We start from the raw sequence: 61,476 nt of genomic DNA, 5'->3' as shown, positions 1-61,476 counted from the left end.
TTAGGGAGGAGGTGAATATTCTTTCTTTTTCACATTCTTTTGCCTTAAACACATTGACCTCATAGGCAGCGGTATCTCTTCTTCAAGGACATGCTTTTTTTCAAGCTCAGAATATACATTATGGGAGAAGGTCTGGGTTAAACTTCCACAGCTTTGAGTTCTGGGTTAACACGTTCCTTCTGGTTAATCTTGTGCTGATACCATCCTAGAATGTATGTTATCGGAAAGGGTCTGGGCAAAATTTTCACAGCCGTGAGGTATTTTTTACTATTCTCAGTAGCTAGCATAAAAGTATATAATGCCTCGCTTAAACTAGCAAGGCAGGTAAACTTTCTACCACCTTCTGATCTCTATGTCAGAGCTTTTTTTTTGGTCACTATCACTTTTATAACACAAAACTCTAAGTGTCTGAGACTGTCTTTGATCCCAGACTTAAATCTTCTCTTTCGCAGACCATGAACCCAGCAGAACACCATAAGCTTTCATCAATCACTACTATAAAACAACAGTTCTTTTAAAAGTATTGTCAGTTCAGTTCAGTTCAGCCACTCAGTCATGTCCAACTTTGTGACACCATGGACTGCAGCACCCCAGGCCTCTCTATCCATCACCAACTTCTGGAGCTTGCTCAAACTCATGTCCATCGAGTCGGTGATGCTATCCAACCATCTCATCCTCTTCATCCTCTTCTCTTCCTGCCTTAAATCTTGCCCAGCATCAGGGTCTTTTTGAATGAGTCAATTCTTCACAACAGGTGGCCAGAGTTTTGGAGTTTCAGCTTCAGCATCAGTCCTTCCAATGAATATTCAGGACTGATTTCCTTGAGGATGGACTGGTTTAATCTCCTTGCAGTCCACGGGACTCTCAAAAGTCTTCTCCAACACCACAGTTCAAAAGCATCAATTCTTTGGCGCTCAGCTTTCTTTATAGTCCAACTCTCACATCCATACATGACCACTGGAAATACCATAGCCTTAACTAGATGGACCTTTGTTGACAAAGTAATGTCTCTGTTTTTTAATATGCTTTCTAGGTTGGTCACACCTTTGCTTCCAAGGAGTAAGTGTCTTTTAATTTTATGACTGCAATCACCATCTGCAGTGATTTTGGAGCCCAGAAAAATAAAGTCAGCCACTGTTTCCACTGTTTCCCCATCTATTTGCCATGAAGTGATGGGACTGGATGCCATGATCTTAGTTTTCTGAATATTGTTTTAAGCCATCTTTTTCTTTCACTTTCATCAAGAAGCTCTTTAGTTCTTCTTTGCTTTCTGCCATAAGGGTGGTGTCATCTGCATATCTGAGGCTATTGTTATTTCTCCTGGCAATCTTCATTCCAACTTGTGCTTCATGACAAAACATGGTCCACTGGAGAAGGAAATGGCAAGCCACTTCTATATTCTTGCCTTGAGAACACCATGAGCAGTATGAAAAGGCAAAAAATATGGTACTGGCACAAAAATAGACACATAGACCAATGGACAGGTTTGAAATCCACTGAAACTAACTTTTACATACAAAATAAACTCTCATATATAAGGATAAATAATATTTGACAAAAGAGCCAAGAGCACTCAATAAGAAAAAGGTAGTCCCTTCAAAAAACGGTGCTGGGAAACCTAAAAAAATTATACAGAGGAGAATGACCCCTATTTTACATCACTTATAAAAATTAACTAGAAATGTATATAAAACATAAACATAAGACCTGAAACCATACAACTTCTAGAAGAAAGCATAGGAGGAAAAACTCCTTGAGAAGGGTCTTGCTAACAACTTCTTGGATGTGACACCAACAATACAAGGAATAAATGCAAAAATCAATAAGTGGGCTACCTCAAACTTGAAAGCTTCTGCATAGCAAAATAAATGGTCTACAAAATTAAAGGCAACCTACAAAACAGGAGAAAATATTTGCAATTTAAATACCTGATAAAGTTAATATACAAAATATGTTTTTAAATAACTCATATAAAATAAAGTTAAATGAGTGGAGTTACCAAAAATATTTTTTTCCAAAGGAGACTTACAAATAGCCAACAGATATATGTAAGGGGGCTTGACAACATTAAGGATCAGGAAATGCAAATCAAAATGACATGAGATATCACCTCACACCTGTTAGAATGGCCATCTTCAAAACAAAAGGTATAACAGGAGTTGGTGAGCATGTGAAGAAAGGGAGTTGGTGGGAATGTAAATTTCTATCACCAATGTAGATAACAGTAGGGAGGTTACTTCAAAATTTTAAAATAGAACTACTACATATTCAGCAATCCCACATTGGGGTATATATCTGAAGGAAATGAAAAAAAGAGTATGGAAGATACATCTTGCACATGTTCACTATAGTATTATTCACAACAACAAAGATAGGAAAACATCCTAAGTGTCTATCAATGAATGAAAGAATAAAGAGGATATGGTATGTGTATGTAAAGGAATTCAGCAAAGAGAAAGAATGAAATTTTGCCATTTGCATCCACATGGCATTGTGCTAAGTGAATAAGTCAACTAAAAAAAAGGTTTCTTTCTCATAGACCTGCCCCTCAATGCTGCCTCCTGCCACTATCATGTTCCCAATACAACACTCAACAAAAGATAAATTCAGTATACTCAATCTACATATTCTGCATTTCTATTTCTAAACTATAAAAATACTATTTCCAAGTATAAATTGCTTTCTCCCAGGCCTCCAATCATTACTGAGATTATGAAACATCCAATGGATTCTAGCTGATAGACCACCATATCTAAAATATCTCAAGAGGAAACAAACTTTCAAATGCATTCTGCTTTTGGTGATATATTTGTGCCATGAGATATTGATAATTATGCAATATAATTTTATAATATATAACAGTACTAGGTATATCACATCCTTAACAAATTGTTCAAGTTGGTATTTATATATTCAATTTTAGTTATAAAGAAAATGCTATGAATTATCAAGAATTTACCATGATCAGCCTTTGAAGTCCCTGGATCGAATAGTTTTCTGGAATGAGTTTGCATGCACCACAAAGGAGCCAAACATGTTTGGACAGCCATCCATAGCCTCACCTGGTACCAGTACCACTCTCTGGATGTGACTGGCTTCCTGCTATCATGTGTAGCAACTATTATATTCCTGGCTGCTAAATGTTTACTGTTTTGTTTCCAGAAGTTTGGTAAGACTGCAAAGAAAAAGAGAGAGTAGTCTTTTTTTTTTTTTTTTTTAAAGGCTGGGCTTTTAAAAGATAGGGTCCATCTGGGTAAATCCAGCCACTGATTTGAAAAAAAATTCTCTCCTGTTCTTCTGGTTTCTTGTCCATTCCTCAATAAATCAAGTCGAAGATCAAAGACTCACTCCAAAAAATGTGCCATATGATTCAGAATTAAGGTTTAAAGTAATCTATTCTTTAAAAAGAGAAGATAAATATGCACATGGAAATTGTTACCATTAAGGACATAAGGCTTTAATTTCTTCATTGCTTTAAGTTCAATCAGTTGAGATGCTTCTTGAGGCCTTAGGAATATAGTGATTAATTCTATTTCCATAGTGATGAGGTTGAATATTTCCTAAATACCTAACATAATTTTGCATTCAATATGTAATAGCTATTTCATATGCTTTAAAGGAAGTAGAGAGGAAGTAATGCATAATAAACTCTAGCCAGAGCTTCTTTGCCAGTCAGGAATATCAGAATTCTGTTAGGGTTTCTATTCTGCTGTAAAGCACATTTTAAACCATCAATTTCCTTTCACATCACACATTAGACTTTGTCCCCCTTGGAATCCAAAGCTATATATATATATATTTGTCTTTCATTTGAAGATTATCCTCCATTTGAATATTAGTGATGAAAGAAGACTCTTGAGAGTCCCTTGGACTTCAAGGAGATCAAACCAGTCAATCCTAAAAGAAATCAATCCTGAATATTCATTGGAGGGACTGAGGCTGAGGCTGAAGCACCCATCTTGAAGATGTTCAAGCTGGATTTAGAAAAGGCAGAGGAACCAACAAGAGATTAAATTGCTAACATCAGCTGGATCCTAGGAAAAGCAAGAGAATTCCAGAAAAACATCTACTTCTGCTTCATTGACTATGCTAAAGTCTTTGGCAGTGTATATTACAACAAGCTGTGGAAAACTGTTCAAGAGAGGGGAACACCAGACCACCTTACTTACCTCCTGATAAACCTTTATGCAGGTCAAGAAGCAACAGTTAGGACCAGACATGGAACAATGGCTGGTTCCAAATTGGGAATGGAGTAGGTCAAGACTGTATGTTGTTATTCTGCTTATTTAACTTATATGCAGAATACATCATGCAAAATGCCAGGATGGATAAAGCACAAACTGGAATCAAGATTGTTGGCAGAAATATCAATAACCTCAGATACGCAGATGATTCTCCCCTATGGCAGAAAGTGAAGAGGAACTGAAGAGCCTCTTGATGAAAATGAAAGAAGAGAGTAAAAAAGTTGGCTTAGAACTCGACATTTAAAAAATGAAGATCATGGCATCGGGTCTCGTCACATCATGGAAATAGATGGGAAAGCAATGAAAACAGGGAGAGACTTTATTTTCTTTGGCTCCAAAACCAGTGCAGATGGGGACAGCAGCCATGAAATTAAAAGACCGTTCAATTCAGTTCAATTCAGTTCAGTTGCTCAGTCCTGCCTGACTCTTTGCGACCCCGTGAATCGCAGCACGCCAGGCCTCCCTGTCCATCACCAACTCCCGGACTTCACTCAAACTTACCTCCATCGAGCCGGTGATGCCATACAGTCATCTCATCCTCTGCCGTCCCCTTTTCCTCCTGTCCCCAGTCCTTCCCAGCATCAGAGTCTTTTCCAGTGAGTCATTTCTTTGCATGAGGTGGCCAACGTACTGGAGTTTCAGTTTTAGAATAATTTCTTCCAAAGAAATCTCAGGGCTGATCTCCTTCAGAATGGACTTGTTGGATCTCCTTGCAGTCCAAGAGACTCTCAAGAGTCTTCTCCAACACCACAGTTCAAAAGCATCAATTTTTCAGCGTTCAGCCTTCTTCACAGTCCAACTCTCACATCCATACATGACCACTGGAAAAACCATAACCTTGACTAGATGGACCTTTGTTGGCAAAGTAATGTCTCTGCTTTTGAATATGCGATCTAGGTCATAACTTTCCTTCCAAGGAGTAAGCGTCTTTTAATTTCATGGCTGCAGTCACCATCTACATTGATTTTGGAGCCCCCAAAAATAAAGTCTGACACTGTTTCTACTGTTTCCCCATCTATTTCCCAGGAAATAAAGCTATGACCAACCTAGACAGCATATTAAAAAGCAGAGGCATTACTTTAGCAACAAAATCCATATAGTCAAAGCTGTGTTTTTTTTCCAGTAGTTATATATGGATGCAAGAGTTAGACCATAAAAAAGGCTGAGCACTGAAGAATTGATTCTTTTGAACTGTAGTGTTGGAGAAGACCCTTAAGAGTCCCTTGGACAGCAAAGATATCAAACCAGTCAATCCTAAAGGAAATCAATCCTGAATATTCATTGGAGCTGATTGAATCCAAATCTTTGGCTGAAGCTCCAGATCTTTGGCCACCTGATGCATAGAGCTGACTCACTGGAAAAGATCCTGACACTGGGAAAGTTTGAAGGCAGGAAAAGGGGATGACAGAGGGTGAGATGATTGGATGATATCTTCGACTCAATGGACATAAGTTTGAGACAACTCTGGGAGATAGTGAAGGACAGGGAAGCCTGGTATGCTGCCATCCACGGAGTTGCAAAGAGTTGGACACAACTGAGTGACTGAACAATAATACCCAGTAACTTGGAGCTGCTCCTCAAGGCATCTCATGAGGAAAGCCTGCCAGCTTGAAACACCTCTCAGGTCCAGAAAGCACCAATGCTAAACCCTCCCTGTAACAACCAAGAGATTATATGTCTGGAGACAGAGGAGCACTGTTGCTATGTGAGCAAAGAGGGGAGCTGATTCCACCTCTTTTTATACTTTATGTGGCAATAAGCTTAAGTTCAGGGAGAAGGACTGTTTTAATTTTAGATGTAGTTTGATTATAAATGAGACTGGATATGTTACTGAACTAAATCTCTTCTTCTTATTGGAAATTCATATAACAATTTTTACTATGTGAGAACAGGAAGAAAAGCCATTGACTCTGCCCTGGGTCAATGATACACCTTTAATGGCAGAAAGTAAAGAGGAACTACAGGGCCTCTTGATAAAGATGGAAGAAGAGAGGAAAAATACTCGCTTGAAACCCAGCATTCAAAAAACTAAGATCATGGTATTCAGTGGCATCACTTCCTGGCAAATAGAAGGGGAAAAAGTGGAAACAGTGGAAGATTTATCTTCTTGTCCTCCAACAACACTGCAAATGGTGACTGTAGCCATGAAATTAGAAGACGCTTACTCCTTGGAAGAAAAGAAGCAAACCTAGACAATGCATTAAAAAGCAGTGATATCACTTTACCAACAAAGGTCTATATAGTCAAAGTTATGGTTTTTCCAGTAGTCTTGTATGGATGTGAAAGTTGGATTGTAAAGAAGGCCCAGCACTGAAGAACTGATGCTTTCTAATCGTGGTACTGAAGAAGATCAACCAGTCAATCCTAAAGGAAATCAAACCTGAATATCCACTGGAACAACTGATGCTGCAGTTGAATATCCAATATTTTGGCCACCTGATGAGAAGAGCCAATTCATTGGAAAAGACCATGATGCTGGGAAAGAATGAAGACAAAAGGAGAACGGGGCAGCAGAGAATGAGATGGTTAGAAAGCATCATTGACTCAATGGACATAAATTTGAGCTAACTCTGAGAAATAGTGAAGAATAGAGGAGGCTGACATGCTGCAGTCCATGGGGTCACAAAGAGTCAGACACAGACAATAGCAAAAACACTTACTTAATTTTATCCTACATTAATTTTACTTACAATATAAATATTTGCAAAGAAGAAGCAAGCTGTTTAGAGTTGCACTGCAGATACTTTGGGTGGAAAATACACTTTCCATAAAAACTATTTTCTATGGGGATGATTTCTCCATCAGAAACTCAAGAAGCTTGTCTAGTTTGTTCTTTTTCTTTGTCTCAATATTTCTCCTGATCCTTTCATGAACTTTACTGTGACCATTATACTAAGTGCAAGTACTGGCTTCTTATTAACTAGCATCAGCCTGAAACCTGCAGCAAATATGAAGACATAAGTTGAATTTTAATAAAAATAAAGATATCTCTAAAAACAGAATATTCCTTTTCTTTCCTTCTTCTCTAACCCTATAGGTGAATTTGGGGGAATCTGGCCATGCTTTTGTTTTGAAATTCCACCAAATCCTTCATTAAAAAAAATATCTCTTCTTTTCTAAAAAGCCTATCTTCAACATGCTTGCCAAAAATTTGCCCTTGATGTAAAAAATTATTCAATCTAACTCAGATGATGTGTATTAACCAAGTTCAGTAAATGATTTACCATGGTCTTTGATATTTATAACTCAAGTAACATGACCTAAAATGACTATCCAAGAACAAATGTAACTCAATCTAATATAAAAATACAACAAATATAAAACTATCTTAGGATGAACATAAATGATTTGGGCAAATATCTGTCTGCTTACATGTATAAGAACAAGATAATCATAATTTATTATTAGTTGGGGAAATTAACTATAAAGAAATATATGTTTTAAAAAGATATTTTCTCAATTTTATGAAGCTTTGAGTAGTTAAACAATTGCAATTTTTTAAGGAATAGAGGTAAAATATAAGCACTAATGTTACTGTTTAAACATCTAATGCATGTAAATAAAGCAATATTACACCATAATCCTAAATCATACATTGCCGCTGCTGCTGCTGAGTCACTTCAGTTGTGTACGACTCTGTGGGACCCCATGCATGGCAGCCCACCAGGCTCTTCTGTCCCTAGGATTCTCCAGGCAAGAATACTGGAGTGGGTTGCCATTTCCTCCTCCAATGCATGAATGCATGGTAAGTCGCTTCAGTCGTGCCAGACTCTGTGCGACCCCATAGATGGCAGCCCATCAGGCTCCTCTGTCCACAGGATTCCCTAGGCAAGAATACTGGAGTGGGTTGCCATTTCCTTCCCTGAAAAATCATACATTAGCAATATGATAATGTTCTTTCCTATAATAATCTTTAAATCACAGTTTAATCTTTGGTCATTTTATGCCAAACTCAAGATACCTGTTCAGTTTTTTATTAACATAAAATGATGTTAACATAAAGGAATTTAAGTAACTCAGGATTTCGATATCTTGTTTCTGAATTTTCTGAATTTATTCAAAAGAATTACTCTGATAAGTAAATGCATATCCTAAAGCTTTTCTTAAACAAAAATATTTACCTATATGTATCATCTGTACATCATTATGAGGCTTCCCAGGTGGTGCTAGTAGTAAAGAACCTGCTTGCCAATGCAGAAGATATAAAAGTCATTGGTTTGATCCTTGGGTCAGGAAGATTCCCTGGAGGAGAGCATGGCAACCCACTCCAGTATTCTTGGCTGGAGAACCCCATGGACTGAGGATCCTGGCTGGCTACAGTGCATAGGGTTGCAAAGAGTCAGACACAACTTAAGTGACTTATCACACACACGCATTATTATATTCATTATGTGAGTAATATGGTAATAATTTTAGGTATGCAAAGGCTAAACCTTTTAACATGTTATATTTTTCCAGTTTAAGTGCTAATAAAAGCTATTTTTTTGGAATTTGATGACCTCTGGCTCTCGTCGATTAATATATTTTAAAATAACTTTAAACTTAATTCATATATGACTATATTATTAAATCCTCCTCAAGTTTTTCTGAATTATGATAATCTAAAATGCTAATAGGTAGATAGATACAAGTACCTTTGTTCATGTGTGTACATTCATATATATATATATATATATATATATATATACACACACACACACACACACAACAAAAATCAAGTTCTATATGTTATAAATAAAAAGTTATTCATGCAGTGATATGTTTTGATTATTAAACTTGCTTGCCTTTTATGATAAGGGAAGTATTTGTTTCTATTATGTTCTATATATTTTACCAAAGATAATAATTTACCTGCAGACTCAGATCTACCTATTGCCTAAATTAAGTATCAACCATGATATTTTAAATGGTAATAGAGTTGGGATTTAGAAGGGTCTGGCACCTATGGAGCAGAAAACAAGTTCTACCTACCATTTTGTGCCTTTCAATTTCATTTTCTCCCCAGGTTCTTTGCTTCTGAATCTCATTCCAGCTCTACCATGGTTCTATATTCTTGCTCTAAACTTTGCCAAATAGGCTGAGATCCTAATTCTCATTGCCAGTTCCTGCCATTCATTTCCCCCCAAGTCAGTCCTTCATATATTTAGATGTAATTCCCTCATTTATGATATCAACAGTCTACATGTCACCATGAAATTCAGACATCTACCTTTCACACTTACTGCAATTGTCAGATGTAAGCTATGATTCTTCATGTAGGGAAGCCACTCCAGGTGTGTAAGAGCTCTCTGTAATGATGCCAGTCTTACCAGGAATCAACAAGTCTTCCCATTCATAGGGAAAAGATTCATTTCATGTGTGTAATATTTTCTAAAGAAAAGTTATTTCCACAAGCTCTCTATAATCGTTGAGAAATTTTGATTTAGAAGCTATAAATACTTCCATTTCCTCACTATTTTAAACAAAATATAAAATCTTTTATTTCAAAATCATAATGGCAAAAAGCAAAGAGAAAGTAAAGAGTCTCTTGATGAAGGTGGAAGAGGAGAGTGAAAGAGTTGGCTTAAAACTTAACATTAAAAGAACTAGGATCATGGCATCTGGTCCCACCACTTCATGGCAAATAGGTGGGAAACAAGTGGAAACAGTGACAGATTTTATTTTCTTGGGCTCCAAAGTCACTGTGGATCATTACTGTGGCCACAAATTAAATGACACTTTCTCCTTGAGTGGAAAGCTATGACAAACCTATACAGTGTATTAAAAACTGGAGATGGGGGGGGCAATCCTAAGATGACAGAGGAATAGGACAGGGAGATCATTTTCTCCCCAACAAATTCATCAAAAGATCAATTGAACGCTGAGCAAATTCCACAAAACAACTTCTGAACGTTGGCGGAGGACACCAGGCACCCAGAAAAGCAGCCCATTTTCTTCAAAAGGAGGTAGGACAAAATATAAAGATAAAAAGAGAGACAAAAGAGTTAGGGACAGAGACCCATCCCAGGGAGGGAGTCGTGAAAGAGAAGAAGTTTCCAAACACCAGGAAACCCTCTCACTGGTGGGTCTGTGGGTAGTTTTGGAATCTCAAAGGGCAATGTAACAGGGAGGATAAGAAAAACCAAAAAACCCCACAGAATGTGTTTCCCAACCAAAACTCCCAGCAGAGAAGTGGACCAGATGCTCCAGTCGGCCAGCAGCGAGCGGGGGCTGAACAGGGAGTTACAGGCAGCATGCTTAGGGTAAGGACTGGGCCTGAATGCCCTGAGGACACACTGAGGGAGCTAATGTGAGATAGCAACCCAAACTCTCTGGAATAGCCAGAGAGAGGAAAAAAGAGAGAGAGAGAAAACTTTCCTGTGAAAAGCTCTAACCTAAGGCACTGCCAGGCCTGCTCACAGAACAAAGGACTGAGGAAATATCAGAGGAGAGCTACCTGTGGACCGGCCTCCACCCCCGCCGGAGGCAGAGAGGCAGCCAGAGCTGGAAGGTGAGGGCCAATCCTGGTCCCAGAGATGGCACCCTTTACCAAACTACCACCAGGCTCCCAGTTGCTAGCCAAGTTTTCCTGGGATCCTGGATAGTTGACACCCACCAGGAGGGCCGCAGTCAGAGATCAGCTCCCCAGAGAAGACACACGGCACACCTAAGACTGTGCTTTCGCTGCGCACCCAGGAAACTGAGCGCCCAGGACCGGGGAGGTGATAAGACACACCACACACCTGGGAGAGTGTACTTGCCAAGCACCTGGTCGCCTGAGCTGCTTGGACCTAGGAAGAGCACAAAATGCAGACCCAACTGAATCTGTGCCATTGTGGAGTACCCAAGAACCTGAATCTGAGCGGCTTAGACTTGGAAGTGCACACAACCCAGGGCCTGCTTTAGACAGTCCCCTGCAGAGCAACCTGGAGCCTGAGCAGTGTAGACTGGGAAAGCACATATGCTGTGAGGTGGGGGAAAACCCAGCTGTGGCCCAGACATTGTGAGCACTCCCCACACACACCAGTGATATTTGTTTGCAGGGTTCCTCACTGCCCTCCCCCCCCTCCCCGCCCCCAGCACATCTGAACAAGTGACCCTAAATAAGTGACCACCTTCTCCCCCTTGTGTCAGGGTGGAAATTAGACACTGAAGAGACTTGCAAACAGAGGAGGCCAAAGTAAACAAAGAAGACAGAACCACTTTGGAAGTGACAGGTGCAATAGATTAAAATCCTGTAGTTAGCACCTACTACATTGGAAGGTAGGTGCTTATAGACCTTGAGAAGAAGTATAAACTGGAACAAGGACCTATCTGAAACTGAACTGACCCCACACTGCTCTCAGCAGCTCCAGAGAATTTCCTAGATTTATTTTACTATTATCATTTAATTTTTTAAATTTTTAATTCTTTATTACTCCTTTAATTTTCATTTTTATAACCCACTATTACCTTGCAAAAAAAAAGACCCTATTTTTAAAGCAAATTTTATATATATATATATATATAATAACTTTTGTGATTTTGCTTTGTTTTTTTAATATTGTATTTTTGAGAGTCTAACCTCTACTCTAGATTTTTAGTCTTTGTTTTTTGGTATTTGTTATCAATTTTGGGACTTTATGAATCCAATCTTCAGTACACATTTTTACTTAGGAGTGTGATTACTGGCTTGATTGCTCTCTACCCTTTTGACTCATTTTTCTCTCACAGGTCACCTCTATCTTCTCTCTCTGCCTTCTCTTCTCCACTTAACTTCATGAATCTCTTTGGATGTTCTAGGCTGTGGAGAACACTTAGGGAATTGATTACTGGCTAGATTGGTCTCTCTCCTTTTGACTTCCCCTCCTCTCTTCCTGGTCAACTCTATCTCCTTCCTTCCTCTTCTCTTCTCTATGTAACTCTGTGAACCTCTTTGAGTGTCCCTCACTATGGAGAATCTTTTCACCATTAACCTAGATGTTCTATCATCATTGCTGTATGGATGGAGAAGTCTTAAGGCTACTTTAAGAATAAGACTGAAAGCCATAGGCAGGAGGCTTAAATCCAAAACTTGAGAACACCAGAAAACTCCTGACTCCAGGGAACATTAAACAACAAGAGCTCATCCAAAAGCCTCCATACCTACACTGAAACCAAGCTCCACCCAAGAGCCAACAAGTTTTAGAGCAAGACATACCAAGTTAATTCTCCAACAAAGCAGGAACATAACCCTGAGCATTAAAATGTAGGCAGCCAAAAGTCATACCAAACCTATAGATACCCCAAACTCACTACTGGACACTTCATTGCACTCCAGAGAGAAGAGATCCAGCTCCACCCACCAGAACACCGACGCAAACTTCCCTAACCAGGAAACCTTGACAAGCCACCCATGGAACCACACCCACAGGGAGGAATCTCCACAATAAAGAGGAACCACAAACTTCCAACATACAGAAGGGCCACCCCAAAAACAGCAATCTAAACAAGATGAAAAGCAGAGAAATATTCAGCAGGTAAAGGAACATGATAAATGCTCATCAAACCAAACAAACGAGGACGAGATAAGGAGTCTACCTGAAAAAGAATTCTGAATAATGATAGTGAAAATGATCCAAAATCTTGAAAACAAAATGGAGTTACAGATAAATAGTCTGGAGACAAGGATTGAGAAGATTCAAGAAATGTTTAACAAGGACCTAGAAGAAATGAATAGTCAGTCAATAATGAATAATGCAATAACGGAGATCAAAAGTACTCTGGAGAGAATCAACAGTAGAATAACAGAGGCAGAAGATAGGATGAGGTGGAAGATAGAATGGTGGAAATAAATTAAGTAGAGAGGGAAAAAGAAAAAAGAACTAAAAGAAATGAGGACAACCTCAGAACCCTCTGGGACTATGTTTAATGCCCCAACATTTGAATCATAGGAGTCCTGGAAGAAGGAGACAAAAAGAAAGGCCATGAGAAAATACTTGAGGAGATAGTAGTTGAAAACTTTCCTAAAATGAGGAAGGAAATAGCCACCCAAGAAACCCAGAGAGTCCCAAACAGGATAAACACAAGGTGAAATACCCCAAGACACATATTAATCAAATTAACAAAGATCAAACACAAAGAATGAATATTACAAGCATCAAGGGAAAAGCAATAACACACAAGAGGATTCCCATAAGAATAACAGCTGATCTTTCAATAAAAACTCTTCAGGCCAGAAAGGAATGGCAGGACATACTTAAAGTGATGAAAGAGAAAAACCTACAACCCAGACTACTGTACCCAGCAAGGATCTCATTCAAATATGAAGGAGAAATCAAAAGCTTTAGAGACAAGAAAAATCTGAGAGAATTCAGCACCGCCAAACCAGCTCTTCAACAAACACTAAAGAATCTCCTCTAGACAGGAAACATAGCAAAGGTTATAAACTCGAACCCAAAACAACAAAGTAAATGGAAACAATATCATACTTATCAATAATTACCTTAAATGTAAATGGGTTGAATATCTCAACCAAAAGACAAAGACTGGCTGAATGGCTACAGAAACAAGATCCCTATATATGCTATCTACAAGAAACCCATCTCAAAACAAGGGACACATACAGACTGAGAGTGAAGGGCTAAAAAAAAGCTATTTCATGCAAATGGAGACCAAAAGAAAGCAGGAGTAGCAATACTCACATCAGACAAAATAGACTTTGAAATAAAAGCCATGAAAAGAGACAAAGAAGGACCTTACATAATGATCAAAGGATCAATCCAAGAAGAAGATATAACAATTATAAATATATATGCACCCAACATAGGAGCAGCACATATGTAAGGCAACTGCTAACAAGTATGAAAGGGGAAATTAACAATAACACAATAATACCCCACTCACACCTATGGATAGATCAACTAAACAGAAAATTAGCAAGGAAACACAAACTTTAAATGATACAATGGACCAGTTAGACCTAATTGATATCTATAGGACATTTCACCCCCAAACAATGAATTTCACCTTTTTCTCAAGTGCACACAGAATCTTCTCCAGGATGGATCACATCCTGGGCCATAAATCTAGCCTTGGTAAATTCAAAAAAAAAATGAAATCATCTCTAGCATCTTTTCTGATCACAATGCGGTAAGATTAGATGTCAACTACAAGAAAAAACTATTAAAAATACAAACATATGGAGGCTAATCAACACGCTTCTGAATAACCAACAAATCACAGAAGAAATCAAAATATGCATAGAAATAAATGAAAACGAAAACATATCAACCCCAAATCTATGGGATTCAGTAAAAGCAGTGCTAAGGAGATTTTTTATTTTATTTTCATAGCAATAAAAGCTTACCTCAAGAAACAAGAGAAAATAAATAACCTAACTCTATACCTCAAGCAACTAGAAAAAGAAGAAATGAGGAACTCCAGGGTTAGTGTAAGGTAAGAAATCATAAAAATTAGGGCAGAAATAAATGAAAAAAGAAACAAAGGAGACCATAGCAAAAATAAACAAAGCTAAGAGCTGTTTCTTTGAGAAGATAAATGAAATAGACAAACTATTAGCCAGACTCATCAAGAAAAAACAGGAGAATTAAATCAACAAAATTAGAAATGAAAATGGAGAAATTACAACAGACAACACAGAAACACAAAGGATCATAAGAGGCTACTATCAGCAACTATGTGTCAATAAAATGGACAACTTGGAAGAAATGGACAAATTCTTAGAAAAGTATAACTTTCCAAAACTGAACCATAAAGAAATAGAAAATCTTAACAGACCCATCACAAGCACGGAAATTGAAACTGTAATCAAAAATCTTCCAGCAAACAAAAGCCGAGGTCCAAATGGCTTCACAGCTGAATTCTACCAAAAATTTAGAGAAGAACTAACACCTATCCTACTCAAACTCTTCCAGAAAATTTCAGAGGAGGGTAAACTTCCAAACTCATTCTATGAGGCCACCATCACCCTAATACCAAAACCTGACAAAAGATGCCACAAAAAAAGAAAACTATAGGCCAATATCACTGATGAACATAGATGCAAAAATCCTTAACAAACTTCTAGCAAACAGAATCCAGCAACATATTAAAAAGATCATACATCATGGCCAAGTGCTCTTTATCCCAGGAATTCAAGGATTCTTCAGTATTTGCAAATCAATGTAATACACCACATTAACAAATTGAAAAATAAAAACCATATGATTATCTCAATAGATGCAGAGAAAGTCTTTGACAAAATTCAACATCCATTTATGATAAAAGCCCTTCAGAAAGCAGGCATAGAAGGAGCATACCTCAACATAATAAAAGCCATATATGATAAACCCACAGCAAATATTATTCTCAATGGTGAAAAATTGAAATAATTTCCCTTAAAGCCAGGAACAAGACAAGGGTGTCCACTTTCACCACTACTATTCAACATAGTTTTGGAAGTTTTAGCCACAGCAATCAGAGAAGAAAAAGAAATAAAAGGAATCCAGATTGGAAAACAAGAAATAAAACTCTCACTGTTTGCAGATGACATGATCCTCTACATAGAAAATCCTAAAGACTCTACCAGAAAACTACTAGAGCTGATCAATGATTATAGTAAAGTTGCAGGATATAAAATTAACACACAGAAATCTCTTGCATTCCTATACACTAACAATGAGAAAACAGAAAGATAAATTAAGGAAACAATTCCATTCACCTTTGCAATGAAAAGAATAAAATACTTAGGAATAAATCTACTTAATGAAACAAAAGACCTATATATAGAAAACTATAAAACACTGATGAAAGAAATTAAAGATGATACAAATAGATGGAGAAATATACCATGTTCATGGGATCAGAAGAATCAATATAGTGAAAATGAGTATACTACCTTAAGCAATCTTAAGCAAGATTCAATGCAATCCCTATGAAGCTACGAAAGGTATTTTTCAGAGAACTAGAACAAATAATTTCACAATTTGTATGGAAATACGAAAAACCCTGGAAGAGCCAAAGCAATCTTGAGAAAGGAGAATGGAACTGGAGGAATCAACCTGCCTGACTTCAGGCTCTACTACAAAGCCACAGTCATCAAAACAGTATGGTACTGGCACAAAGACAGAAATATAGACCAATGGAACAAAATAGAAAGCCCAAAGATAAATCCATGCACCTATGGACACCTTGGAGAAGGCAATGGCACCCCACTCCCATACTCTTGCCTGGAAAATCCCATCAACGGAGGAGCCTGGTAGGCTGCAGTCCATGGGGTTGCTAAGAGTCGGACACGACTGAGCGACTTCACTTTCACTTTTCACTTTCATGCATTGGAAAAGGAAATGGCAACCCACTCCAGTGTTCTTGCCTGGAGAATCCCAGGGACGGGGGAGCCTGGTGGGCTGTCATCTCTGGGGTCGCACAGAGTCGGACATGACTGAAGCGACTTAGCAGCATGAACACCTTATCTTTGACAAAGGAGACAAGAATATACAATAGAGAAAAGACAATCTCTTTAACAAGTGGTGCTGGGAAAACTGGTCAACCACTTGTAAAAGAATGAAACTAGAACACTTTCTAACACCATACACAAAAATAAACTCAAAATGGATTAAAGATCTAAACGTAAGACCAGAAACTATAAAACTCCTAGAGGGAAACATAGGTAAAACACTCTCTGACATAAATCACAGCAGGATCATGTATGACACACCTCCCAGAGTAATGGAAATAAAAGTAAAAATTAACAAATGGGGCTTAATTAAACTTAAAAGCTTTTTCACAATGAAGGAAACGATAAGCAAGGTGAAAAGACAGACTTCAGAATGGGAGAAAATAATAGCAAATTAAGCAACTGACAAAGAATTAATCTCAAAAATATACAAGCAACTCCTGCAGCTCAATTCCAAAAAAAATAAACGACCCAATCAAAAAATGGGCCAAAGAACTAAACAGGGATTTCTCCAAAGAAGACATACAGATGGCTAGCAAACACATGAAATGGTGCTCAACATCACTCATTATCAGAGAAATGCAAATCAAAACCACAATGAGGTAACATCTCACACTGGTCAGAATGGCTGCTATCAAAAAGTCTACAAATAATAAATGCTGGAGAGGGTGCAGAGAAAATGGAACCCTCTTACACTATTGGTGGGAAGGCAAACAAGTACAGCCACTATGGAGAACAGTGTGGAGATTCCTTTAAAAACTGGAAATAGAACTGCCATACGACCCAGCAATCCCACTGCTGGACATACACACCGAGGAAACCAGAATTGAAAGAGACATGTGTACCCCAGTGTTCATCACAGCACTGTTTACAATAGCTAGGACAGGGAAGCGACCTAGAAGTCCATCGGCAGATGAGTGGATAAGAAAGCTGTGGTATATATACACAATAGAATATTACTCAGCTATTAAAAAGAATGCATTTAAATCAGTTCTAATGATGTAGATGAAACTGGAGTCTATTATACAGAGTAAAGTAAGTCAGTAAGAAAATCACCAATACAGTATATTATGCATATATATGGAATTTAGAAAGATGGTAACAATGACCCTATATGCAAGACAGCAAAAGAGACACAGATATAAAGAACAGACTTTTGGACTCTGTGGGAGAAAGTGAGGGTGGGATGATCTGAGAGAATAGCATTGAAACATGTATATTACCATATGTGAAATAGATTGCCAGTCCAGGTTTGATGCATGAGACAGGGTGTTCAGGGCTTGTGCACTGGGATGACCCTGAGGGATGGGATGGGGAGGGAGGTGAGAGGGGGGTTCAGGATGGGGAACACATGTATATTCATGGCAGATTCATGCCAATGTATGGCAAAAACCACTACAATATTGTAAAGTAATTAGCCTATAATACAAATAAATAAATAAATTTTAAAAAGAATTTCCCATGTTGATTTTCAATTTATATAAAACCTAATTGTCAAGACATGGAAAAAAGGCACTAATTTTGAATATTATTCAAAATAGCTGCTTGTGAATGTACACTGTGTTAAGTACATTGATGTATTTTGAGACAATCCATGTTGTCATCTGTTTAATCTGACTTGAATATTCTCATGTTGAATGAAAGACACACTATTTTCTCTAGGTAATTAAAACAAACAAACAAACAAAAAACCCCTGGAGATATCACTTTGCTGACAAAGGTCCATATAGTTAAAGCTATGATTTTTCCAGTAGTCAGGTATGGATGTGAGATTTGAAAGATAAAGAAGACTGAGAACTGAAGAATAAATGCTTTCTAACTGTGATACTGGGGAAGACTCTTGAGAGTCCCTTGTACAGCAAGGAGATCAAACAAGTCAATCCCAAAGGAAATCAACCCTGAGTATTCATTGTGAGAGAGCTAATTCTTAGGTCAGTTTATAAAGAGTCTGGGGTCCCCCAGAAGGAAAAATGGGTCCAGGGCCCATGAGGAGGAGAAAGGGACAATCTTTTTTCCCCACATTCCTTCTAGTCACATGACTTTTTTTCTTAAGCTCTGAGTTGTTATGGCAGCAATCTATTTCTTTTAAAAAGAGTCTTTCTTTAACACCAGAGCTAATGATTACACAGCAAAACAACTTATCTTGCTAAAGAATATGTTTTTCCTTAACCCATGTACTAAGGATTGTATAACAGCAATGCACCTTGCTTGAGGATGTCCAAGGAGTGGTGGTTGCATGGGCACAGGAGGGCCGAGAGGAGCTACTCCATGTTCAAGGTCAGGAGGGGCGGCTGTGAGGAGATACCCCTCGTCCAAGGTAAGGAGCAGTGGCTGCGCTTTGCTGGAGCAGCCATGAAGAGATACTCCACGTCCAAAGTAAGAGAAACCCAAGTAAGATGGTAGGTGTTGTGAGACGCATCAGAGGGCAGACACACAAACCATAATCACAGAAAACTAGTCAGTCTAATCACATGGACCACAGCCGTGTCTAAGTCAATGAAACTAAGCCATGCCATGTGGGGCTACCCAAGATGGGCTGGTCATGGTGGAGAGGTCTGACAAAATGTGGTCCACTGGAGAAGGGAATGACACACCACTTCAGTATTCTTGCCTTGAGAACCCCGTGAACAGTATGAAAAGGCAAAATGATAGGATAATGAAAGGGGAACTCCCCAGGTTGGTAGGTGCCCAATATGCTACTGGAGATCAGTGGAGAAATAACTCCAGAAAGAATGAAGGGATGGGAGGCAGTCCTAAGATGGTGGAGGAATAGGACGGGGAGACCACTTTCTTCCCCATAAATTCATCAAAAGAACATTTAAACGCTGAGTAAATTTCACAAAACAACTTCTGAATGTTGGCAGAGGACATCAGGCACCCAGAAAAGCAGCCCAGTGTCTTCGAAAGGAGGTAGGAAAAAATATAAAAGACAAAAGAAAAAAAAAAAAAAAAAGACAAAAGAGGTAGGGATGGGGATCCATCCCGGGGAGTCTCAAAAAGAGAAAAGTTTCCAAACACCAGCAAACACTCTCACTGCCAAGTCTGTGGCGAATCTTGCAAGCACAGAGGGCAACATAACAGGGAGGAAAAATAAATTAATAATTAAAACCCACAGATTACGAGCCCAACAGTAACTCCCCCAGCAGGGAAGCAGCGCAGACGCCTGTACCCGCCACTAGCAAGTGGGGGCTGGGCAGGGAGGTGCGAGCTGCATTGCTTAGAGTAAGGACCAGGTCTGAATGCCCCAGGGCAATCAGAGGGAACTAACTTGGGCTAGCAAACTAGACTGTGGGATAGCTACCATGCAAAAAGCCCTAACCTAAGACACCGCCAGGTCCGCACACAGAACAAAGGACTGAACAGAACCAACCGGCTGCAGACCATCCCCCTCTTGTGACAGGCAGCCAGAGCCAGAAGTGGGCAATCGCAGCCCCAGAGAGACATTATCTACCAAACTGCAAGCAGGCTTCTTTGCTAACTAAGACTTCTTGGGGTTCTGCCTGAGAAAGTGCGCTGGTTGTACACCCAGAAAACTGAGCGGCAGGGACGGGGGTAGGGGAGGGAGGGCGATAAGTCTCAGCGACCACACTCACCAAACACCTCATCACCTGAGCTGCTCAGACCTGGGAAGGGCACAAAACGCAGGCCCAACCGAGTCTGCACCTCTGAGGACTACCCGAGTGCCTGAACCTGAGCGGCTTAGACCTGGGAGGTGCATGCAGCCCAGGGCAGGCCTCTGACGGTTCCTGGTGGAGCAACATAGAGCCTGAGCAGTGTGGGCAGGGAGGGCACATGCACCGTGAGCGGGGGCAGACCCAGTGTGGCTGAGACACTGTGAGCACACGCCAGTGTTATTTGTTTGCAGTGTCCCTCCCTCCCCACAGGCGACTAAACAAGTGAGCCTAAAAAAAGTGTCCACCACTGCCTGCCTTGTGTCAGGGTGGAAATCAGACACTAAAGAGACCAGCAAACAGAAGAAGCTAAAACAGAGGGAACCACCTTGGAAGTGACAGGCGCAATAAGTTAAAACCCTGTAGTTAGTACCGACTACATAGGAAGGGGCCTATAGATCTTGAGAAATATAAGTCGGAACAAACTATCCAAAAATGAACTGACCCTACACTGCCCACAACAACACCAGAGAAAGTCCTAGATATATTTTTACTATTTTTATGATCATTCTTTTTTTTTTTAATTTTAAGTCCTCTATTACTCCTTTAATTTTCATTTTTATAATCTATTATTTTGCAAAAAAAGACCCTACTTTTTAAAGCAAACTTCATATACATATTTTTTTAATAATTTTTGTGACTTTGTTTTTTTTTTCCCTTTCTTCTTCTTTTCTTTAATATTGTATTTTTGAAAATTTAACCTCTACTCTAGATTTTTAATCTTTGCTTTATGATATTTGTTATCAACTTTTTACCCTTAAGAACCCAATCTTCAGTACCTATTTTTACTTGGGAGTGAGATTACTGGCTTGACTGCTCTCTCCCTCTTTGGACTCTCCTTTTTCTCCACCAGGTCGCCTCTGTCTCCTCCCTCCCCCTTCTCTTCTCTACCCAACTCTGTGAATCTCTGTGGGTTCCAGACCGTGGAGAACACTTAAGAAACTGATTACTGGCTGGATCTATCTCTCTCCTTTTCATTCTCCTCTTTTATCCTCCTGGCCATCTCTGTCTCCTTCCTCCCTCTTCTCTTCTCTGTATAACTCCATGAACATCTCTGAGTGGTCCAGACTGTGAGTGCATATAAGGAAGTGATAACTGGCTAGCTTGCTCTTTCCTCTTTTGATTCCACCTCATCTCATTCAGGTCACCTTTGACTCCGTCCTCCCTCTTCTCTTCTCCACGTAACTCTGTGAACCTCTCTGGGTGTCCCTCACTGTGGAGAAACTTTTCATTTTTAACCTAGATGTTTTACCAATGGTGCTGTATAGGAGGAGAAGTCTTGCTGCTGCTGCTGCTGCTAAGTCGCTTCAGTCGTGTCCGACTCTGTGCGACCCCATAGACGGCAGCCCACCAGGCTCCTCTATCCCTGGGATTCTCCAGGCAAGAATACTGGAGTGGGTTGCCATTTCCTTCTCCAATGCATGAAAGTGAAAGTGAAGTCGCTCAGTCATGCCCGACTCTTAGCGACCCCATGGACTGCAGCCTACCAGGCTCCTCCCTCCGTGGGATTTTCCAGGCAAGAGTACTGGAGTGGGGTGCCATTGCCTTCTCCTGGAGAAGTCTTGAGACTACTGTAAAAATAAGACTGAAAACCAGAAGCAGGAGGCTTAAGTCCAAATCCTGAGAACACCAGAGAACTCCTGACTCCAGGGAACATTAATCCACAGGAGCTCATCAAACGCCTCCATACCTACACTGAAACCAAGCACCAACCAAGGGCCAACAAGTTCCAGAGCAAGACATACCATGCAAATTCTCCAGCAACACAGGAACACAGCCCTGAACTTCAATATACAGGCTTCCCTAAGTTACTCCAAACCCATTGACATCTCATAACTCATTACTGGACACTTCATTGCACTCCAGAGAGAAGAAATCCAGCTCCACCCCTCAGAACACCGACACAAGCTTCCCTAACCAAGAAACCTTGACAAGCCTCCTGTACAGCCTCACCCACAGTGAGGAAACTCCACAATAAAGGAAACTCCACAATAAATAAAACTCCACAAACTGCCAGAATACAGAAAGGCTAGCAGAGTTTTGCAAGAGAATGCACTGGTCATAGCATACATACTCTTCCAACAACACAAGAGGCAGTGCTACATACGGACATCACCAGATGGACAATACCGAAATCAGATTGATTATATTTTTCCTGAAGAAGATGGTGAAGCTCTATACAGTCAGCACTAACAAGACTGGAAGCTGATTGTGGCTCAGAACACCAACTCCTTATTGCCAAATTCAGACTTAAATTGAAAAAAGTAGGGAAAACCACTACACCATTCAGGTATGATCTAAAACAAATCCTTTACCATTATAGAGTGGAAGTGACAAATAGATTCATGGGATTAGATCTGATAGACAGAGTGCCTGAAGAACTTTAGATGGAGGTTCATGATATTGTACAGGAGACAGTGATCAAGATCATCCCCAAGAGAAAGAAATGCAAAAAAGCAAAATGGTTTTCTGAGGAGACCTTACAAATAGCTGAGAAAAAAAGGGAATTGACAGGCAAAGGAGAAAAGGAAAAATATATCCAACTGAATGGAGAATTCCAAAGAATAGCAAGGAAAGAAAAGAAAGCTTTCCTTCCTAAGTGACCAATGCAAAGAAACAGAGGAAAACAATAGAATGGGAAACACTAGAGACCTAGTCAAGAAAATTAGAGATACCAAAGGAATATTTCATGCAAAGATGGGCACAATAAAGGACAGAAATGGTATGGACCTATCAGAAGCAGAAGATATTAAGAAAAAGTGGCAAGTATACACAGAAGAACTATACAAAAAAAAAAAAAAAAAAAGATCTCAATGACTCAGATAACCTCCATGGTGTGATCACTCACCTAGAACCAGACAGCCCAGAGTGTGAAGTTAAGTGGGTCTTAGAAAGCATCACTATGAACAAGGCTAGTGGAGGTGATGGAATTCCAGTTGAGCTATTCCAAATCCTGAAAGATGATGCTGTGAAAGTGCTGCACTCAATGTGCCAGCAAATTTGGAAAACTCAGCAGTGGCCACAGGACTGGAAAAGGTCAGTTTTCATTCCAATCCCAAAGAAAGGCAATGCCATAGAATGTACAATCTACCACACAACTGCACTCAGCTCACAAGCTAGCACAGTATTGCTCAGCATTCTCTGAGTGAGGCTTCAATAATACATGAAGTGAGAGCTTCCTGATGTTCAAGATGGATTTAGAAAACACAGAGGAACCAGAGGTCAAATTGCTCACATCCGTTGGATCATAGAAAAGGCAGGAGAGTTCCCAAAAAACATCTGCTTTACCGACTACTCCAAAGCCTTTGACTTTGTGGATCACAAGAAACTGTGGAAAATACCAGACCACATTACCAACTTACTGGCCTCCTGAGAAATCTGTATGCAGGCCAAGAAGTAACAGTTACAGACAGACATGGAACAATGGACTGGCTCCAAATTGGGAAAGGAGTATGTGAAAGTTGTATATTGTCACCCTGCTTATATGAAATGCCAGGCTGGAAGGAGGACAAGATGAAATCAAGATTTCTTGGAGAAATATGAGTAACCTCAGATATGCAGATGACACCACCTTTATGGCCATAAGTGAAGAGAAACTGAAGAGCCTCTTGATCAAAGTGAAGGAGGAGAGTGAACAAGTTGGCTTAAAACTCAAGATTCAAAAAACAAAGATCATGGCATCTGGTCCCATCACTTCATGGGAAATAGATGGGGAGACAATAGAAACAGTGACAGACTTTATTTTGGGGGGCTCCAAGATCACTGCAGATGGTGACTGCAGCCATGAAATTAAAAGATACTTACTCCTTGAAAGAAAAGCTATGACCAACCTAGAGAGCATATTAAAAAACAGAGACATTACTTTGCCAACATAGGTCCATCTAGTCAAAGCTATGGATTTTCCAGTAGTCATGTATGGGTGTGAGAGCTGAACTATAATGAAAGCTGAATGTTGAAGATTGATGCCTTTGACTCCCGGGTTGAGTTTATGGAGTTTTTTTTTTTTTTTTTCTTCCCCCATCAAAGCAGTTGTTTTTCATTTTAATCCATAATACAAAGTACACAATTCAAAGTTCAGCCCAACCTACTATGAACTGATTGAAAAAGTTAAGGAGAGATCTTTGGATTGTGAGTTTCATGCACTTGACTTAAGCCTGGATTTAATTTAGGCAAGAAGTAGCCATGAAGACTGTGAAAGTCTTCTGCATCCTTTTCATGCTGCATCTATGTCTCTTTGACTCTGGAAGGACGGGCAAAGTTCTTGTATGGCCTGCGGATTTTAGTCATTGGATTAATTTACAAGTTATTCTAGAAGAACTTCACCATCGTGGGCATGAGATAACTGTCTTGATACCTTCACCAAGTCTTCTGATTGATCATACCAAGGTTCCCTATAATGTGGAGATCCTCCAACTTTCGGTAACTAAAGAAACTTCCATGGAAGAGATCAATACCATTCTCTATGAAGCTTCTTTTGACATGTCAAAATTCTCATGGTGGGAAATGCAAATAAAACTGGCAAACATAGGCAGAAAATTTTTATTAATAAACAAAAGAGTGTGTGACAGTGCTATCACAAACAAGGAGTTACTCAGCAGGCTACAGGCAGCCAAGTTCGATGTATGTATTGCTGACCCTTTAAGATTTTGTGGGGAATTGGTGGCTGAACTCCTGAATATTCCATTTATATACACTTATCGGGTTTTCTATGGGAATGCCATTGAAAGACTGTGTGCTGGGCTTCCTATGCCTTCTTCATATATTCCTTGTATCACATCAAGACTGACAGACAACATGACTTTTATACAGAGGCTGGAGAACTGGTTACTGTATACAGTGAATGACATGATATATTCATATTATGTATTTCCAGAATGGGATGAATATTACAGCAAGGTCTTAGGTAAGAGAAATGTGTATATAGTAAGTATTCTTATATGCTATGAAAAATGTAAATATTTATCTGACTGTATGAAAACTTACAAAAGGTATTTTAAGTGAAGAAGATCCAAGCTTCTGTGGCTACACTGTTTTGAATTTTAAAAATATATGCATCAGTTTATCTTTGGGCCTTTGCTTCTGTTCTAACGGACCTGGTGACTGTTTTTAAACCTATATACTGTTTTGATTACTATAGCTTTATAATATTCTTTAAAATTAGAGTGTGTGATGCCTACAGCTTTGTTTTTCTTTCTCAGGAATGATTTGTCCATTTGGAACTTTTTCATTTTCATATGAATTTTTATTATTTTCCCTGTTACTAATTTTAACAGATGTATCTCTAATACCCTATCATTACTAAAATTGTGCTTATTCCTAAAAAGTTTAAAAAAATATAGCTATGATCTCTTATTTATATAGCCACTTCCTTTTTTGAGTATCTATTCAATATTTCCTCTGAGAAATTATTCAACAACTCACAAACAACATGAGTTCTTCTAATGAACTCTGCTGCCTGGCAGTATGTAATATGTTAAAAAAAAAGTCATATGACCTAATCAAGGTCGATATGTTGCACTGAAACTTCTTCTGGGCATTTTGTGACAAAAACAGGTGCTTATATCTCTAGACATGGCCACATAAAATGTGGGCAGAAACCATCACACATCCATGTTGAGAGTTCAAGCTACAAAAGGCAACACTAAGAAAAAAATAACTTAAAATCTCATCTAGATTACATTTTCTGATCATGGATTAAGCCTTGATTGATCTACAACCTGGTTGAACTTGTCTGTTTACTTCTGGTTCCAGCAATCTGACACTCAGTTTAGGAGCATCTTTTTGAGTGATGCCTTATTGATAGGGTATTACTCTGTCCCTGATTCTTCCATAGTTATCAGCAACTTAGAGTAATTTTTTTTTTGGTGGACTATATCAATAATCTGAGAAGAAGAGTAAAAACTTGATAAATAGAAGAACCACATTTCTTTTACTCTCATAAATGTTAAAATGCTCTAAGATATAGGTATAATTTAGCTATTCAGAATTTAAAATCTTCATTATGTTATGTATTGCAAGTATGTTTTTCAAACTTTAAAAATATAACACATAATTTATAAAATTATTCATTAAAATATGTCATCAATATGTTCAAATAATTGATGAGAAATAAAAACAAGAAAGACAGCATTCATTACAAAAAATTGAGAAGCTCTTTATAAACCTTTCAGAGGACAAAGGAATTTTAGAATAAAAGTCCTAGGTTAGACAAAACAATGGTCAAAAATATCCTATAGAGAAATAAAATCGTAATTTGGGAGATGATATTTTCTACTAGACAGAAATATTCCCAGTTAACAATTAACTTCAATATATTTTAGCTCAAAAGTAAATTAAAAAAAAAAATGACGAAGTAAAACCTATGTACATTTTCCTAAAGATATGTGCTGAGTATGAAACTGGATGTTGTTACCAGAATAAAACCTCTCATTTACTGAGATTTGCCTTGATCTCTTATGCACATGCATCTTCCTAGGGGTTCAAATCCCTTATATTTTCTAATCAAAGCTTTAGCACACTTAGAACATCAAAGAGAATATTCAAAAAGTCATGTGGTGAGAAACCAGATAGCTATGGTTTCCTCCTATCAGTGACGTGGAACACATATTTCAAAAAGACACCAAAACTCTGGGTAAGCTTCGTTATAAAATAGAAACTATTTCACCACCAGATTATTATGCAGTGCAATATCTTCACCAATGAGGATAAAATCTTGTAAAATAAGAACTTTCATTAACTGTAGCAAAGGGGACAATCACTTTAAGAATTGTATTAAAAGTACTCAGGATGTAATTAGTTGTGATAGCATATTTGAAAACAGTAGAAAAAAGATGGGTAAAGCACAAGTTGTTTTTCAACATAATCAGAGGCTTTTGGAGCAATGATGATGAGATGAATTGGAAATCCAGAAAAGAAGGTGCGACTCTATCTCAGAAGGCTGAGGATTGCTGCCTGTTTCTTGTACTTAGTAGAAGCACATGAATGGGTTCAGGCTTAGCTCAAGAGAAAAGACTCCATTGACAGAGAGAAAGCAACAGGCTTTTGGTTTTGTTCCATACTTAAATCTATGCTTACTTTTTCATATTCTGACTATCGTGTACTCTTCAGGGGAAAAGGCCAATTGATTTAAGTTGGGTTGCATAGGCTCAGTATTGATCTTTAAGAATTTACTTAGAAAATTAGGTGGAAAAATAACTCCCATTTAACAAATCAGATTCCTTTCCCTCTGTTATCCTTCATTTTTATTCAGGAAAACATACCACACTATGTGAGATTATGGGGAAAGCGGACATGTGGTTGTTTCGAAGTTACTGGGATTTTGAATTTCCTCAGTCTTACTTACCTAATACTGAATTTGTTGGAGGACTGCACTGCAAGCCTGCAAAGCCCCTACCTAAGGTAATTAAATGTGCTTATTATTGTCCTACATGAATGAAGTGTGAAGTGTTAGTCACTCAGTCGTATCCAACTTTTTGCGACCCCATGGACTGTAACCCAACAGGCTCTTCTGTTCATGAAATTTTCCAGGTAAGAATACTGGAGTGGAATAGACAGTCCCTTCTCCAGGGGACCTCCCCACCCAGCGATGAGTATTTATCTCTTAAAATGATTTCTGGTTTATTGTTAACAATATTTGATCCCCAAACAGAGAAAACAGACATAGAATTTAATGGTCATTATTTTCTTAGACTATACACTACAGTAAGAAGGTGAGTAGCCTTTATTTTGGATTATGTATTACTATCTGATTGAAGTAGTCCTCGATATTTTCTTTTCTTGTTCAAAGTCCATTCATTACACATGAAAATGTATTATATATAAATTTTAAAATATTTCCTAGTATCTTACAAATTCTATGCTATTTTTTTTTTTCCTAAGTCGCTTAAGTCATCTTCGACTCTATGCGACCCCATAGACGGTAGCCCACCAGGCTCCTCTGTCCCTGGGAATCTCCAGGCAAGAATACTGGAATGGGTTGCCATTTCCTTCTCTAATACTATGCTATAATTGACATTATATCTTAAGTCAAATCATCTGTAAACATAGTGTAATGGTTAATTTTATCTGTTAACCTGCCTGGATAGGTACCCAGCTGTTTAGACAAACATTTTCTAGATGTTACTGAGAAGCTCTTTTTAGATGAAATCAACTTTTAAGTATGTGGACCTGAATAAACAAATTACTCTTCATTATGTGGGTAAGCCTCATCCAATTAGTTGCAGATGTGACTAGAACAAAAGACTGAATTCTGCCCGTAGGCTGCCTTCAGACTTGAACTACAGCAGTGGCTCTTCTCTGAGTCTCCAGCCTAATGTGCTGTTCTGCAGATTAAACTTGCCAGCTTCCATAACCGTGTAAGAAATCCCTTAATATAAATTTCTTCCCTGTGTTTCCATTTCAAGCCTCACACATTTTTTATCTTATTTAATTGGCTTAGTTTTGCTAGTATTTCAACACAGGATGAAAAGATTTATTTTTATTTTATGTATGATTGAATATACTGTTTTTATTTTTAATTCAAAATTATATATTTCTAATATATTCCTATCATCCTCAGAGTATGTTTTATAGGTATTTTGGCATTACTTGTCTGGTCAGATGTTACATGGCTACCTCATTCCTAATTGTGTATGTGGAAACTTATATTAAAAAATATATATATATATATAATCAAAATAAAAGAAAATAGAAATTTAGAGAACAGAGAAAAGTAAATGTACCCAAACTGTATCATTGTATGGACAGTGATTCATCAGAAAAAATGAAAGATAATCTTATTAGCATCTAAAGCTAAATATAAAGTACAGCACTGGAACTATTTAACTTAAAGGTAGAAATTTGCTCTGCCAGCTACTACTGTGTAGACTTGGACAAATTACTTAACCTTACTGAGATAGATTTCCCATCTGTAAATGTATACATATCTCATAAAATCACCATATATCTAAGTTAAATGATACATCTAAAGAGCTCAGCAAATGGCAAAAGATAACAGGCAGTCAATAATTTGTAAACACAAACACACATGCACAAAGACACACACATACCTCAAATATGCTTTACTAAATGGGCCTTTAGTAACAATAATTTTTAATTCACCTAATAAGGATGAGATGGCTGGATGGCATCACCGACTCGATGCACATGAGTTTGGGTGAACTCTGGTAGTTGGTGATGAACAGGGAGCCTGGCATGCTGCAATTCATGGGGTCGCAAAGAGTTGGACACGACTGAGCAACTGAACTGAACTGAATAAGGATTTCAGGTCATCTATTATACACTGAAATGGTTAACATAATGAAAGTATGTATTTATTCTAATAATTCAGACACATTGAAAAAAGAGTGTGACATATATTATAACTTTAAACTTTTATATTTCAAAGACTGTTTTCTTCACAGGAGTTTGAAGAGTTTGTTCAAAGCTCTGGAAAAGATGGAGTCGTGGTGTTTACTCTGGGGTCAATAATCAAAAACCTCTCAGAAGAAAAGTCTAATATGATTGCATCAGCCCTTGCCCAGATTCCACAGAAGGTCAGATAATATTTGTTTCAGGGATAGTTATTTTAAAATCCATGATCACCGTAAAGTATACCTTTAAAATGCAGGAAAGGCTATTGATATTGTTAGTCTCAACTTGAGTGAGCGCTAAAGAAAAAGTACAAATGATAAAAGGGGGTATTTGATTGCTATCTTGCTTTAAACCTGGCATTATTAACAGAAAATTCTATTGCAGTATTTTCTTTAAATAATGAGCTAAAATTAATCATATGCTACTGTTAAAGTATCAGTCAGTTTGATACTAGGTTTTGAAGCCTAGGTTTTAAATCATTCATGTAATTTAACATCTTTTGCTGTTCTTATATATATCTTTTAAATCTGAAGCATATTATCAAGTTACAAATAACATGACAGAGAATAAAGGAAGAGATATTCAAAATAATAGGTTTGATTCACAGCATGTCTTGGGACTACATTTTTTTTATAATTAATGATTTTAAACATTGTCTTAATTAAACTTGGAAATAAGAGCATATATTCTAAAATTAAACCTAAATAATGTTTCTTCTTTCATCAAGAGGCTTTTGAGTTCCTCTTCACTTTCTGCCATAAAGGTGGTGTCATCTGCATATCTGAGGTTATTGATATTTCTCCTGACAATCTTGATTCCAGCTTGTGCTTCTTCCAGTCCAGTGTTTCTCATGATGTACTCTGCATATAAGTTAAATAAGCAGGGTGACAATATACAGCCTTGATGTACTCCTTTTCTTATTTGGAAACAGTCTGTTGTTCCATGTCCAGTTCTAAATGTTGCTTCCTGACCTGCACAGTTGGCTTAAAGCTCAACATTCAGAAAATGAAGATCATGGCATCCGGTCCCACCACTTCATGGGAAATAGATGGGGAAACAGTGTCAGATTTTATTTTTGGGGGCTCCAAGATCACTGCAGATGGTGACTGCAGCCATGAAATTAAAAGACGCTTACTCCTTGGAAGGAAAGTTATGACCCACCTAGATAGCATATTCAAAAGCAGAGACATTACTTTGCCAACAAAGGTCCGTCTAGTCAAGGCTATGGTTTTTCCAGTGGTCATGTATGGATGTGAGAGTTGAACTGTGAAGAAAGCTGAGTGCTGAAGAATTGATGCTTTTGAACTGTGGTGTTGGAGAAGACTCTTGAGAGTCCCTTGGACTGCAAGGAGATCCAACCAGTGCATTCTGAAGGAGATCGGCCTTGGGATTTCTTTGGAAGGAATGATGCTAAAGCTGAAACTCCAGTACTTTGGCCACCTCATGCAAAGAGTTGACTCATTGGAAAAGACTCTGATTCTGGGAGGGATTGGGGGCAGGGGGAGAAGGGGATGACAGAGGATGAGATGGCAGGATGGCATCACTAACTCGATGGACGTGAGTCTGAGTGAACTCCGGGAGTTGGTGATGGACAGGGAGGCCTGTCATGCTGTGATTCATGGGGTCGCAAAGAGTCGGACATGATTGAGCAACTGAACTGAACTGAATGTTTCTTCTAATAATCCTAAATAATGAATCCTAAAAATAATCCTAAATGAAATCCTAAATAATGATTCTTAAACTGTTAAGGCTTTAATAATCCAGTAAAAGATTTAAGAGTAAGTATACTTTACAATGTTCCAGCAAACTGTAATTTTATATTGACATCATTCTAGGTTGTAACTGAGTGACACCTTTTCCCTAGCTTTAGATAAAACAGACCATTACAGCAATTGCGTTTCAAATAATTATGAAAATTTTTATATTTATATCCAAATTACTTTCAAAAATTGCTTTGTAGAAGTAATACCCATTTAAAAATTTAATCTAAAAAAATTCATAAATTATTGGATTTTTAATTGCATTAAAATACAATGCTTAGGAGTGGCATTGAGGAAGGGCTAGAGGCACCAAGAACCCTCTCTCTCCAAAACTATGTTGAATAAAAGTGGCAAGAGGAATGCAAGGGATTTCTGTGTGTTGATTTTATATCCTGCAACTTTACTATAATCATTAATTAGTTCTAGTAATTTTCTGGTGGAGTCTTTAGGGTTTTCTATGTAGAGGATCATGTGATCTGCAAATAGTGAGAGTTTTACTTCTTCTTTTCCAATCTGGATTCCTTTTATTTCTTTTTCTGCTCTGATTGCTGTGGCCAAAACTTCCAAAACTATGTGGAATAGTACTGATGAAGTGGGCACCCTTGTCTTGTTCCTGACTTTAGAGGAAATGCTTTCAATTTTTCACCATTGAGGATAATGTTTGCTGTGGGTTTGTCATATATAGCTTTTATTATGTTGAGGTATGTTCCTTCTATTCCTGCTTTCTGGAGAGTTTTTATCATAAATGGATGTTGAATTTTGTCAAAGACTTTCTCTGCATCTATTGAGATAATCATATGGTTTTTATTTTTCAATTTGTTAATGTGGTGTATTACATTGATTGATTTGCGGATATTGAAGAATCCTTGCATCCCTGGGATAAAGCCCACTTGGTCATGGTGTATGATCTTTTTAATGTGTTGTTGGATTCTGATTGCTAGAATTTTGTTAAGGATTTTTGCATCTATGTTCATCTGTGATATTGGCCTGTAGTTTTCTTTTTTTGTGGGATTTTTGTCAGGTTTTGGTATTAGGGTGATGGTGGCCTCATAGAATGAGTTTGGAAGTTTACCTTCCTCTACAATTTTCTGGAAGAGTTTGAGTAGGATAGGTGTTAGTTCTTCTCTAAATTTTTGGTAGAATTCAGCTGTGAAGCCATTTGGACCTCGGCTTTTGTTTGCTCGAAGATTTTTGATTACAGTTTCAATTTCCGTGCTTGTGATGGGTCTGTTAAGATTTTTTATTTATTCCTGGTCCAGTTTTGGAAAGTTGGACTTTTCTAAGAATTTGTCCATTTCTTCCATGTTGTCCATTTTATTGGCATATAATTGTTGATAGTAGTCTCTTATGATCCTTTGTATTTCTGTGTTGTCTGTTGTGATCTCTCCATTTTCATTTCTAATTTTATTGATTTGATTTTTCTCCCTTTGTTTCTTGATGAGTCTGGCTAATGGTTTGTCAATTTTATTTATCCTTTCAAAAAACCAGCTTTTGGTTTTGTTGATTTTTGCTATGGTCTCTTTTGTTTCTTTTGCATTTATTTCTGCTCTAATTTTTAAGATTTCTTTCCTTCTACTAACCCTGGGGTTCTTCATTTCTTCCTTTTCTAGTTGCTTTAGGTGTAGAGTTAGGTTATTTATTTGACTTTTTTCTTGTTTCTTGAGGTATGCCTTTATTGCTATGAACTTTCCCCTTAGGACTGCTTTTACAGTGTCCCACAGGTTTTGGGTTGTTGTGTTTTCATTTTCATTCATTTCTATGCAAATTTTGATTTCTTTTTTGATTTCTTCTGTGATTGGTTGGTTATTCAGCAGCGTGTTGTTCAGCCTCCATATGTTGGAATTTTTAATAGTTTTTCTTCTGTAATTGAGATCTAATCTTACTGCGTTGTGGTCAGAGAAGATGCTTGGAATGATTTCTATTTTTTTGAATTTACCAAGGCTAGATTTATGGCCCAGGATGTGATCTGTCCTGGAGAAGGTTCCATGTGCGCTTGAGAAAAGGGTGAAATTCATTGTTTTGGGATGAAATGTCCTATAGATATCAATTAGGTCTAACTGGTCTATTGTATCATTTAAAGTTTGTGTTTCCTTGTTAATTTTCTGTTTAGTTGATCTATCCATAGGTGTGAGTGGGGTATTAAAGTCTCCCACTATTATTGTGTTATTGTTAATTTCTCCTTTCATACTTGTTAGCATTTGTCTTACATACTGCGGTGCTCCCGTGTTGGGTGCATATATATTTATAATTGTTATATCTTCATCTTGGATTGATCCTTTGATCATTATGTAGTGACCATCTTTGTCTCTTTTCACAGCCTTTGTTTTAAATTCTATTTTATCTGATATGAGTATTGCTACTCCTGCTTTCTTTTGGTCCCTATTTGCATGGAAAATCTTTTTCCAGCCCTTCACTTTCAGTCTGTATGTGTCCCCTGTTTTGTGGTGGGTCTCTTGTAGACAATATATGTAGGGGTCTTGTTTTTGTATCCATTCAGCCAGTCTTTGTCTTTTGGTTGGGGCATTCAACCCATTTACATTTAAGGTAATTACTGATAAGTATGATCCTGTTGCCATTTACTTTATTGTTTTGGGTTCGAATTTATACAGCGTTTTTGTGTTTCCTGTCTAGAGAATATCCTTTAGTATTTGTTGGAGAGCTGGTTTGGTGGTGCTGAATTCTCTCAGCTTTTGCTTGTCTGTAAAGCTTTTGATTTCTCCTTCATATTTGAATGAGATCCTTGCTGGGTACAATAATTGGGGCTGTAGGCTATTTTCTTTCATCATTTTAAGTACGTCTTGCCATTCCCTCCTGGCCTGAAGAGTTTCTATTGAAAGATCAGCTGTTATCCTTATGGGTATTCCCTTGTGTGTTATTTGTTGTTTTTCCCTTGCTGCTTTTAATATTTGTTCTTTGTGCTTGATCTTTGTTAATTTGATTAATATGTGTCTTGGGGTGTTTTGCCTTGGGTTTATCCTGTTTGGGACTCTCTGGGTTTCTTGGACTTTGGTGATTATTTCCTTCCCCATTTTAGAGAAATTTTCAACTATTATCTCCTCAAGTATTTTCTCATGGTCTTTCTTTTTGTCTTCTTCTTCTGGGGCCCCTATGATTCGAATGTTGTAACGTTTAATATTGTCCTGGAGGTCTCTGAGATTGTCCTCATTTCTTTTAATTTGTTTTTCTTTTTTCCTCTCTGATTCATTTATTTCTACCATTCTATCTTCTAATTCACTAATAATGAGAAAACAGAAATAGAAATTAAGGAAACAATTCCATTCACCATTGCAACAGAAAGAATAAAATACTTAGGAATATATCTACCTAAAGAAACTAAAGACCTATATATAGAAAACTATAAAACATTGCTGAGAGAAATCAAAGAAGACACTAATAGATGGAGAAATATACCATGTTCATGGATTGGAAGAATCAATATAGTGAAAATGATTATACTACCTTAAGCAATCTATAGATTCAATGCAATCCCTATCAAACTACCAATGGTATTCTTCACAGAGCTAGAACAAATAATTTCACAATTTGTATGGAGATACAAAAAACCTCGAATAGCCAAAGCTATCTTGAGAAAGAAGAATGGAACTGGAGGAATCAACCTACCTGACTTCAGGCTCTACTACAAAGCCACAGTCATCAAGACAGTATGGTACTGGCACAAAGACAGGAATATAGATCAATGGAACAAAATAGAAAGCCCAGAGATAAATCCATGCACCTATGGACACCTTATCTTTGACAAAGGAGGCAAGAATATACAATGGGGAAAAGACAATCTCTTTAACAAGTGGTGCTGGGAAAACTGGTCAACCACTTGTAAAAGAATGAAACTAGAACACTTTCTAACACCGTACACAAAAATAAACTCAAAATGGATTAAAGATCTAAACGTAAGACCAGATACTATAAAACTCCTAGAGGAGAACATAGGCAAAACACTCTCTGACATACATCACAGCAGGATCCTCTATGACCCACCTCCCAGAATATTGGAAATAAAAGAAAAAATAAACAAATGGGACCTAATAAAACGTAAAAGCTTCTGCACAACAAAGGAAACTATTAGCAAGGTGAAAAGACAGCCTTCAGAATGGGAGAAAATAATAGCAAATGAAGCAACTGACAAACAACTAATCTTAAAAATATACAAGCAACTCCTACAGCTCAACTCCAGAAAAATAAATGACCCAATCAAAAAATGGGCCAAAGAACTAAATAGACATTTCTCCAAAGAAGACATACAAATGGCTAACAAACACATGAAAAGATGCTCAACACCACTCATTATCAGAGAAATGCAAATCAAAACCACTATGAGGTACCATTTCACGCCAGTCAGAATGGCTGTGATCCAAAAGTCTACAAGCAATAAATGCTGGAGAGGGTGTGGAGAAAAGGGAACCCTCTTACACTGTTGTTGGGAATGCAAACTAGTACAGCCACTATGGAGGACAGTGTGGAGATTCCTTATAAAACTGGAAATAGAACTGCCTTATGATCCAGCAATCCCACTGCTGGGCATACACACTGAGGAAACCAGAAGGGAAAGAGACACGTGTACCCCAATGTTCATTGCAGCACTGTTTATAATAGCCAGGACATGGAAGCAACCTAGATGTCCATCAGCAGATGAATGGATAAGAAAGCTGTGGTACATATACCTAATGGAGTATCACTCAGCCATTAAAAAGAATACATTTGAATCAGTTCTAATGAGGTGGATGAAACTGGAGCCTATTACACAGAGTGAAGTAAGCCAGAAAGAAAAACACCAATACAGTATACTAACACATATATATGGAATTTAGAAAGATGGTAACAATAACCCTTTATACGAGACAGCAAAAGAGACACTGATGTATAGACAGTCTTATGGACTATGTGGGAGAGGGAGAGGGTGGGAAGATTTGGGAGAATGGCATTGAAACATGTATAATATCATGTATGAAACAAGTTGCCAGTCCAGGTTCGATGCACGATACTGAATGCTTGGGGCTGATGCACTGGGACGGCCCAGAGGGATGGTATGGAGAGGGAGGGGGGAGGAGGGTTCAGGATGGGGAACACATGTATACCTGTGGTGGATTCATTTCAATATTTGGCAAAACCAATACAGTATTGTAAAGTTTAAAAATAAAATTAAATTAAAAAAAAAAGTGGCAAGAGGGAACATCCTTGTCGTATTACTGGTCTTGGAAGAAATGCTCTATTTTTCATCATTGAGAATAATGTTTGCTACAGGTTAGTCATACATGGCCTTTATTTTGTTGAGGTAACTTTCCTCTAGGCTCACTTTCTACAGAGCTTTTTTTTTTTTTTTAAATCATAAATATCTGTTGAATTTTGTCAAAAGATTTTCCTAGATCAATTGAGATGATAATATGGCTTTACTACTCAGTTTGTTAATGTGATTCCCTGATAGCTCAGTTGGTAACAAAACCAACTGCAAAGCAGGAGACCCCCAGTTCAATTACTGGGTCAGGAAGATCCACTGGAGAAGAGATAGGCTACCCACTCCAGTATTCTTGGGCTCCTTTGTGGCTCAGCTAGTAAAGAATCTGATTGCAATGCAGCAGACCTGGGTTCGATCCCTGGATTGGGAAGATCCCTTGGATAAGGGAAAGGCTAACCACTCCAGAATTCTGTCCTGGAGAATTCCATGGACTGTAGAGTCCACGGCGTCTCAAGAGTTATACACAACTGAGAGACTTTCACTTTGCTAATGTCGTGTATCACATCGATTGATTTGTGTATATTGGACAATCCTTGCATCTCTGGAATAAATCCCACTTGATTATAGAGTACAATCCTTTTTATGTATTGTTGGGTTCAGATTGCTAGTGTTTTGTTGAAGATTTTTGCCATCTATGTTTATCACTGATATTGGCCTATAATATTCTTTTTTTGTGATATCTTTGTCTGATTTTGATATCAGGATGATGGTCATCTCATATAATGAGCTTCAGAATATTCCTTTCTCTGCAATTTTTGGAAGAGTTTCAGAAAGATAGGTGTTGATTCTTTAAATTTTGATAGAATTTGCCTGTAGTGAAGTCATCAGGGTTCTGGACTTTTGTTTGTTGGAGGATTTTTAGTCACAGTTTCAATTTCAGTACTTGTGATTGGTTTATTTATATTTTCTTTTTTTTTTTTTCTTGTTCAATCTTGGGAGATTGTACATTTCTAGTACTTTGTCCATTTCTTCCATGTCATGCAATTGTCTTTTATTGATAAACAGTTGCTTTTAGTACTCTCTTAATATCCTTTGTATTTCTGTATTGTGCATTGTACTTTCTTTCTCATTTCTCATTTTATTGATTTGAGCCCTCTTCCTTTTTTGTTTGATGAGTTGGCTAAAGTTTTGCTAATTTTGCTTATTTTCTCAAAGAACCAGATTTTAGTTTCATTGATCTTTGCTACTGTTTTCTTTGTCTCTGTTTCATTTATTATTGCTTTGATCATTATGACTTCATTCTACTAACTTTGATTTTGTTTATTCTTCTTTCTCTAGATGCTTCAGGTTAAGGTTAAGATATTTACTTGAGATTTTTCTTATTTTTTGAGGTAATATTGTATTGCTAAAACTTCCCTTCTTAGAACTGTTTTTACTGTGTCCTATATGTTTTTGATATTGTATATTTGTTGTCATTAATCCTTAGATTTTTACAAATTTCCTCAGTGATCCACTGTTTGTTTAGTAATATACTGCTTAGCCTCCATGTGTTTGTGTTTTCTTGCATTCCACCCCCCCCCAGTTGATTTCTAATCTCATTGCTTTGTGATCAGAAAAATGCTTGATACAATTTCAATTATTTTAAATTTACTAAAACTTGCTTTGTGACCCAAGATGTGATTTATCTTGGAGAATGTTCTGTGTCCACTTGAGAAGAAACTGTATTCTGCTGCTTTCAGATGGAATGTCCTATAAATATCAATTAAGTCTATTTGATCTAATGTATTACTTAAGGCTTGTGTTTCCTTATTGATTTTCTGTCTGGATGATCTGCCCATTGGTGTAAGTGCCCCACTATTATTGTATTACTGTTGAGTTCTCCTTTTATAAAAGGCTGTTAGCATTTGTCTCCTATGTTGGGTGCATATACAGTTACAATTACTATTACTTCTTCTTACCCACTGATCCATTGATTATTATATAGTGCCCTTTATTTTCTATTGTAACAGTCCTTGTAGTAAAGTCTATTTTGTATGATACAAGTATCACTACTTCAATTTTCTTTTGCTTTCCATTTGCATGGAATATCTTTTTCCATCTCCTCACTTTCAGTCAGTGTGTGTTCCTAGGTCTAAAGTAAGTCTCTTGTACGCAGCATATATATGAGTCTGGTTTTCATTATCAATTGTCAGTTTATGTCTTTTGGTTAGAGCTTTCAATCTATTTACATTTAAGGTAATTATCAATGTGTATGTTCCTGTTGCCATTTTCTTAATTGTTTGGGGTTTGTTTCCATAGGTCTTTTTCTTCCCTTCTGTTTTTTCCTCCTCTTCTCTTGTGGTTGAATAACTGTCCTTTGTGTTGTGCTTGGATTGCTTTTTCTTTTTTTATATGTGTAGCTATTGTAGATTTTGCTTTGCATTTCCCATAAGGTTTTGGTATAGCATCTATATATATATGGCTGTTTTAAGTTGCTGATCTTTTAATTTCAAATATCATTTCAAAAATACATTTCCAATATCTGTAATCTCCACTTGTCACCATTGGTGGTTTTGATATCACTTTTGTGTGTGGATGCTATCCTGTCTTTACTGTACATTTGCCTTTTGTGTGCTTAGTCACTCAGTGGTGTCTAACTCTTTGCGAACCTATGGACTGTAGCCCACCAGGCTCCTCTGTCCATAGGGATTCTCCAGGCAAGAAGAGAACACTAAAGAGAAGGAAAGGAAGTAAAAAGTAAGTAAAATACTGATAAAGGGGAAAAATTAAAAAACAACAACAACAAAAAAATGGAGCTAAAAATTTATAATAACTGAAATGAAAAATTCACATCATGGGTTCCAAGTCAGACATGACTATGAGGAAGTATCAGCACACTTGAAGAAAAGATAATCACAATTATCAAATTGGAGGAACAGAAAGAAAAGCAAATGTAGAAAAATGAACCCTAAGGCACTTGTAGGACACTTTCCTGCGAATAATCATAGAGACTGTAGGACTTCTTGAAAAAGAGAAATGGACAGAAAGGATACTAAATAAATAATGGTGTGAAATATTACAGATTTAATGAAATACTCCATGAATATACAAGTTTAAGAAGCTTGAGAACTTCAAGTAGGATAAAATCAAAAAGACCTATACAAAGACATATTAAATTCAAGCTGTTGAAAGCCAAAAACAATGAAAAAATACTGAAAGGAGCTAGACAGAAGTAATTCATCACATAAAAGATATCTTCACTAAAATGATCAGCAAATTTCTCATCAGAAACTCTGCAATTTAGATTGATAAATTCTAAGTGCTGAAAGAAAAAAAAATGTTAATTGACAATTTTGTCAGACAAAGTTTCCTTCAAAGATGAGGTAGAAATTAAGACATTAACCGAAAAACAAAAGCAGGGGGGTACATCATTACCATTAGACTTTGCCTATAAGAAAATACAAAAGGGACTCTTTTTGGATGAAATGAAAAGCTACGAGATAGTAAAGCAAACCACATGGAGACAAAAATGGCTTCAGTAAAGGTAAGATCAAAAATAATTTTAAAAGCTGATATCATTCTAAATTTGGTTGTAACTCCAATTCATTTTATTTTTCTCAATTAAAATAAAATACATAGAGCAATTATAATTTATGTAATTAGGAACACTGATTAAATATGTAATTTATGGCATTAATTACAGAAAGAGTTGGATGGAGATATTAAAGAGCAGAGTTTTTGTATGCTTTGAAGTTAACAATAAATACATCAAAGAATAAATCCCAAGAAAAATTAAAAATAGTTTTTAAATAAATGAAAACACAAGAGATCGAAATAAGAGATTTAGAGGAAGAAGGGATCACAGGGAAATTTATACCTCTGTGCCTACCTTTAAAATGAAAAAAAGATCTAAAATTAATATTCTAATATTATACCTTAAAGAATTATAAAATGAAGGCAAACTACACCCAAAGCTTGTAGAAGGAAGCAACTATGAAGATTAGAGCAGAGATTAAAAGAAGATTAAAAAAAAAAAAGAAAATCAGTAAAACCAAAAGCTAGTTGATTGAAAAGATCAGCAATATTATCAAAATATTAGTTAAACTGGCAAAAAGGAAAAAAAGAATAGATGCAAATAAAGTCAGAAATGAACCTAGAGAAATTACTAATGGTGTTATAGATATAAAAAGGATTACATAAAACTATGATAGAAGTGTAGCCAAAACAGCAGAGTAGGAAGATGCTAAGTTCACTTCTTCCCTCTGGCATACCAAAAGAGCAAAAAATTAAAGAACAACTGTTAATGAGAAAAACAGAAGACTAGCAGAAAAGACCTTGAGGTCCACATAAAAAGGAAAAAATCTGGACTCTTATACAAAAAATCAACTCAAAATCTATCAAAGACTTAAACTTTGAAGTAAAAATATAACATTTTTACAAGAAAATCTAAGGGAAAACTTCATCACAGTGGATTTTGCTATGATTTCATAGGTAAGACAGCACATGCAAAAGCAGAAAGAAAAAAATATATATAAATTAGACTTCTTCAAATGAAGACCCTTGTGCATCAAAAGATACTATCAAGAGAGTGAGATAAAATGTAGATTGTGAGAAAATCTTTTCAAATTATGTATCTGGTAAGGAATTAATGTGCACAATACATAAAAGAACTGCTACAGCTCAACAACAACAACAACAAAATCTAATTGAAAAATGGAAAAGTACTTGAATAGATTTCTTCAAGGAATATACAAATGGTCAAAACGTATATGAAAAGAAGCTCAACATCATTCATCATTATGGAAATGAAAATCAAAAGCACATAAAATTAATACTTCATTCAATAGGATATCTATTATCAGAAAAAGAAGGGAAAAAAAGGAAAATAACATGTTTGTGAGAATGTAGAGAAATAGGACTTGGTGGACTGCTACTAGGAGTAAAAATGATGCATCTGCTGTGAAAAACATTTTTGTGGTTACTTAGAAAGTTAAACATAGGATCATATGAACTAGACATTCTGTCTTGGCTATATATTGAAAGGAATTGAAATCAGTGATTAAAACATATTTGTAGGGGGAGCCTGGTGGGCTGCCGTCTATGGGGTCGCACAGAGTCAGACACGACTGAAGTGACTTAGCAGCAGCAGCAGCAGGCATAGTAACTTAATGAGTCAGATAACCATGATGATGTGATCATTCATCTAGAGCCAGACATCTTGGAGCGCGAAGTCAACTGGCCCTTAAGAAACACACTATGAACAAAGCTAGTGCAGGTGATGGAATTCCAGCTAAGCTATTTCTAATACTAAACTATGATGCTGTTAAAGTGCTGCACTCAATATGCCAGCAAATGTGGAAAACTCATCACTGGACACAGGAATGGAAAAGGTCAGTTTTCATTCCAATCCCAAAGAAAGGCAATGCCAAAGAATGTTCAAGCTACCACACGATTGCACTCATTTCACATGATAGAAAGGTCGTGCTCAAAATCTCTAAGATAGGCTTAAACAGTATGTGAACCAAGAACTTCCAGATATTCAATCTGGATTTAGAAAAGGAAGAGGAACCAGAGATCAAAATGCCAACATGTCTTGGATCCTAGAAAAAGCAAGAGAATTTCAGAAAAACATCTACTTCTGCTTTATTGACTATGCTAAAACCTTTGTGTGGATTACAATAAACTGGAAAACTCTTCAAGAGATGGGAATACCAGATCACTTTACCTGCCTCCTGAGAAACCTGTATGCAAGTCAAGAAACAACAGTTAGAACCAGACCTGGAACAATGGACTGATTCAAAATCGGGAAAGGAATATGTCAAGGCTGTATATTGTCACCCTGGTTATTTAAATTATACACAGAGTACATCATGTGAAACGCCGGGCTGGAAGAAGCACAAGCTGGAATCAAGACTGCTGGGAGAAATATCAATAACCTCAGATATGCAGATGATACCACCCTTATGGCAGAAAGTGAAGAAGAACTAAAGAATCTCTTGATGAAGTTGAAAGAGGAGAGTGAAAAAGCTGGCTTAAAATTCAGCATTCAAAAAACAAAGATCATGGCATTCAGTCCCATTGATTCATGGCAAACGGATGGAGAAAAAATGGAAACAGTGACAGACCTAATTTTCTTGGGCTCCAAAATCGCTGCTGATATTGACTGCAGCCATGAAATTAAAAGATTCCTGCTTCTTGGAGGAAAAGCTATAACAAACATAGAAAGCACATTAAAAAGAAGATACATTACTTTACCGACAAAGGTCCCTATAGTCAAAGCTATGGTGTTTCTAGGAGTCATGTATGGATGTCAGAGTTGGACCATAAAGAAAGCTGAACATTGACAAACTGATGCTTTGGAACTGTGGTATTGGAGAAGACTCTTGAGAGTCCCTTGGATTGCAAGGAGATCAAACTAGTCAATCCTACAGGAAATCAGTCTTGAATATTCATTGCAAGGATGATGCTGAAGCTGAAGTTCCAATATTTTGGCCATCTGATGTGAAGAAACGACTCATTAGAAAAGACCCTGATGCTGGAAATGATTGAAGGCTGGATAAGAATTGGGAAACAGAGGATGAGATGGATGAAGGGCTTCACTGTATCAATGGATATTAGTTTTAGCAAACTCTGGGAAATGGTGAAGGACAGGAAGACTGGCATGCTGCAATCCATGTGGTTGCAAAGAGTCGGATATAACTGAGCAACTGAACAAGTCAGAGCAACAATTTTCAGGTCAGAAAAATGATGGATAAAGAATTTGTTTTATTTTGTTTTTCATTTTTTGGAGGGTTAATAGTTTTTAGTTCTGTTTTAGTATAGTTACGTTACAGTGTTGTATTAGTTTCTGCTGCTAAGTCACTTCAGTCGTGTCCGACTCTGTGCGGCCCCATAGACAGCAGCCCACCAGGCTTCCCCGTCCCTGGGATTCTCCAGGCAAGAACAATGGAGTGGGTTGCCATTTCCTTCTCCAATGCATAAAAGTGAAAAGTGAAAGTGAAGTCGCTCAGTTGTGTCCGACTCTCTGTGACCCCATGGACTGCCGCCTACCAGGCTCCTCCATCCATGGGAATTTCCAGGCAAGAGTACTGGAGTGGGGTGCCATTGCCTTCTCCGTATTAGTTTCTACTATACAGCAAAGTGAATCGGCTATATGTATACATATATCACATTTTGGTGAATTTCCTTCACATATAGATCACTCCAGAGCATTGAGTAGAGTTCCCTGTACTTTACAGCAGGTTCTCATTAGTTATCTACTTTAAATATGGTATCAGTAGTGTATATATGTCAATCCCTATCTCGCATTTCATCCCACCTGCCTTCCCCCTTGGTATCCATACATCTGTTTTCTACACCTGTTCCTCTATTTCTGCTTTGCAATTTATTTACATACATTCATACATACATATATATATGTATACATATGTGTATATAGTGAAATATTATTCAACCTTAAAAAGAAAGGAAGTTATGATATGTTGAAACAAGCGTGAACCCTGAAATAAAATAATGCTAAGTCAGAGGAAGACAAATACTGTATGATTTATATATACAAATAATGTATGATTCCACTTGTACCTGTTACTTAGAATAGTCCAATTTTATAGAGATGGAAAGTAGGGCAGAGATTATCAGGGGCTAAGGAATGAGAGCTATAGGGAGTTTTTTAATGATACAGAGTTGATGTTACAGATGATGAAAATATTTGACGTAAACGTAGAGCTGATTGGACTTCCCTGGTGCCCGTCCCCTTCTCCTCCTGCTCCCGATCCCTCCCAGCATCAGAGTCATTTCCAATAAGTCAACTCTTTGTATGAGGTGACCAAAGTATTGGAGTTTCAGCTTCAGCATCAGTCCTTCCAAAGAACACGCAGGACTGATCTCCTTTAGAATGGACTGGTTGAATCTCCTTGCAGTCCAAGGAACTCTCAAGAGTCTTCTCCAGAACCACAGTTCAAAAGCATCAATTCTTCGGCACTCAGCTTTCTTACCTGGTGCCTTAGTTGTTAAATAATCCACTTGCAATGTGGAAGACCTGGGTCCTATCCAATGGGTCAGGAAGATGCCCTGGAGGAAAGCACGGCAACCCACTCCAGTAATCTTACCTGTAGAATCCCCATGGACAGAGGAGCCTGGCAGGCTGCAGACCATGGTGTCACAAAGAGTCAGACACGACTGTGTGACTGGATGCCATGCCATATATTTGACGGTTACACAACATTGTAGATGTTTTTAATGTTACCAAACTCTAGACTTACAATACTTTAAAATGAGAAATATAATTATGAATATTTTACTTTATGAGTCTATGTTATTGGTAAGTATGTAAAAAAATAAGTTCAAAATAGGTAAATAACATCCCTCCCTTTTGCCTCTGAAATCTTTGTTTCAAAAATCCTCTTTACCAGAGTGGCCTAGTAACATCAATATGTAGTTCTTTCAGATGCAGATTGTAGTTTTTCTTCATCTACATCTTCATCATTTTTCTTCATCAGGTTAAGTTAGAATTAACTGGAAGATGAAAGGCCATTGACTAGGATTATTGCAAGCCTTTGAAAACATGGTTGTAGTGTTAATGGTTTATAAACACTCATTGTTGGGGACTCAGTTTGCTTGTGTATTGCCTGGAGGCATCAAATTTGATTAATCATAGGTTAACTTCTGACAGGATGTGATTCTAAAAATCTTCTAATAAAGACATTCATCTTAATAGGTTCTGTGGCGATACACAGGAAAGAAACCAGAAACACTAGGAGCCAATACCCGACTATATAAATGGATTCCACAAAATGATCTTCTTGGTAAGACCAAAGAGAAAAAAAATAAATAGAGCTGAATGAAGTTTAATCTGAATGATTATTCAATAACAGATATCCTACAAATTTATATTTAAAATAAGAAAAAAGAAATTTTAATGTGTTCTTCACATTTCTTCTGTAGTTTGTGTAAAAAAGGATTATTCATGACACTTTTTAAAGACTAAGGCACACTTTATTCAAGGCCATCACGATAAGTATAGTTATTAGTGCAATGGACTTTTACAATAAGACAGAGAGTCTTATTTTACAATAAGACAGAGAGATACAACTCTGTAGACAGAAAGGAAAAGTGGGGAATTTTTCCCCAAAGAACATAATGGAAGTTCATTGGATGAAAAATTACAAATAGTTGAACTGACCTAGTAAATGCTTGCTAAAATTGGGCAATGCAGAGGTAGTGGAGCCACAAAATCAAATTTTAGTTGAGAAGAGTTCAGAGGAACCTGACTAGACCTTGGTCAAGGATCTTTGTCAAGCTTTAGCATAAATATCGTTTATAAACCTTGCATTTATGATTAATCTCTCTCTCCCCAGGATCAGTGTCAGAGAAAATACTTTTAGATCAGGCTCTCATTAACTTTTGTATAGAATATTGTAACACACTCCTGATGTTCTTCATCCATTTTATCCTACCTCTCTTCTCTAGAGAAAAAAAAAATCTGGCACACCATTTCACCTATATTTCATATATAATATAAATGGCTGCATATTAGTATAAAGTCAAGTGCAAATCCTATTTTCTTAAACAGAGGACATCATGAACTTGATGTAACCTATCTTTCTAGCCTGTTATGCCAACATCCTCACATTGAAATCCTGCACATCTCACCTCCCTTTTCCCATCTTCAAAAATATTTGGTTTCTACAGTCCCTCCCTTTGTTTTTATTGATATATTCTTCTTGCAATAATTTGTCAAATGGCAAGTACTCACCATCATATATTCTGCAGGAAACTTCTTAGTTGTCTGTGGAATGACTTAATTTTTGGAATCACTAATAATACTTAGCTTGGAGTAATTAATTGCTGCTTTATTCAGAGCCTATAAGAATTTTTATATGAAAAAAAAAAAAGAATTTATATGTGTTCTCATGGCACATAATTATATAGAAGATGTTACCTAATAGAATTTGGTTTATGCAGGTGTCATGATTTTCTGTTTCTGAAACTCTTACAATTTAGAATAATAATGTTTCTCTCTTTTTTTTTTAATTTTTAGGACATCCCAAAACCAGAGCTTTTATCACTCACTGTGGAACCAATGGGATCTATGAAGCTATTTACCATGGGGTCCCTATAGTTGGAATTCCTGTGTTTGGTGATCAGTATGATAATGTTATTCGTATGAAAGCCAAAGGGGCAGCTGTTGAAGTAGACTTGCAAAGAATGACAAGTGCAGATCTGCTTAATGCTTTGAAAGCAGTTATTAACAACCCTTTGTGAGTAGAGAATATATATATTTTTAAGAAGCCTCTTGTTTTTTGAAGGAATAATCAGTTTTATACAATTATAAATTGATAACTTTTATATAATAACCAGTGCATAGCTAATATAAAATGATTATTTTATATTTCTTAAATGTGAAATTATTTTGTCACCTACCACTACTGAGTGATAGATTACAACTTCAAAGAAATACTACATTTATTTAAAGAAAATTATCTATTGTTAAAAGACATAAATTTTTTAATTAACAATAGTACTTTTTATTTCTTAAAAATTGCAGATATTATCACTGTAAAGAATTTAGGAAATGTAACAAAATCATAAAAACATAACCACTCAGCTTTCCTCATGTAGTTATAACCAACACCAGTTTAGAAGCTTCTGCTATTTGCTTGTGCTAATTTATAAATAGAAAATAATAGAAATATATTTGTAAAAATAGAGTTATATTTGTTAATTTAAAATATTTTATATTGGTATATTTTAAATTAAAACTAGAGAAAGAGAATGAAGCAAAATTGAGAGATCCAAATGGAGGCAGAGAAGACCCTAGCCTCCTTGTTCCCTGGCAGGAAATAACAGTTAGACACTATCTATGAACAAAATCATCTCTGGGAGTGCTCTAAAGTCCATGTATGAAATTTTAGAAACACAGTAGAACAACAACAACAACAAAGCCTGAGATAAATCACACAAGAACAAAATGATGACAGCTTTATTTTACCAGCATCATCCTCAAGGCAGCATTGCTCAGCACCAAGAGAGAACTCTCAGCTAGAAAGAGTTCCTTGGTAGAAAAAGAAGAATGGAGTGAGTGATTAATTTCTAAGGCCTTCTGGGACACAGAAATAGAAAAACAAATTCTAAATTTATATGAAGCCACAAGAGATCTCAAACAGCCAAAGCAGTCCCAAGAAATAATATTGAAGGCATACCGCTTTTTATTTCAAACTGTACTACAAAGCTATAGTAATTTTAAACAGATGATATTGTCATAAAAATAAACATACAGACCAATGGACAGGATTGATAGCCCTGAAACAAACCCTCATATATAAAGCTGAATAATATTTTTCAAAAGTGAAGAATACTCAATAGGAAAAGTGTTATCCCTTCAATGAATAGTACTAGGGAAACTAGATAATTATATGCAGGAGAATAGAATTTGGAGTTGTATGTTACATTACTTACAAAAGATGACTAGAAATGGACTAAAGACTTAAACATAAGACCTGAAACCATAGAACTCCTATTATCAAACAGGAGGAAAATTTTCTTGACAAGGGTATTGGCAACAAATTTTGGGATATGACATCAACAATACAAGGAACTAATGCAAAACAAAAGGTGAGGCTATATTAAGCTCAAAAGCTTCTGTACAGCAGAAGAAATGACCTACAAAATGAAAGGCAACATACAAAATTGAACAACATTTTGAAAATAACACATCTGATAAGAAACTAATATACAAAAGATATAAGTAACTCATATTGCCCAATAGCAAAATTTAAAAAAAAAAAGGAGTTCAGTTCAGTTCAGTTCAGTCGCTCAGTAGTGTCTGACTTTGTGACCCCATGAATCGCAGCACTCCAGGCCTCCCTGTCTATCACCAACTCCCGGAGTTCACTCAGACTCACGTCCATCAAGTCAGTGATCCCATCCAGCCATCTCATGCTCTGTCGTCCCCTTCTCCTCCTGCTCCCAATCCCTCCCAGCATCAGGGTCTTTTCCAATGAGTCAACTCTTTGAATGAGGTGGCCAAAATACTGGAGTTTCAGCTTTAGCATCATTCCTTCCAAAGAACACCCAGGGCTGATCTCCTTCAGAATGGACTGGTTGGATCTCCTTACAGTCCAAGGGACTCTCAAGAGTATTCTCCAACATCACAGTTCAAAAGCATCATTTCTTCTGTGCTCAATTTTTTCACAGTCCAACTCCCACATCCATACATGACCATTGGAAAAACCATAGCCGTGACTAGATGGACCTTAGTTGGCAAAGTAATGCCTCTGCTTTTGAATATGCTATCTAGGTTGGTCATAACTTTCCTTCTAAGGAGTAAGCGTCTTTTAATTTCATGGCTGCTGTCACCATCTGCAGTGATTTTGGAGCCCAGAAAAATAAAGTCTGACACTGTTTCCACTGTTTCCCCATCTATTTCCCATGAAGTGATGGGACCGGATGCCATGATCTTCGTTTTCTGAATGTTGAGCTTTAAGCCAAACTTTTCACTCTCCACTTTCACTTTCATCAAGAGGCTTTTTAGTTCCTCTTCACTTTCTGCCATAAGGCTGGTGTCATCTGCATATCTGAGGTTATTGATATTTCTCCCGGCAATCTTGATTCCAGCTTGTGTTTCTTCCAGCCCAGCATTTCTCATGATGTACTCTGCATATAAGTTAAATAAGCAGGGTGACAATATACAGCCTTGATGTACTCCTTTTCCTATTTGGAACCAGTCTGTTGTTCCATGACAAGTTGTAACTGTTGCTTCCTGACCTGCATACAAATTTCTCAAGAGGCAGATCAGGTGGTCTGGTATTCCCATCTCTTTCAGAATTTTCCACAGTTTATTGTGATCCACACAGACAAAGGCTTTGGCATAGTCAATAAAGCAGAAATAGATGTTTTTCTGGAACTCTCTTGCTTTTTCCATGATCCAGCAGATGTTGGCATTTGATCTCTGGTTCCTCTGCCTTTTCTAAAACCAGCTTGAACATCAGGAAGTTCACAGTTCACGTATTTCTGAAGCCTGACTTGGAGAATTTTGAGCATTATTTTACTAGCATGTTAGATGAGTGCAATTGTGTGGTAGTTTGAGCATTCTTTGACATTGCCTTTCTTTGGGATTGGCATGAAAACTGACCTTTTCCATTCCTGTGGCCACTGCTGAGTTTTCCAAATTTGCTGGCATATTGAGTGCAGCACTTTCACAGCATCATCTTTCAGGATTTGAAATAGCTCAACTGGAATTCCATCACCTCCACTAGCTTTGTTCGTAGTGATGCTTTCTAAGGCCCACTTGACTTCACATTCCAGGATATCTGGTTCTAGGTAAGTGATCACACCATCATGATTATCTGGGTCATTGAAGATCTTTTTTGTACAGTTCTTCTGTGTATTCTTGCCACCTCTTCTTAATATCTTCTGCTTCTGTTAGGTCCATACCGTTTCTGTCCTTTATCGAGCCCATCTTTGAAATGTTCCCTTTGTATCTCTAATTTTCTTGAAGAGATCTCTAGTCTTTCCCATTCTGTTGTTTTCCTCTATTTCTTTGCATTGATCTCTGAGGAAGGCTTTCTTATCTCCTCTTGCTCTTCTTTGGAACTCTGCATTCAGATGCTTGTATCTTTCGTTTTCTCCTTTGCTTTTCGCGTCTCTTCTTTTCTCCGCCGCCCTTTCTGACCTTCAATGTGGGATAGCTCCTCTATGCCCTCCTCTGCCCGTGCAGCCACTGCTCCTTAGATGTGGGATTGGTCCTCCCAGCTGCTGCCCCTGGCCTCAGGTGTGGGGTAGCTCCTCCCGGCCACCGCCTCTGACTTCAGATGTTACTGATTGGAGTTACTGAATAGATATTGGCCCAAAAAAGATGTATAATGGCCAACAGGTACATGAAAAGGGGCTTGACACTACTAAGCATCATAAAATGCAAATCAAAACCTCACCTTTCCCACCTCACACTTACTAGAATTGTTGTTGACGTTGTTCAGTCACTAAGTGTGGCTGACTGTGGCCCCATTGACTACAGCATGCCAGGTTACCCTGTCCTCAATTATCTCCTGGAGTTTGCTCAAATACATGTCCATTGAAGTGGTCGTGCTATCTAACCATCTCATCCTCCACTGCCCAATTTTCTTTTTCCCTTCAATCTGACTCAGCAGTAGGTTCTTTTGCAGTGAATCAGCTCTTTGCATCAGGTGGCCAAAGTATTGGAGCTTCAGCTTTAGCATCAGTCCTTCCATGAAATTCAGGGTTGATTTCCTTTAGGATTGACTGGTTTGATCTCCTTACTGTCCAAGGGACTCTCGAGTCTTCTTCAGCACCAGAATTAGAAAGCATCAATTCTTCAATGCTCAGCCTTCTTTCTGGTCCAACTTTCACATGATTGCTGGAAAAACCATAGCTTTGACTATAGGAACATTTGTCAGAAAAGTAATGTCTCTGCTTTTTAATATGCTGTCTGTGTTTGTCATAGTTTTTCTTCCAAGGAGCAAGAGCCCTTTAATTTCATGACTGCAGTTGCTCTGCAGAGTAATTTTGGAGCCCAAGAAAATAAAAGTCTGTCACTGTTTCCACATCTATTTGTCACAAAGTGATGGGGCAGGATACCATATTCTTCAGTTCAGTTCAGTTCAGTCACTCAGTAGTGTCTGACTCTTTGTGATCCCATGAATCACAGCACACCAGGCCTCCCTGTCCATCACCAACTCCTGGAGTTCACTCAGACTCATGTCCATCGAGTCAGTGATCCCATCCAGCCATCTCATCCTCCATCGTCCCCTTCTCCTCCTGCCCCCAATTCCTCCCAGAATCAGAGTCTTTTCAAGTGAGTCAACTCTTCGCATGAGGTGGCCAAAGTACTGGAGTTTCAGCTTTAGCATCATTCTTTCCAAAGAAATCCCAGGGCTGATCTCCTTCAGAATGGACTGATTGGATCTCCTTGCAGTCCAAGGGACTCTCAAGAGTTCTCCAACACCCCAGTTCAAAAGCATCAATTCTTCGGTGCTCAGCTTTCTTCACAGTCCAACTCTCACATCCATACATGACCACAGGAAAAACCATAGCCTTGACTAGATGGACCTTAGCTGGCAAAGTAATGTCTCTACTTTTGAATATGCTATCTAGGTGAGTCATAACTTTCCTTCCAAGGAGTAAGCGTCTTTTAATTTCATGGCTGCTGTCACCATCTGCATTGATTTTGGAGCCCCCAAAAATAGTCTGATGCTGTTTCTACTGTTTCCCCATCTATTTCCCATGAAGTGATGGGACCAGATGACATGATCTTTTTTTTCTGAATGTTGAACTTTAAGCCAACTTTTTCACTCTCCTCTTTCACATTCATCGAGAGGCTTTTTAGTTCCTCTTCACTTTCTGCCATAAGGGTGGTGTCATCTGCATATCTGAGGTTATTGATATTTCTCCTGGCAAACTTGATTCCAGCTTGTGCTTCTACCAGCCCAACATTTCTCATGATGTACTGTGCATAGAAATTAAATAAACAGGGTGACAATATACAGCCTTGACATACTCCTTTTCCTATTTGGAACCAGTCTGTTGGTCCATGTCCAGTTCTAACTGTTGCTTCCTGACCTGCATACAGATTTCTCAAGAGGCAGGTCAGGTGGTTGGTATTCCCAGCTCTTTCAGAATTGTCCACTGTTTATTGTGATCCAAACAGTCAAAGGCTTTGGCATAGTCAATAAAGCAGAAATAGATGTTTTTCTGGAACTCTCTTGCTTTTTCCATGATCCAGCGGATGTTGGCAATTTGATCTCTGGTTCCTCTGCCTTTTCTAAAACCAGCTTGAACATCAGAAGTTCACAGTTCACATATTGCTGAAGCCTGGCTTGGAGAATTTTGAGCATTACTTTACTAGTGTATGAGATGAGTGCAATTGTGTGGTAGTTTGAGCATTCTTTGGCATTGCCTTTCTTTGGGATTGGAATGAAAACTGACCTTTTCCAGTCCTGTGGCCACTGCTGAGTTTTCTAAATTTGCTGGCATATTGAGTGGGTTGCCATTTCTTACTCCAAGGAAAGATTTTCCAAACAAGAATATTAGAGTGGGGTGCCATTTCCTACTCCATGGTGTGATCACTCACCTAGAGCCAGAAATCTTGGAGTGTGAAGTCAAGTGGACATATTCTTAGTGTTTTTCAATGTTGAGTTTCAAGCCAGCTTTTTCACTTTCTTTCACCTTCATCAAGAGGCTCTTTAGTTCCTCCTTGCTTTTTTCCATTAGGGCAGAGTCATTTGCATATCTGAGGCTCTTGATATTTCTCTCGGCAATCTTGATTCCAACTTTAACTTCATCCAGCCTGGCCTTTCTCATGATGTACTCCTTTCTTAATTGTAACCAGTCCAATGTACCATGTTCACTTCTTACTGTTGCTTCTTAACCTGCACACAGGTGGTTCTTGACTTGCAAGGTGGTCTGGTATTCCCATCTCTTGAAGAATTTTCCACACTTTGTTGTCATCCATGCAGTAAAGGCTTTAGCATAGTCAGTGAAGCAGTAAATGTTTTTCTGGAAGCCTCTTGCTTTTTCTAGGATCCAGTGGATGTTGGCATTTTTATCTCTGGTTCCTCTGCCTTTTCTAAACCCAGTTTGAATATCTGAAAGTTCTTTGTTCATGTAGTATTGCAGCTGAGCTTGGAGAATTTTGAGCATTACTTTGCTAGCATGTGAAATGAGTGCTATTGTGCAATAGTTTGAAAATTCTTTGTCATTGCCTTTCTTTGGGACTGGAATTAAATCTGACCTTTTTGAGTCCTGTGGCAACTGCTGACTTTTCCAAATTTGCTGGCATATTGAGTGCAGCACTTTAAAGTGTCATCTCTTGGGTTTTGAAATAGATCAACTGGAATTTCATCATCTCCAACTAGTTTTGTGATGCTTCTTAAGGTCCACTTGACTTCACACTCCAAGATTTCTGGCTCTAGGTGAGTGATCACACCGTGGAGTATGAAATGACATCCCACTCTAATATTCTTGTTTGGAAAATCATCCCCTGGAGTAGGAAATGGCAACCCACTGCATTATTCTTGCTTAGTGAATCCCATGTACGGAGGAGCCTGGACTACTTTAGTCTGTGAAGTTTCAATGAGCAGGAACAACTGAGCACACAAGCATGAAATAATATTCATACATGACTATTAGAAAATCATAGCTTTGACTATATGGACCATTGTCAGCACAGTGATATCTCTGCTTCTTAATATGCTTTTTAGGTTTATCAGAGCTTTCCTTCCAGGGAGCAAGTGTCTTTTAATTCCATGGCTGCAGTCAATGTCTGCAGTGATTTTGTGGCCCAGAAAATAAAATCTATCACTGCTTTCACTTTTCCCCCTTCTGTTTGCCATGGAGTGATGGGACCAGATGCCATGGTCTGTTTTTCATATGCTGAGTTTCAAGCCAGCTTAGAACTTTTAGAAAGGCCATTATTAAAAGACAAGGTGTAAGAGGTATTGATGAGGATGTAGAAAAAGAATTCCAGTGCACTCCAGATGGAAATAAAAATTGGTGCAGCCACGTAGAAAACAGTATGGAAGCTTGTCAGAGTATCAACAACAGAATGAATTCACTATCCAGCAATCTCACTGCTGGATATATAACCAAAGGAAATGAAAACAGAATGTGGAAGAGATATCTTCATCCCAGTGCAAATTTCTGTATTATTCACAAAAACCAAAATATGAATAAAACCTAAGTGTCTGTCAATGAATGAATAGATTGAGAAGATGTGGTATAGGTATGTAAAGGAATATTATTTAGCAAAGAATACAAAGGAAATACTGCGATTTGTGAAAACATAGAATTGTGCTGAGTAAAGTAACTCAGACAGTGAATGACAAACATTAGTTGAGATTACTTATATGTATAACCTAAAAGTTCGAACTCATAGAAGCAGAGAGTAGAGTGGTGTTTTCTAGGGCCTAGGAGTTGGGAGAGTGGAAAGACAACCTTTGAGTAATAGGGATCAGGCTTTGAGTAATAAAATAAATAAGTTCTGGGGAACTTTGTGTACCATGGTGATTAGCTATGATCATAAACAAATAAATAAATTCTCAGTAATGAAGGATTACATTTGTTATATAATTATATTTCATATAAATCAAATATATTCTTTGGAAAAAAGAAACTAATTAACATTAAAAAAAATTGCTAAGGTTGAATAAATGTTTCTATATATCAGATAAATCCTTGCTAGAAATTTTGTATAAATCTATAAAAGAGCATTGACATTGGAGATTAAAATTATTTCTTAGACATTTTAATTTTTTAAATATTGAATGATTTTTCACTATGAAGTCACTTCTTATCAGTGTCTCTCTTTTTTGTTTAACTTACTTTCAATTGGGGGATAACTGATTTACAATGTTGTATTCTTTTTTATCTTGCAACAACTTTTTGTTGTTGTTAAGTACCTCAGTCATGTCCGACTCCTTGCCACCCCATGAAGTACAATAGGAGTCAGCTTCAGCATCTGTCCGTCCAATGGATGTTCAGGACTGATTTCCTTTAGGATTGACTGGTTTGATCTCCTTGCAGTCTAAGGGACTCTCAAAAGTCTTTTCCAACACCACAGTTCAAAAGCATCAGTTCTTGGACACTCAGCTTTCTTTATAGTCCAACTCTCACATCCATACATGACTACTGGAAAAACCATATTTTTAACTAGACGGACTTTTGTCAGCAAAGTAATTTCTCTGCTTTTTAATATGCTGTCTGGGTTGGTTATAGCTTTTCTTCCAAGGAGCAAGTGTCTTTTAATAGCATGGTTTCAGTCACCATCTGCAGTGATTTTGAGCCCCCCCCCCCAAATTATGTCTCTCGTTGTTTCCATTGTTTCCCCATCTATTTGCCATGAAATGATTGGTCTGATGCCATGATCTTAGCTTATTGAATGCTGTGTTTTAAGTCAACTTTTTCACTCTCCTCTTTCACTATCATCAAGAGGCTCTTTAGTTCTTCTTCGCTTTCTGCCAAGAGGGTGGTATAATCTGTGTATCTGAAGTTATTGATATTTCTCCCAGCAATCTTGATTCCAGATTGTGTTTCATCCAGCCTGACATCTCCCGTGATGTACTCTACATAAAAGTTAAATAAGCAGGGTGACAATATACAGCATTGATGTACTCATTTCCCAATTTGGAACCTGTCCGTTGTTCCATGTCCAGTTCTAACTGTTGTTTCTTGACCTGCATACAGATATCTCAGGAAGCAGGTCTGAGATATAACATCCCATCAGATATAATATCCTACAGATATAATATCCCTTCTGTTGAAGAATCTTCCACAGTTTGTTGTAATCCACACAGTCAAATGCTATGGTGTAGTCAATAAAAAAAAGCAGACATTGATTTGGAATTCTCTTGCTTTTTCGATGATCCAATGGATGTTGGCATTTTGATCTCTGGTTCCTCTGCCTTTTCTAAATCCAGCTTGAATATCTGGAAGTTATTGGTTTGCATAGTGTTGAAACCAACCTTGGAGAATTTTGAGCATTACTTTGCTAGCATGTGAGATGAGTGCAATTGTGTGATAGTTTGAACATTTTTTGGCATTGCCTTTCTTTGGGATTGGAATGAAAACTGACCTTTTCCAGTCCTGTGGCCAATGAGGAGCTTTCCAAATTTACTGGCATATTAAGTGCAAAGTTTCAATAGTATCATGTTTTCTGCTGTGCTTCGTCCCTCAGTTGTGTCTGACTCTTTGCGATACAATGGATTGTAGACCACCAGGATTGTTGGGATTAGATGTACCCTAGTTGGAATTTCATGACATCCACTAGCTTTGTTCATAGTGATGCTTCCTAAGACCCTTTTGACTGCATGCTGCAGGATGTCTGGCTCTGGGTGAGTGATTACACCATTGTGGTTATCTGGGTCATGATCTTTTTTGTATAGTTGCCCGAAATCACTGAAGATGGTGGCTGCAGCCATGAAATTAAGACACTTGTTCTTTCGAAGAAAAGCTATGACCAACCTATACAGCATATTAGAAGACAGAGACATTACTTTTCCAACAAAGATTTGTCTAGTCAAAGCTATGGTTTTTCAAGTAGTCATGCATGGATGTGAGAGCTGAACCATCAAGAAATCTAAGCACTGAAGAACTGATGCTTTTGAACTGTGGTGTTGGAGAAGACTCTTGAGAGTCCCTTGGACTGAAAGGAGATCCAGCCAGTCCATCCTAAAGGAGATCATTCCTGAATATCCATTGGAAGGACTGATGTTGAAGTCGAAGCCACAATACTTTGGCCACCTGATGCAAAGAACTGACTCATTGGAAAAGATCCCAATGCTGGGCAAGAGGGAAGGCTGGAGGAGAAGAGGATGGCAGAGGATGAGATGGTTCGATGGCATCACCAGATTGATGGACAGGAGTTTGAACAAGCTCTGGAGGTTGGTGATGGACAGGGAACCTGGTGTGCTGCAGTCCATGAGCAAAGAGTCAACATGACTGAGTGACTGAAATGAACTGAACTCTTTGTTTTCTTGCCACCTTTTCTTAATATCTTCTGGTTCTGTTGGGTCCATACCATCTCTGTCCTTTATTGTGCCCATCTTTTCTTGAAATATTTCCTTGGTATCTCTAGTTTTCTTGAAATCTCAAATCTTTCCCTTTCTATTGCTTTCCTCTATTTCTTTGCATTGACCACATAGGAAGGCTATCTTATCTCTCCTTGCTATTCTTTGAAACTCTGCATTGAGATGGATATTTGTTTCCTTTTCTCCTTTGCATTTTGCTTCTCTTCTTTTCCCAGCTATTTGTAAGGCTTCCTCAGACAACCATTTTCCCTTCTACAGTTCTTTTTCTTGGGGTTGGTGTTGATCATGGCCGCCTATACAATGTCATAAACCTCTGTCCATAGTTCTTCATGCACTCTGTCTATCTGATCTAATCCCTTGAATTCATTTGTCACTTCCACTGTATAATTGTAAGAGATTTGATTTAGGTCATATCTGAATGGTCTATGGTTTTTCCCTCCTTATTTAATGTAAATCTGAATTTGGCAATAAGGAGTTCATGATCTGACCACAGTCAGCTCCTGGTCTTGTTTTTGCTGACTGTATAGAGTAACTTCATCCTCAACTTCAAAGAATATAATCAATCTGGTTTTGGGATTGACCATCTCTACACATTGATCACGTATAGAGTCATTTCTTGTGTTGTTGGAGGAGGGTGGTGTTTGCTATGACCAGTGCATGTTCTTGACAAAACTGTTAGCCTTTGCAATGCTTCATTTTGTACCCCAAGGCCAAAATTGCCTGTTACTCCAGGTGTTTCTTGACTTCCTATTTTTGCATTCCAGTCCCCTATGATGAAAAGGACCTTTCTTTGGTGTTAGTCCTAGAAAGTCTTGTAGGTTTTCACAGAGCCGTTCAACTTCAGTCTCTTCAGCATTAGTGGCTGGGACAAAGATTTGGATTGCTGTGATGTTGAGTGGTTTGCCTTGGAAACGAATAGAGATCATTCTGTCATTTTTGCAATTGCTCCCAAGTACTGCATTTTGGACTCTTTTGCTGACTGTGAGGGCTACTCCATTTCTTCTAAGGGATTCTTGCCCATAGTATTAGATGTAATGATCATCTGAATTAAATTTGCACATTCCAGTCCATTTTAGTTCACTGATTCCTAGAATGTCGATATTCACTCTTGCCATCTCCTGTTTGACCACTTCCAATTTGCCTTCATTCATGGACCTAACATTCCAGGTTCCTATGCAATATTGCTCTTTATAGCATCGGACTTTACTTTCACCACCAGAGACATCCAGAAATGGGCATCGTCTCCACTTTGGGTCAGATTCTTCATTCCTTCTGGAGCTATTTCTCCACTCTTCTCGCTCTTCTTCAGTAACATTTTGGACACCTACTGACCTGGATGGTGCATCTTTGGGTGTCATGTCTTTTTGCCTTTTCATACTGTTCATGGAATTCTCAAGGCAGAATGCCAAAGTGGTTTGCCATTCCCTTCTCCAGTACAATGATGTGAATCCTCCATAAGTATGTATATATATAATCCCCTCCTTCTTGAGTCTTCCTCTGACCTCCACCCATCCCACCCTTTTGCGTCTTCTGGCAATTTCTTGAGTATATTTAAGTCTTTTCAACCCCATGGACTGTAACCTGCTAGTCTCCTCCGTTGATAGGACTTTCCAAGGATTAATACTGCCATGGATTGCCATTTCCTTCTCCAGAGGATCTCACTGACCCAGGGATCAAATGTGCATCTCCTGCTTTCCTGCATTGGCAGGGAGATTCTTTAGCACTGAGCCACCTAGGAAGCCCCAGAGTACCAGGCTGAGCTCTCTCTGTTATACAGCAAATTCTAATGGCTATCTACTCTACACATGATAGTATATATAAGTCAGTGCTACTTCCTCAATTTGTTCGACTATGTCCCATCCCTTGCTGTGTACACATCTTGTGTACACATCTTGTCCTCTACATCTGCATTTCTATTCCTACCTTACAAATGGGGTTATAAGTACAATTTTTTCCCTAGGTTACAATATTAATATACGATATTTGTTTTTCTCCTTCTGACTTACTTCACTCTGTAAAACAGGCTGTGGGTTCCATCAATGTCTCTTAAACATCACATCTTAGAATTCTTTGTTATATTATCAGTACAATGTTATCAAAGCTTACAACATACACATCTTGCCCATGACCACAATTTCCAATATCATTTAGCATTAATTTCATATTTATATGGATTCAATGAGCCAATTTGTGTTTTAATGGAGCATTTTATTGACTTTTTATCTGATAAATACTTTCTGTGTCTGTCTTGGAATTTCTGTTGCTATTGTTTGTTTTCCTGAGATGTATTCAGAGGTACTTATTCCTTAAATTCTTGTGTATTAAAAAAGGCCTGCCTTGGTTGTTTAAGCCAAAGGGCAACAGGGTTTTGTTTACTTTTTTCTCATTTATAGTTCTCATCCTCAAAACTTATTGCATGCTTTCCCATGATTTTCTACTATTTAATGTTCTGTATTCTTTATCAATGATGATTGCACTTTGGTGTGGGTGAATAACCTCCCTCCTTCACAAACCCAAGGAAATCTTGCTTCTAAGTCAGCCATTCAAAGCCTTAAACCAAAACCGTGGTTTGGTCTTCTGTTCCTTGGCAGAAGTCAGGAGGGTTAGTGTTCCAGCTATTGCCATCCTTCCATCTCACCACTGCAGGTGCAGCCCTCTGCTGTTGTTGTACAGTTGCTCAGTCGTGTCTACTCTTTGCGACTCCATGAAATGCAGCACACCAGGCTTCCCTGTCCCTCACTATCTCCCAGAGTTTGCCCAAGTTCATGTTCATTTTCAGTGATGTCATCCAACTGTCTCATCCTCTGATGCTCTCTTCTCTTTCTTTCCTCAGTATTTCCCAGCACTGTGGACCTTCCCAGTGAGTTGTCTATTCTCATCAGATGACCAAAATACTGGAGCTTCAGCTTCAACATCAGTCCTTCCAGTGAATATTCAGGGTTGATCTCCCTTATGATTGACTGGTTTGATCTCCTTGCTGTCCAAGGGACTTTCAGGAGTCTTTTCCAGCACCATAGTTGAAGGCATTCAGTTATTTGGCATTCTGACTTATTTATGGTCCAGCTCTCACAATGGTATGGGACCACAAGGAAGACCATAGCCTTGACTATTCAGATCTCTGTTTCCAGAGTAATGTTTCTGGTTTTCAACACACAGCCCTCTTTAGCCTGAGGCAAAAATGCCAGCATCTATTCAGTATCAGGCCCTATTTCGGCCAAGAGGATCACATGAAGCTTTCTTGCTTTCATCTGAAATGTCAGGACCATGCAGATCACATATTGGAATCATTTCCTATTACTGCTGAAGTCTCATTAATACTGACACTCCAGATCAAACCTGGGGAAGAGTGAAGGAGTGGGAAAGGGTTCCTTTTCATAGACCCTCCCTTCCATGCTGCTTCCTACACTATTATGTTCCCAATGCCACACTCAGCAATTTAGATAAAAATTCTGTATTCTCAAGCTACATATTCTATTAATTCATTCTTATTTCTGTACTTTGAGAATGCTATTTTCAATTGGAAATTATTTTCTCTCCTACCTCCAATAATTGCTGAGACTCTAAAGCATCCAACAGATTCTAGCCAATGGACCATAATATCTAGAAATACCTCAAGAGGAAACAAATTATCTTAAGCTTTTCATATTCTTGATGATATAAATTATGACACAACTTATCATATAATTAATTATGCAATATATTTTTAATAATATATATCTGTTTTAGGTATATCATGTCCTTAACAAACTTTACAGGTTGTTATTTATATATTCAATTTTAGCTATAAAGAGAATGCTATGAAGTTATCAAGAATCCACCATGATCAACCTGTAAAACCCCTGGACCGAGCAGTCTTCTGGGTTGAGTTTGTCATGCGCCACAAAGGAGCCAAGCACCTTCGACCAGCCTTCCATGACCTCACCTGGTTCCAGTACCACTCTTTGGATGTGATTGGCTTCCTGCTAGCCTGTGTGGCAACTGTTGCATTCCTGGTCACTAAGTGTTGCCTGTTTTGTTACTGGAAGTTTGGTAGGACTGCAAAGAAGAAAAAGAGAGAGTAGTCTCTCTTTTTTTTTTTTTTTTAAATAATTGGGCTAGAAACTTTGACAGAATCCATCTGAATAATCCAGCCACTGATTTGAAAAGATTTCTCTCCTGTTCTGGATTCTTTTTCAGTCTTCAACTTATCAAGACAAAGATCAAAGACTCACTCCAGAAATAAGCCACATGATTCAGAATTAAGGTTTAAAATAATCTATTCTTTAAAAAGATACAACAAATGAATAAACACATGGAAATTGTTACAATTAAAGTTTAGTGCTTTCCTTTATTCATTGCTTTCAGTT

At 37.8% G+C, this 61,476-nt stretch overlaps 1 protein-coding gene across 2 annotated transcripts; it reads left to right on the top strand.

Annotated features, from left to right (window-relative positions):
* The first annotated feature begins 24,491 nt into the window (after window positions 1-24,491).
* On the top strand, window positions 24,492-61,191 carry LOC129657945 (UDP-glucuronosyltransferase 2B17-like). Of its 2 annotated transcripts, none has more exons than XM_055588729.1 (6): window positions 24,492-25,212; window positions 27,559-27,707; window positions 29,711-29,842; window positions 45,307-45,394; window positions 46,630-46,849; window positions 60,912-61,191. In XM_055588729.1, the coding sequence occupies exons 1-6, from the start codon at window positions 24,492-24,494 to the stop codon at window positions 61,189-61,191; spliced, it is 1,590 nt and encodes a 529-aa protein (XP_055444704.1). The 2 variants fall into 2 exon arrangements, with proteins under 2 accessions (XP_055444704.1, XP_055444705.1); XM_055588730.1 differs by having other exon boundaries at window positions 24,888-24,948; window positions 27,547-27,707.
* The last annotated feature ends 285 nt before the right edge of the window (window positions 61,192-61,476 follow it).

The sequence above is a fragment of the Bubalus kerabau genome, chromosome 7, assembly GCF_029407905.1.
Source record: "Bubalus kerabau isolate K-KA32 ecotype Philippines breed swamp buffalo chromosome 7, PCC_UOA_SB_1v2, whole genome shotgun sequence".
Lineage (NCBI taxonomy): Eukaryota > Metazoa > Chordata > Mammalia > Artiodactyla > Bovidae > Bubalus > Bubalus kerabau.
This window is presented reverse-complemented; position numbering and strand designations above follow the sequence as displayed.

Coding starts and splice junctions, on each gene's coding strand:
- LOC129657945 (XM_055588729.1), top strand. CDS start 24,492: ATGAAGACTGTGAAAGTCTTCTGCATCCTTTTCATGCTGCATCTATGT. Junction 45,395..46,629: donor TCCACAAAATGATCTTCTTG/GTAAGACCAAAG, acceptor TTTAATTTTTAG/GACATCCCAAAACCAGAGCT. Junction 46,850..60,911: donor GCAGTTATTAACAACCCTTT/GTGAGTAGAGAA, acceptor ATTCAATTTTAG/CTATAAAGAGAATGCTATGA.